The sequence below is a fragment of the Oncorhynchus mykiss genome, chromosome 8, assembly GCF_057628025.1.
Source record: "Oncorhynchus mykiss isolate SJ-2025 chromosome 8, ASM5762802v1, whole genome shotgun sequence".
Classification (NCBI taxonomy): Eukaryota; Metazoa; Chordata; class Actinopteri; order Salmoniformes; family Salmonidae; genus Oncorhynchus; species Oncorhynchus mykiss.
In genome coordinates this window covers 43,750,122-43,822,210 of record NC_143029.1, presented here as the reverse complement: position 1 = coordinate 43,822,210, position 72,089 = coordinate 43,750,122, and the positions used below count along the sequence as shown (strand labels likewise).

General features: G+C 41.2%; 1 protein-coding gene across 2 annotated transcripts; it reads right to left on the bottom strand.

Annotated features, from left to right (window-relative positions):
- Positions 1 to 19,049: 19,049 nt before the first annotated feature.
- cyriba (CYFIP related Rac1 interactor Ba) lies at positions 19,050 to 69,579 on the bottom strand. Of its 2 annotated transcripts, XM_021612588.3 has the most exons (11): positions 69,380 to 69,579; positions 53,683 to 53,772; positions 51,694 to 51,815; positions 50,876 to 50,981; positions 46,835 to 46,971; positions 24,240 to 24,317; positions 21,694 to 21,810; positions 21,219 to 21,298; positions 20,808 to 20,934; positions 20,309 to 20,379; positions 19,050 to 19,549 (listed from the first exon to the last, which is right to left on the bottom strand). In XM_021612588.3, exons 2-11 carry the CDS (start codon positions 53,753 to 53,755, stop codon positions 19,480 to 19,482), a joined length of 981 nt encoding a protein of 326 aa, XP_021468263.1. In that variant the 5' UTR covers positions 53,756 to 53,772; positions 69,380 to 69,579; the 3' UTR covers positions 19,050 to 19,479. The 2 variants fall into 2 exon arrangements, with proteins under 2 accessions (XP_021468263.1, XP_090099589.1); XM_090243463.1 differs by lacking the exon at positions 24,240 to 24,317 and having other exon boundaries at positions 69,380 to 69,554.
- Between the last annotated feature and the right edge of the window lie 2,510 nt (positions 69,580 to 72,089).

Here is a 72,089-nt window from a genome sequence, read left to right as displayed (position 1 = left end):
TCACATTGGTTTGCAGTACTTCATCACTGCTTGGTACTATCCAGAGTGGTCTGATGTACTGCGTCACTGCTTGGTACTATCCAGAGTTGTCTGCAGTACTGAATCACTGCTTGGTACTATCCAGATTGGTCTGCAGTACTGCATCACTGCTTTGTACTATCCAGATTGGCCTGCAGTACTTTATCACTGCTTGGTACTATCCAAAGTGGTCTGCAGTACAGCATCACTGCTTGGTACTATCCAGAGAGGTCTTAAGTACTGCATCACTGCTTGGTATTATTCACATTGGTTTGCAGTACTTAATCACTGCTTGGTACTATCCAGAGTTGTCTGCAGTACTGAATCACTGCTTGGTACTATCCCGATTGGTCTGCAGTACTGCATCACTGCTTTGTACTATCCAGATTGGCCTGCAGTACTTTATCACTGCTTGGTACTATCCAAAGTGGTCTGCAGTACAGCATCACTGCTTGGTACTATCCAGAGAGGTCTTAAGTACTGCATCACTGCTTGGTATTATTCACATTGGTTTGCAGTACTTAATCACTGCTTGGTACTATCCAGAGTGGTCTGATGTACTGTGTCACTGCTTGGCACTATCCAGAGTGGTCTGCATTACAGCATCACTGCTTGGTACTATCCAGAGTGGTCTTTAGTACTGCATCACTGCTTGGTATTATTCACATTGGTTTGCAGTACTTCATCACTGCTTGGTACTATCCAGAGTGATCTGATGTACGCCGTCACTGCTTGGTACTATCCAGAGTGGTCTGCAGTACTGAATCACTGCTTGGTACTATCCAGATTGGTCTGCAGTACTGCATCACTGCTTTGTACTATCCAGATTGGCCTGCAGTACTGCATCACTGCTTGGTACTATCCAGATTGGCCTGCAGTACTGCATCACTGCTTGGTACTATCCAGATTGGTCTACAGTACAGCATCACTGCTTGGTACTATCCAGAGTGGTCTGCAGTACTTCATCACTGCTTGGTACTATCCAGAGTGGTCTGCAGTACAGCATCACTGCTTGGTACTATCCAGAGTGGTCTGCATTTCTGCATGCTCGGCACATGCATACTCAGGCTGACTGGCTCTTGATAGGAGCTGTTCTCTTATTGTAACTCCAAGAAGTTCGGGAGAAAATAATAGAGAATAAACCCTCCTCCTCAAAACTGCCCATGTCCCTAAAAGTTGATGATGTTTTTGTTACTTACAAGAATCACAATCACACCACTTAACAGAATGTTCGAAAAAGTAGTGGGTCGACTTAAGAGGAGTCAGGATTCTTTTTGGACTCAGCCATGCCTCCTTGCCCATCAACATTTCCTCATCTCCCACCCCTTCTAATGCAACTATCCCCAATGCTTCTCCTTCTTTTTCCCCTGCCCAGCTACAAAGTTTCTCCCTGCAGGCGGTCACTGAGTCTGAGGCTCTAAAGTAGCTCCTTAAACTTGACCCCAAAAAACATCTGGGTCAGATGGTTTCGACTATTTCTTCTTTAATGTTGCTGCCTAGACTCCACTATACTCGCCAAGCATATCTCTGACCTTTTTAACCTCTCTTCTCTCTGGGGAGGTTCCCATTGCTTGGAACTGTTACAGGCCTATTCATTTTTACCCTGTTTATCAAAAGTGTTGGAAAAACTTGTCAATAATCAACTGACTGGTTTTCTTGATGATACGGTATACCATTCCATTATTGTGGGCCAGCTAAGGAGTATTGGTGTCTCTTTGGCCTGGTTTGCTAACTACCTCTCTCAAAGACTGCAGTGCATAATGTCAGAACATCTGCTGTCTGTTACGTTCCCCAGTTTATGTGTTGTAGTTTGTGTATTTGCATGTGTTTTATTTCAGGAAATGGCTTCCTGAAATCCCTCAAGCAGCTGATTGGTCGACTCCAGGGCTAATTGGAGAGCTGACCCCGCCCCCTCGTCAAGAGGCGTGCGTAACACTGTCACCTCAAGGCTCGATCCTTGGCTCCACGCTCTTCTCAATTTACATCAACGTATCTAAGGCAATAGGAAGCCCTCTCAACCATTTATATGCAGATAATACAGTCTTATACTCAACTGGCCCCTCCCCAGATGTTGTGTTGAACGCTCTACATCAAAGCTTTCTTAATGTCCAACAAGCTTTCTCTGCCGTTAACCTTGTTCTGAACACCTCCAAAACAAAGGTAATGTGGTTTGGTAAGAAGAATGTCCCTCTCCTACAGATGTCAAGCAAAGAGGCACTGAGTTTGAAGGTAGGCCTTGAAATACATCCACAGGTACATCTCCAATTGACTCAAATGATGTCAATTAGCCTGTCAGAAGCTTCTAAAGCCATGACATAATTTTCTAGAATTTTCCAAGCTGTTTCAAGGCACATTCAACTTAGTGTATGTAAACTTCTGACCCACCGAAATTGTGATTAAGTGAAATAATCTGTCTGTAAACAATTGTTGGAAAAATTACTTGTGTCATGCACAAAGTAGATGTCCTAACGACTTGCCGAAACTATAGTTTGTTAACAAGACATTTGTGGAGTGGTTGAAAAACGAGTTTTAATGACTCCAACCTAAGTGTATGTAAACTTCTGACTTCAACTGTATCTCCATGTAGAGTATATTCTAGGTTGTCGAAAAAGATGTATTACAGGTAATCTGTATTTAAAGGAATGACTTTAGATGAATATACTGAAAACCATATTAAATGAAAACCCCACGAGAAAAGCTGTTGGCCAGCATGTGGCAAGGTTTTCAGTAGTTTATTTAAATGTATTCAGTGCACGCAAGGTAGAAACACCTGCAAAGCCTGTTATGCACCTGCATACGGGATGTCTGAATACCAACTTAATTCAAAGCACATTAAAAAGGAATAGATATTCTATGCCTGAATTTGGCCCAAATAATTCAAACCTACTTGTTAGCACTGCTAAGGCAGTTAGAGTAAACATTGGGACCTATTCCAAACCAATATTGGCCACTGTATTATAACGAGGTGATCTTATGATAAACCATCAATATGTATCAAGATCACCAGCACCGATCTCAATTGAAACCATTATTGGCCACCTTAATACCACACTTAAAGCCAAAGATTGTCTATTATATTGGCAAGATAGTCGAGTGACCGCTCTGACAATGGAAATAGATGTCCTCAAAGATGGAAGTTAGACGGGAGGAGGTGAGATAGGGCTGGACCATTCTAGCCAATGAGACAGGCCATAGAGATATATTGCAGATTCATATTTGTATCTGTGCCATTATAGCGTGTGCCATTTTAAAATGGTCAACAACCCACTGGGAACAGACATAATTTCAACAGTTTTGATTTACATTTAGATGAGTTGTCTGTCACGGCAGATTTCCTCCTCTTCCTCTGAAGAGGTGAAACAAGGATCAGACCAATACGCAGTGTGGTAGGTGTCCATGGTTTTTAAGAAGAAATACTAAACATGAACATAAATACAAAATAATAAAGTGAACTGGCAATGAAACTAACTAACTAACTAACACTGACACAGGAAACAATCACCCACAAAATACCCAAAGAACATGGCTGCTTAAATATGGTTCCCAATCAGAGACAGGAGAGGAGGAAGGCTCTAGCGGCGCTGGACAGGCGAGGCGCACTGTAGGCCTGGTGCGCGGTGCCGGCGCTGGTGGTACTGGGCAGAGGACACGCACCTCAGGGCAAGTGCGGGGAGGAGGAACAGGGAGTACTGGGCTCTGGACACGCACAGGAAGCCTGGTGCTGGGGGCTGCCACTGGAGGGCTGGTGCGTGTAGGTGGCACTAGATAGACCGGACCGTGCAGGCGCACTGGAGCTCTTGAGCACCGAGCCTGCCCAACCTTACCTGGTTGAATGCTCCCGGTCGCCTTGCCAGTGCGGCGAGGTGGAATAGCCCACACTGGGCTGTGCAGGCGAACCGGGGACACCATGCATAAGGCCGGTGCCATGAACGCCAGCCCAAGGACACGCACTGGAGACCAGATGCGTAGAGCTGGCTTCATGGCACCTGGCTCAATGCCCACTCTAGCCTTGCCGATGCGAGGAGCTGGTATGTACCGCACTGGGCTATGCACCCACACTGGGGACACTGTGCACTCCACAGCATAACACGGTGCCTGCCCGGTCTCTCTCGCTCTCCGGTAAGCACAGGAAGTTGGCACCTGGCTTCGCCATACTTCCTGTGTGCCTCCCCCAAGACATTTTTGGGGCTGACACTCGAGCTTCCAGCCCTGCTTCCGTGCTGCCTCTTCAAACCGTCGCCTCTCCGCTTTGGCTGCCTCCAGCTCTGCCTTGGGGCAGCGATATTCCCCCGGCTGGGTCCATCTCCATCCAGTATCTCCTCCCAAGTACAATAGTCCTGCCATCGCTGCTCCTCCTGCCGCTGCCTGTAACCACGCTGCTTGGTCCTGTAGTGGTGGGTGATTCTGTCACGGCAGATTTCCTCCTCTTCCTCTGAAGAGGTGAAACAAGGATCGGACCAATACGCAGTGTGGTAGGTGTCCATGGTTTTTAATAAGAAAAACTAAACATGAACAAAAATACAAAATAATTAAGTGAACTGGCAACGAAACATTCCCGTGTGGCACAAACACTGACACAGGAAACAATCACCCACAAAATACCCAAAGAACATGGCTGCCTAAATATGGTTCCCAATCAGAGACAACGATAAACACCTGCCTCTGATTGAGAAACAATCCAGGCAACCATAGATTTACATAAACACCTAGAATGAACACATTGAACGCAAGGGAAGCCAGCGAGCATTGATAGAAAACAAAAAATAATAATATCCAATCAGCATTGAGCTAAACTGAGTGAGCTCAACTGTGAATGGTCCTGGCGCACCAAAAAAAGTATTTGGCTTCACACCAATCACAACGCATCAAATATGAAACATAATTTACAGAAAAAAACGAGATAAGGATTTATACTTGCGGTTTTACTTAATTTTCCGTACTGGTCAATGATTATAACGGAGACTCTGATCCAACCATAAATTCATACATTGTACCCCTGGTCTGAGATGATGGAAGTTTAATATGTAGCTAGATGTAGTAGGCTAATGTTAACTAGCTGTGTCGTGAAAGGAAGTTAGCCTAGCGAGCAAGCATTTTAGCCAGGTAGCCTAGTACAACAAAAAACTAAAAGTGTGTACTGTATGACAGTCATAGACCGTTTCGCCAACATGAAACAGTTGGCATTGAGACAGAGTATATTTTGCAAGGGACACCTGCAAAGGCAGCAATAGGCAATACATTACAAAATGTTAAACATACAATACAATCGGTACAGCAACACAATCCAGCCTACAGGAAAGATGTACACTTTTCGTGAACAGTATTCGGTAACGGCCCTGGGTGCTTTTAAGTAGCAACCACTTAGTAGACTGTGTCTGGTATCTGCTAGCGGTGAAGGAGAGCAGGCGGAAGATAAGGCGGTAAATAAGGACTTTGTATATGAACACATACCAATGTAGTTGTTCATCCCACCATTTGATACAATGTCCATCGACTAGTTCATCGACTACAGCTCAGCCTTCAACACCATAGTACCCTCCAAGCTCATCACTAAGCTCAGGGTCGTGGGTCTGAACCCCTCCCCATGCAAGTGGGTCCAGAACTTCCTGACGGTCAAGGCTCATCCTACATATAACTACTGCTATACACACACCTTTTCTATTCAGGTCCATACTGTCTATACACACCATTATATACAGTGCCTTCAGAAACTAATCACACCCTTTGACTTTTTCCACAATTTCTTGTGTTACAGCCCTAATTTAAAATGGATCAAATTTAGATTTTGTGTCACTGGCCTACACATAATAAAATCTGAAATTTATTGAGTCAATAAGTATTCAACCCCTTTGTTATGGCAAGCCTAAATACTTTCAGGAGAAAAAAAAAGTCACAAAATGTTGGTTGGACTCTGCACTCTGTGTGCAATAATAGTGTTTAACATGATTTTTGAATGACTACCTCATCTCTGTACACCACACATACAATTATCTGTATGGTCCCTTAGTCGAGCAGAGAAATTTAAACACAGTTTCATCCACAAAGACCAGGGAGGTTTTCCAATGGCTAACAAAGAAGAGCACCTAAAATAAATAGCAGACATTGGACATCCCTTTGAGCATGGTGAAGTTATTAATTACACTCACTATAAAGATATAGGCGTCCTTCCTAACTCAGTTGCCAGAGAGAAATGAAACCACTCAGTGAGTTGGCTGAGGATGAATCAACTACATTGTGGTTACTCCATAATGCTAGTCTAAATGACAAAGTGAAAAAAAGGAAGCCTGTACAGAATACAAATATTCCAAAACATGCATCCTGTTTGCAATAAGGCACTAAAGTAAAGCTGCAGAAAATGTGTCAAAGAAATGTCCTGAATACAAAGTGTTGTGTTTGGGGCAAATCCAACACATCACTGAATACCACTCTTCATATTTTCAAGCATGGTGGTGGCTACATCATGTTATACACTGGAATTGTTTACCAAGATGACATTGAATGTAACCTGAGTGGCTGAGTTACAGTTTTGACTTAAATTGTCTTGAAAATCTATGGCAAGAAGTGAAAATGGCTGTCTAGTAATGATCATTATGCACTGTCCATATTTGAAATGTGTAACTAAACAAATTGATTGAGTTATATATCTCAACATTTTATCAAATGAAAATAATGTTGAATAAAGTTATTTAAAATGGGACAGATTAAATTATTCTACCATTTAAGATGAACTGTTTGTATGAAGTATAGATCTAATACTCCTATATTCAAATCAAATGTTTATTTGTCACATCGTTCGTAATCAACAAGTGTAGACTAACAGTTGACTGCTTACAGTTTACATTTATCAGGCTAAAGTTTCTGATGCTCCTACTTTGTTGTTATTTCAATGGGGAAACAGAGAACCTAGCGATTTTCCTACCAAATAGCCGAGGTCCTTCTGGTAGATTACGCAATTTAGATAATGGACTGAGAAAAGATCTGCAATGGCAGGGAGGGGATAAACTATAGCTCTAAGGTGGGCAGCTATCCTCATAGATACAGGTAGATAAGACCTTTACTAGCCCTCTCATTGAAATGTCTTTACACATTCTATGAAGCAGACACTTGATGTGAATGGTATTGGGGTCAGAATAGGGAATGAATGGGTAGGTAAAAATAAATGGGCACTGTAGTCTTACAAAAACATAATAGAAACACTTTCTGTGATATGGTTGTTTATAATGCATTATGAGTCATTATGATTGCACTTCTAGTGCCTGTTATCAACCCATAGTGCATCAAAATACTTTCCAGAAGCATAAGAGCTCAAGGTTGCTCAACTGTGACCAAAGTTAGTGTATAAGGAAGAAAGATGTACTCATTATATGAGAGTATGAGGTCTGTTTCCAAGTGAGAAACATTATTTTAAACTTGCAGTAGAAAAGTACAGTCAGTGTGTCAGAAAGGGATTCTGTACATCAAGAGACATCTATAGTGTCTGCTTTGTGGGGGTGTAGGGAGAAGTTGCCTTTGACGCTGACATTGGTTCAGTTTTGCATGTTCCCCATTGATGGTTAGGTTTAGGATTGGAGAAGGGGAAGCAGATTCTAGATCTATACCTGGTGGAAACTTCACCCCCAGAGCCACTGCAGGGCTAAATATGTGACTGTCTCCAGACTAACAAGTGTCCACTGCCACCTGCAGATCCCTGACTCCTGTTCATATTCGTCTGTCATGAATCTCAGTGCTTTCGTGACCGCATACACTCACAGCCCAAGAAAAGCTTTGATATGGTCACAGGAGCATGCGTGCATGCTCTGAAACAGACACACACTAATTGACATGAACACACCTTCTCTCTCTCTCACGCACACTTACATACACGCACACACACCCCTCCAATCTAATCTCTCCACAGTGTATTGCAAGCCTGCACTAGTGCATTAGGATTCATATCAAGTTCACTCATTCGAGACCCTCAGTTTGTGAATCCGCAAAACGTCGGCTCCCATCTTCATTTTCCCTACAGGGAACACACACAGTAGTAGTCAGCAAAAACAGACAAAGGCTGCATACCGAAATATGTTTTGCCATTCTCTTTGCATGCTTGAAAGGTTGCAGATGCCAGGAAAACGCTACCTGGCTGAATGCATAGTACCAACTGTTTGGAGGAGGAATAATGGTCTGGGGCTGTTTTTCATTGTTCGGGTAAAAACCTTAGGGAAATCTTAATGCTACAGCATACGATGACATTCTAGATGATTGTGTGCTTCCAACTTTGTGACAACAGTTTGGGGAAGGCTCCTTCCTGTTTCAGCATGACAATGCCCTCGTGCACAAAGCAAGGTCCATACAGAAACAGTTTGTTGACATCGGTGAGGAAGAATTTGACTGGCTTGCACAGAGCCCTGACCTCAACCCCATTGAACACCTTTGGGATGATCACCCAACATCAGTGCCCGACCTCACTAATGCTCTTGTGGCTGAATGGAAGCAAGTCCCTGCAGCAATGTTCGACCTTCTAGTGGAAAGCCTTCCCAGAAGAGTGGAGGCTATTATAGCAACAATGGGTGGACCAACTCCATATTAATGCCCATGATTTTGGAATGAGATGTTCGACGAGCTATTGTCCACATGCTTTTGGTCATGTAGTGTATTTTTTCTTTAAGAATAAAATCATTTATCTTTCATCTCTTTGTGTTTCATCATTTTCTTTAAATTCGCAAGAGGTTTAATTTGTCTCACCGGAGAAAACAACAGAGCGAGCGAAACAGTGCCCCAGTATGTGTAGCACATTTATCTTATGTTGTCTGGCCCAAAACTGTATGACAATGTTGTCACCCATAGCATTGAATTCAGTAGCAAGGGAAGCCAGCGGTCACTTGGCCTCCTTTGATAATTAAAAAATTATAACAATAGCGAATCAGCATTGAGCTAAACTGACTGAGGTCAACTGTGAATGGTCCTGGCTCACCAAAAAAAAGTGTCAATGGAATCCAGTTTAGATTTGGCTTCAGACTAATCACATCAAATCAAAAGCAAAACGTCAGAAAAAAATGTAATTGTGGCATCTCATTGTGTCGTTGTCCTCCGGTGGATAGCTAGCGAGCTAAAATCTTCCCTTTCCTAAATATCCATGGATGGATTTGGACTTGTGGTTTTACTTAATTCTCCGTACCGGCCAATGACTATAATGGCAATTCTGATCCAACCATAAATGCATACATTTTGCCCCTGGTCTGAGAGGATAGAAGTTCAAAATGTTCATTGGAAAACCTCTCTGGTCGTTATAGGTGAATATGTGTTTGAAATGCATTGCTCGACTGAGGGACAGATAATTGAATGTGTGGGATACAGAGATGACGTAGACATTCAAAAATCATGTTAAAAACTATTATTGAAGATATTTACTTCCTGACTTAATTAAGGGGTTGAATACATATTCTCAAGAAATTTCTGCTTTTCATTTTCAATTATTATTTCTTTTTTTAACAAATAAACTCAGCAAAAAAATAAACGTCCTCTCCAACTGCGTTTATTTTCAGCAAACTTAACATGTGTAAATATTTGTATGAACATAACAAGATAGAACAACTGAGACATAAACGGAACAAGTTCCACAGACATGTGACTAACATAAATGGAATAATGTGTCCCTGAACAAAAGGGGGGAGTCAAAATCAAAAGTAACAGTCAGTATCTGGTGTGGCCACCAGCTGCATTAAGCACGGCAGTGCATCTCTTTCTTGTGGACAGCACCAGATTTAACAGTTCTTCCGGCTAGTGGCCGGAGACTTTAATGTAGGGAAACTTAAATAAGTTCTACCAAATTTCTATCAACATGTTAAATGCACAACCAGAGGGAAAAAAATTCTAGATCACCTGTACTCCACACACAGAGACGCGTACAAAGCTCTCCCTCGCCCTCCATTTGGGAAATCCGACCACAACTCTATCATCCTGATTCCTGCTTACAAGCTAAAATTAAAGCAGGAAGAAGCACTTGTGACTCGGTCTATAAAAAAGTGAAAAGATGAAGCAGATGCTAAACTATAGGACTGTTTTGTTATCACAGACTGGAACATGTTCCGGGATTCTTCCGATGGCATTGAGGAGTACACCACATCTGTCACTGGCTTTATCAATAAGTGCATCGAGGACGTCGTCCCCACAGTGACTGTATGTGCATACCCCAACCAGAAGCCATGGATTACAGGTAACATTCGCACTGAGCTAAAGGGTAGAGCTGCCGCTTTCAAGGTGCGGGACTTACAAGAAATCCTGATATAACCTGCGACGAGCCATCAAACAGGCGAAGCGTCAATACAGGGCTAAGATTGAATCGTACTACACCGGCTCCGACGCTTGTCTTATGTGGCATGACTTGCAAACTATTACAGACTACAAAGGGAAGCACAGCCGTGAGCTGCCCAGTGACACGAGCCTACCAGACGAACTAAATCACTTCTATGCTCTCTTCGGGGCAAGCAACACTGAGGCATGCACGAGAGGATCAGATGTTCAGGACGACCGTGTGATCACACTCTCCGTAGCCGTCGTGAGTAAGACCTTTAAACAGGTCAACATTCACAAGGCTGAGGGGCCAGACGGATTAACAGGACGTGTGCTCCGCTGACCAACTGGAAGGTGTCTTCACTGACATTTTCAACATGTCCCTGATTGTGTCTGTAATACCAAAATGTTTCAAGCAGACCACCATCGTCCCTGTGCCCAAGAACACAAAGGCAACCTGCCTAAATGACTACAGACCCATAGCACTCACGTCCGTAGCAATGAAGTGCTTTGAAAGGTTGGTAATGGCTCAAATCAACACCATTATCCCAGAAACTCTGGGCCCACTCCAATTTGCATACTGCCCAAACAGATCCACAGATGATGCAATCTCTAATGCACTCCACACTGCCCTTTCCCCCATGGACAAAAGGAACACTTATGTGAGAATGCTATTCATTGACTACAGCTCAGCGTTCAACACCATAATACCCTCAAAGCTCATCACTAAGCTAAGGATTCTGGGACTAAACACCTCCCTCTGCAACTGGATCCTGGACTTCCTGACGGGCCGCCCCCAGGTGGTGAGGGTAGATAGCAACACATCTGCCACGCTGATCCTCAACACTGGAGCTCCACAGGGGTGCATGCTCAGTCCCCTCCTGTACTCCCTGTTCACCCACGACTGCATCATTAAGTTTGCAGATGACACAACAGTGGTAGGCCTGATCACCGACAATGACGAGACAGCCTATAAGGAGGAGGTCAGAGACCTGACCGGGTGGTGCCAGAATAACAACCTATCCCTCAAAGTAACCAAGACTAAGGAGATGATTGTGGACTACAGGAAAAGGAGGACCGAGCACGCCCCATCTACGGGGCTGTAGTGGAGCCGGTTGAGAGCTTCAAGTTCCTTGGTGTCCACATCAACAAACTAGAATGGTCCAAACACACCAAGACAGTAGTGAAGAGTGCACAACAATGCCAATTCCCCCTCAGGAAACTAAAAAAGATCCTCAAAAGGTTGTACAGCTGCAACATCGAGAGCATGGTTGCATCACTGCCTGGTACAGAAATTGCTCGGCCTCCGACTGCAAGGCACTACAGAGGGTAGTGCGTACGGCCCAGTACATCACTGGGGCTAAGCTGCCTGTCATCCAGGACCCCTACACCAGGTGGTGTCAGAGGAAGGCACTAAAAATTGTCAAAGACCCCATCCACCCCAATCATAGACTGTTCTCTCTACTACCGCATGGCAAGATGTACCGGAGTGCCAAGACTAGGACAAAAAGGCTTCTCAACAGTTTTTACCCCCAAGCCATAAGACTCCTGAACAGGTAATCAAATGGCTACCCAGACTATTTGCATCGTGTGACCCCCCCCAACCCCTCTTTTTACACTGCTGCTACTCTCTGTTTATCATATATGCATAGTCACTTTAACTATACATTCATGTACATACTACCTCAAGTGGGCCGACCAGCCAGTGCTCCCACACATTTGCTAACCGGGCTATCTGCATTTTGTCCCACCACCCACCAACCCCTCTTTTACGCTACTGCTACTCTCTGTTCATCATATATGCATAGTAGCTTTAACCATATCTACATGTACACACTACCTCAATCAGCCTGACTAGCCGGTGTCTGTTTGTAGCCTCGCTACTTTTATAGCCTCGCTACTGTATATAGCCTTTCTTTTTACTATTGTTTTATTTATTTACTTACCTATTGTTCACCTAACACATTTTTTTGCACTATTGGTTAGAGCCTGTAAGTAAGCATTTCACTGTAAGGTCTACACCTGTTGTATTCAGCGCACGTGACAAATAAACGTTGATTTGATTTGAGATGTTACCCCACTCTTCCACCAAAGCACATTTCTGGGGGTGGGGGATAGCCCTAGCCTTCACCCTGGTGAGGATCTGCCTTACAACAGACCTACAAGCCCTCAGTCCAGCCTCTCCCAGCCCATTGTGGACAGTCTGAGCACCGATAGAGGGATTGTGCAATCCTGGTGTAACTCGGGCAGTTGTTGTTGCCATCCTGTACCTGTCCGGTAGGTGTGATGTTCGGATGTACCGATTCTGTGCAGGTGTTGTTACACGATCAGCTGTCCGTCCTGTCTCCCTGTAGCGCTGTCTTAGTCGTCTCACAGTACGGACATTGCAATTTATTGCCCTGGCCAGATCTGCAGTTCTCATACCTCCTTGCAGCATGCCTAAGGCACATTCATGCAGATGAGCAGGGACCCTGGGCATCTTCCTTTCAGTAGAAAGTCCTCATTAGTGTCCTAAATGTTTAAACCCTTTACAATGAAGATCTGTGAAGTTATTTGGATTTTTACTAATTACTTTGAAAGACAGGGTCCTGAAAAATAGTTTTTTCCTTTCGAGTATTTGTAATAATTCCACTTTAACATTATAGGGTATAGACCAGTGATGGAACAAATCACAACTTAATACATTTTGAATTCAGGCTGTAAAAACCAAATGTGGAAAAAGTCTAGGTGTGTTAATATGTCCATATTATATATGATAATTACCAGATTTAAATTGTAACCCCCCATCGACTCAAGATGAGTGGTTTTGAGCTCTGGAAAGTTTTTCTTCACTCCCGCGCACCACTGTTTTGGTTCAGTGCACTTAGAAAGCCACACTGCTGTGCCACACTGCTGTATAAAATGAAAACGCACCTGCAAAAGAAAAGTGTTTTGTTGTGCTGTTCTTACGTTTGTATCGTTGTTTCATGTCCGATTGTGTTGGTCCAATAGTGTTGTTGCATATCATTTGAGCTGTATGCATCACAAGCAAATTAATTCTGTCATTTCACTTTGACCGTCAGAACCATGATGAGCACCGGCTTGTCTGATTAGGCTTCTCAGTAAAGCAGACTGAATCTGTGTAGCCTTCCATCAGCCTACCAAACGTTCCTGTAGCTCGCCATCTGTCAATGAGTAGCTAGCAAATAGATACTGAGAAATAATCAGTAGGTCCATTATTACATGATTAAAACAGTGAAATATTTTTCCTCCCCAAGCTGTTTACAGGCCTTTAACACCATTCTACATTTTTGCCATCTATTTTCCCAACCTCAACTAGGTTAAATCACATTGTCAAAATGGTTTCATTCAGTTACAAAAGTAACAGTCCCGGCTGAGCCCCATATGCTTCATATTTACAATGTAGCCAAGCGGCGTCAGTAGGCGCCAAATGAAAAAGCACTGGATATTTGTATCTCAATGAAACAGCTCTGCTTGGCTTGGCAAGTAATGTCGACCAAATAAGCAATTTCTACCCTCTTTGTATCCATTATGTACAGTACTGCTGAGACAAGTTCATTTAAAACCTTTAAAACACTTCAAACAACAGAGCCAAAACAAATCATACAATTTTGCCCAGACAATAAAAACATTTAGAGGCTGTATATGAGTAGCTTGTGACTATTTATTTTGTATGACTTTATCCTGTTGGGGCTAGGGTGGCACAAGGAGTTCCCTGAAGGGAACACGCCCTCACATTCAGCTGATAAAAATATTCTTTCGAAATATTTAACTTACACACATTAACAAGTCCAATACAGCAAATGAAAGATAAACATCTTGTTAATCTACCCATCGTGTCCGATTAAAAAAAAAATGTTTTACAGTGAAAACACAACATATATTTATTTAAATATGAAACCAAATTCAAAAACACAGAGGGATATTTCACAGTCACAAAAGCATAAATATAGATAAAATTAATCCCTAACCTTTGATTATCTCCATCAGATGACACTCATAGGACATCATGTTATACATGTATTGTGTGTTTTGTTCGATAATGTGCATATATATATATATATATATATACAGTGCCTTGCGAAAGTATTCGGCCCCCTTGAACTTTGCGACCTTTTGCCACATTTCAGGCTTCAAATATAAATATATAAAACTGTTTTTTTTTGTGAAGAATAAACAACAAGTGGGACACAATCATGAAGTGGAACGACATTTATTGGATATTTCAAACTTTTTTAACAAATCAAAAACTGAAAAATTGGGCGTGCAAAATTATTCAGCCCCCTTAAGTTAATACTTTGTAGCGCCACCTTTTGCTGCGATTACAGCTGTAAGTCGCTTGGGGTATGTCTCTATCAGTTTTGCACATCGAGAGACTGACATTTTTTCCCATTCCTCCTTGCAAAACAGCTCGAGCTCAGTGAGGTTGGATGGAGAGCATTTGTGAACAGCAGTTTTCAGTTCTTTCCACAGATTCTCGATTGGATTCAGGTCTGGACTTTGACTTGGCCATTCTAACACCTGGATATGTTTATTTTTGAACCATTCCATTGTAGATTTTGCTTTATGTTTTGGATCATTGTCTTGTTGGAAGACAAATCTCCGTCCCAGTCTCAGGTCTTTTGCAGACTCCATCAGGTTTTCTTCCAGAATGGTCCTGTATTTGGCTCCATCCATCAATTTTAACCATCTTCCCTGTCCCTGCTGAAGAAAAGCAGGCCCAAACCATGATGCTGCCACCACCATGTTTGACAGTGGGGATGGTGTGTTCATGGTGATGAGCTGTGTTGCTTTTACGCCAAACATAACGTTTTGCATTGTTGCCAAAAAGTTCAATTTTGGTTTCATCTGACCAGAGCACCTTCTTCCACATGTTTGGTGTGTCTCCCAGGTGGCTTGTGGCAAACTTTAAACGACACTTTTAATGGATATCTTTAAGAAATGGCTTTCTTCTTGCCACTCTTCCATAAAGGCCAGATTTGTGCAATATACGACTGATTGTAGTCCTATGGACAGAGTCTCCCACCTCAGCTGTGCAGTTCATCCAGAGTGATCATGGGCCTCTTGGCTGCATCTCTGATCAGTCTTCTCCTTGTATGAGCTGAAAGTTTAGAGGGACGGCCAGGTCTTGGTAGATTTGCAGTGGTCTGATACTCCTTCCATTTCAATATTATCGCTTGCACAGTGCTCCTTGGGATGTTTAAAGCTTGGGAAATCTTTTTGTATCCAAATCCGGCTTTAAACTTCTTCACAACAGTATCTCGGACCTGTCTGGTGTGTTCTTTGTTCTTCATGATGCTCTCTGCGCATTTAACGGACCTCTGAGACTATCACAGTGCAGGTGCATTTATACGGAGACTTGATTACACACAGGTGGATTGTATTTATCATCATTAGTCATTTAGGTCAACATTGGATCATTCAGAGATCCTCACTGAACTTCTGGAGAGTTTGCTGCACTGAAAGTAAAGGGGCTGAATAATATTGCACGGCCAATTTTTCAGTTTTTGATTTGTTAAAAAAGTTTGAAATATCCAATAAATGTCGTTCCACTTCATGATTGTGTCCCACTTGTTGTTGATTCTTCACAAAAAAATACAGTTTTATATCTTTATGTTTGAAGCCTGAAATGTGGCAAAAGGTCGCAAAGTTCAAGGGGGCCGAATACTTTCGCAAGGCACTGTATATATAAAACATCTCAGTTTACATTGGCGCGTTACGTGCAGTAATGTTTTGATTCCAAAACATCCAGTGATTTTGCAGAAATACTCACAATATACATTGATAAAAGATGCAAGTGTTATTCACAGAATTTAAAATAAATGTATCCCCTATGCAACCGCTGTCAGATTTCAATTTTTTTTTTTACAGAAAAGTAATAATCTGAGAAAGGCGCTCAGAACCCAAAGAAATAGCCGCCATTTTGGCGTCAACAGAAGCTACAAAAAACACTATAAATATTCACTTACCTTTGAATATCTTTATCAGAAGGCAGTTCCAGGAATCCCAGTTCGACAATAAATGACTGATTTGTTCCATAAAGTTCCATAAAGCCCATAATTTAGCCACTTGTTTTTAGCTTGTTCAGCCCAGCATTCAATCATCAAAAAGCACAAGCAATTCCTCCAGACAAAAACTCAAAAAGTTCCGTTACCGGTCGTAGAAACAAGTCAAATGATGTATGCAATCCATATTTAGGATGTTTTAAACATTAATCAGCAATAAGGTTACAACCGGAGAATTTCATTGTCTGAAGAAAAGCATAGGAACGCAAGAACACTCTCTTGTGACCGCGCGTAATGAGACTGAGGCTTTCTGCCAGACCACCCACACAAAGAGCTATTATGAGCCCCTCCTTCATAGTAGAATCATACAACCAGAATCTAAAGACGGTGACATCTTGTGGAAGCCCTAGGAAGTGCATTCTCATCCATATCTAAGGTGGACATCCAATGGCACTGTTTTCTAAATTGAGTTCTCACTTCCTGTTTGGATTTCTTCTCAGGTTTTTGTCTGCCATTTGAGTTCTGTTATACTCACAGACATAATTCAAACCAAAAATATTTTCCACCATAATTTGCAAATAAATTCATTCAAAATCTTACAATGTGATTTTCTGGACTTTTTTTCTCATTTTGTCTGTCATAGTTGAAGTGTACCTATGATGAAAATTACAGGCCTTTGTCATCTTTTTAAGTGGGAAAACTTGAACAATTGGTGGCTGACTAAATACTTTTTAGCCCCACCCAGATCCTGGTATATTCCGAGCCGGTCATGGGTGCATTTCAGGTCCTAAACGATATCATAACCGCCATCGATAAAAGACAGCCGTCTTCATCGACCTGGCCAAGGCTTTCGACTCTGTCAATCACCGCATTGTGATTAGCAGACTCAACAGCCTTGGTTTCTCAAATGACTGCCTCGCCTGGTTCACCAACTACTTCTCAGATAGAGTTCAGTGTGTCAAATCGGAGGGCCTGTTGTCCGGACCTCTGACAAACTGACCCGTCTATAGGGGTGCCACAAGGTTTAATTCTCGGGCCGACTCTTTTCACTGTATACATCAATGATGTCGCTCGTGCTGCTGGTGATTCTCTGATCCACCTCTTCGCAGACGACACCATTCTGTATATGTCTGGCTCTTCTTTGGACACTGTGTTAACTAACCTCCAAATCAATGCCATACAACACTCCTTACGTGGCCTCCAAGTGCTCTTAAATGCTAGTAAAACTAATGCATGTTCTTCAACCAATTGCTGCCCGCACCAGCGATGCTGCTTTCATTTACAACTGCGACCTGGCCAAGACAAAGCAAATGTACATATTTACCTCAATTACATTATACCCCTGCACATGGACATGGTAGCGGTGACCCGTGCATATTGCCACGTTATCGTTACTCATTGTGGAATTTTTTTCTTCTACTATATTACATTTTTTTCTCTCTGCATTATCGGGAATGGTTCGTAAGTAAGCATTTCACTGTTAGTCCACGCCTTTTGTTTAATTTGAATTGATTTGAAAAGAACATCTCGCTCTGGCTAAGAAGACTTCAAGACTGCATGCTGTTTTTGATGCGACAATTCTAAATGACAAAGAGGATAATCCAGGGTGTTCTATGAGACTGGGATTCTCTACAGTAGCTACTGAGGGTACTACCTTGGACCACTTTCCTTTATTAACACATCCCACCAACGAACTACTGCGTCTTGCTCTACATCATCGGAGGCACAGTGGAATCGAGTTAGAAGTAGGAGAGGATTTTGTCACATGGAATGCCGCTGGAGAGACGAAGCAGGTACGGGGAGTAAAACATGTAATAAATAACGCACAAGGAACAAGACAGGAACAGCATCAGCAAACAGGTAACGCAAACAAAAAACTATTAATGCAGAAGGCGGGGAACAGAGCTGGGGAACAGACAAATATAGGGGAGGTAATAAACAGGTGATTGAGTGAGTCCAGGTGAGTCCAATATCGCTGATGCGCGTGACGAGGGAAGGCAGGTGTGCGTAATGGATGATAGGAGTGCATGATGCAGGGCAGCCTGGCGCCCTCAAGCGCAAGGGGGGGAGAGCGGAAGCAGACGTGACACATTTGCGGTTCTCGAACTGTTTTACAGCTCTGAGCCCAAAGCAGATCTTGTCTGCTAAATGAACTAGTGTAGCCCACAGCCACTTGGCATAGACAGATCAGAACCTAACAGAAGGACAACTCAAAAGTATGCTATTCTGTTCTTCTGAAATAGACTACATTTTCTTATCATGTTTCTTATAAATAAATAATGGATTTATCGTGAAGGTGTAGGCTATATTACATGGATTGATTAGACTTCGCAAAATGTAGATGTTCTAAAGGTCTGCATTAGTGGCTTGTTAGGCCATGTGTGGAAGCCAGGAGATGCTAAATGTATTTGTTAATTAATGGTCAATTACCGTGAGACTGACAGTTGCTTGACAATCACCGACTGACTAAATGTTGTGAACGCCACAGCCCTAGTTGTGTCAATGCCAGGCTTTAAAATAAAGTGTTACCAAATGATCTAATAATCCTACATCATTTCATAAGAACTACTAAATGGCCTAGGACTGCGTTTCTGAGAAAGAGTTTCCCAAACTGTTCATGTTTCTCATGGGGTTGTAGGGTGTGGTATTCATAAGGGAAATAGTTTGTACTTAAATAGTGAGGTAAGAGTCAGTAATGGTGACACATTATTTGAACCCGTAAATCTATTAAGAAATAAGTGATCAGAGAAAAGCTTTAGAAAAATCACAAAAGCTTTACTTTCCCTCTCACATGAATTGTCATTGAAAAATAACTTGACATTATATTATACAAATACTGTAAAACTCCCCCTGTAAAAATTTTAATACAAGATTTATGCTGCCATCATATAAAATTAAGTCCCTCGAGCAGTATATTCTTCAATAAAGTACCTCATACTGTGAAATTATTACAAATGATTATTGTTTCAGTCAAAATGTTCCAGTGAAATGACTTTCCTTACTGATCCACAAATGTCCAGACATCCAGCTGATGAGACACTAAGTCAGTAGCTGCTACTTGATATGGCCTTGTTACATGAATGATTTCTTTACAACAGTACCAAACATGGTGCCTCTCACTGGAAATAGAAGATCATCCTTATTCCAGAAACTACAGAACGTTGGATGCTATTTAAACATTCTCTCAGTTAACTTGCAACATATTTTTGATTTGCTTGGAGGTAGTCTCGTCATTCAGATGTTTTGTTGTGTACCTGAACGTGAAGAAAGAGAGTACAGTCTGAACATCTATCCAAAACAACTCTAGTGTTACCTAAAAACAATATTAACAGTAGATTGCACCTAAATGGTATAAATCATCTTAACATCCACATAATTGCTCTGAAGAATTGTTGAGTCATTTGATGTACTGATGGAAAGGTCTGGACTCTAGGGTAAGATAACATAGATAAGAAAGCATTTTATTGTCTGCTTCACAGAAATGTGCCTCATAAATAAACTCCTCACATGACATAAAAATAGATAACATACAACATACAAAAGCATGTGGCGGGCAGGGGACTGAACAGAGTGGCTTAGTCGGAATAAAATATCATCACTACTGGAAAAAGTGTTCAAGGACAAATCAACAACATGCTAGTATAGTAGTGGCCTGAGGGCACACACTTAATGTGTTATAGCTGCTGCCTTACCAGGAACTAACGGGGATCCTTAATAAATACAAATACAAACACAAACAATGTAATATAACATGGGTGGACAACTTCAGTCATGGGTGGCTGCAATGCCAAACTCTTACACATCTGATTAATCTAATCATGGTCAACTTTGAAGACCCATAAATTGGTTGATTACATGAGTCAGGTGTGTTAGCGTGGCCCTTTAAACGGAAGTTGTGACCCCTGTCATTGAAAAGTAATTTAACATGTAGTTAGCATGTAAGTACACACACACTATTATACATTCAAGTTGGCAGATAACCATAGCATGTATAGGACAGAGAAGCCACTTACCTGAGAGCATTTAGCAGGCCTTCCACACTGCTTTGAGGCTGATCCTTTAAGACTTTGATGCACCCTTTCATCTATATCAAAACAAAGTCAGTTACACATTTATGGTTCCATATGTCAGTGTCCCTGTATGTATTCCTGCGGGATCCCTAGGAGGTGCACATTTTTGTCTTAGCCCAGCAGTAACACACCTGATTCAACTAATCATGGGCTGGTTGTTAGTGGATTATTTAATTTGTGTTGTTGGACTAGAACAACGTTTCCCCTCCCTGTTGATACAACAGTGATATATTAAGTCGTTTTTCAGGTATGACAACATCTGGGGCTGTATGTATTAAGCATCTCAGTGTAGGAGTGCTGATTAAGTATCAGTTTGGCCTTTTAGATCACAATGAATCAGATTACATAGACAGGGGAGACCTGATCCTAGATCAGCAGTCCTACCCTAAGACGCTTGATACATACGGCCACAATAAATTTCATAAGAACTCTGTTAACGCACCTCGATCTTGGAGGACTTGACGAAGGCTCCAGCAGGGTGAACATAGTCATAAAGAATGATCACTCCCACCATCACACGCAAACAGAAGGACACAGTATCCTCGCTGGCAAAACGGCTACGGTATTCCCTGTGGACGCACACACACACAAACACGCGTATGCAAAGACACGTGTGTAGACACACAAGCGTACACACGCAGTCACATGCATGCCCCCAAACACACAGACAAACCAAAAAACAAACAGCATTTTTAGATAATGTTTAGTGTTCAAAGAAATTCAACCTCAAAGCAGATGCAACAAAGCAGACAGACTTCATGGTAGAAAGTACAGTACAGAGTAATTTGTGATCTGACTTTCTGAATGTCACAGAGGGGGAAATAAATTGGACTAGAAAAGAGGTCTGTCTCACGGAGTTTCCAGCATGACTTTGCATACGCTGGCCATCGTGCACAAGCAGTCCGTTGTGTTTTCAATGGGTAGATCTGTGTTCTGGTCAAATCAACAGAAAACACCATCTTATTGACACAGCTTTTGTAACCTTTCACATTGATGTTTTCCTAAAGCAAAACATCACTAAACGGTGGAATTTTATTTGACTGTGCGATTCTGTTTAAAGAAAAACTGCTGTACGATAAGCCAGAAGATGAGAATAAACTATGTAGCTAACATATTTTGCCATGTTTGTTTTCCATGATCACTGTCAAATAAACTGATACTGTAGCTCCCTCTTTATCAGAGACAGATGCTGCCCTGTTCCATTACATTTGGCAAATTACAATTCAACTAAAGTACCATCAAGTTGTCCAGTGAACTGCCTATCCAGGACTTTCACACTATGAAATAGGAGCTATTATTCTTAAACAATGTAATGCTTTTTCACTTACGTCTGAAACAAACTTTGTTGTAGCGTCGCTTAGCGTTTTCAGCATGGGCGTGGCATTGGCGTAGAACAGAGACATCCGATTGGCCAGCTCATTGTTGACTTCGTTCTCCTCCTCTGCCTGAAAGCAAAAGAGTTGGGCCAGGATTGAATCAGATCAGTGGTAACCCATGTTAGCAGACAAACACATAGCTTTTCATGGATTTTGTTTCAGCGGTGTCTGAGATGTAACTGCGTTAGAGCTGTCAAATCGGTGACCGCATGGCTGATCTTATGGTCATTGTCACAAAACAAAACCGTCCTTATAACCCACAAGAGTTAGAAGCTCTAAACAAGAAAGTCAGGCTATCTAGAAATAATGACACTCAAATGTAAAATCATTAAAGAAACTGATAGGGATTTCTATCAGCCTAATTGAGGTGTAGAGTACATCATGCATTCCTGTGTTCAAACTTGTAATGTGGCTGCATGGGATTTCTAATAATGTGACTTAGTGAATCCATTGGCAATGTCCGCGATAAGTAACGTAAGGAGCCGCTTGTGTATTTGACAGCTCTAATGTAGTTATACATCAGACACACATTTTTTTATTTTTTTACAAATATTTAATTTAGTATATAATTTCAAATTCGTATGCAAAATACAGTTGAAGTTGGAAGATTACATAGACTTAGGTTGGAGTCATTAAACATAATTTTTCAACCACGCCACAAATGTCTTGTTAACAAACTATAGTTTTGGCAAGTCGGATAGGACATCTACTTTGTGCATGACACAAGTAATTTTTCCAACAATTGTTTACAGACAGATTATTTCACTTATAATTCACTGTATCACAATTCCAGTGGGTCAGAAGTTTACGTGCACTAAGTTCACTGTGCCTTTAAAGAGCTTGGAAAATGTAAGAAAATTATGTCATGGCTATAGAAGCTTCTGATAGGCTAATTAATGTATTTGAGTCAATTGGAGGTGTACCTGATGGTACCACGTTCATCCGTACAAACAATAGTACGCAAGTATAAACACCATGGGAACACGCAGCCGTCATACCGCTCAGGAAGGAGACGCATTCTGTCTCCTAGAGATGAACGCACTTTGGTGCGAAAAGTGCAAATCAATCCCAGAACAACAGCAAAGGACCTTGTGAAGATGCTGGAGGAAACAGGTACAAAAATATCTATATCCACAGTAAAATGAGTTCTATATCGACATAACCTGAAAGGCCGCTCAGCAAAGAAGAAGCCACTGCTCAAAAAACGCCATAAAAAGCCAGACTACGGTTTGCAATTGCACATGGGAACAAAGATTGTACTTTTTGGAGAAATGTCCTCTGGTCTGATGAAACAAAAATATAACTGTTTGGCCACAATGACCATTGATTGATATGTTTGGAGGAAAAAGGGGGAGGCTTGCAAGCCGAAGAACACCATCCCAACCGTGAAGCATGGGGGTGGCAGCATCATATTGTGGGGCTGCTTTGCTGCAGGAGGGACTGGTGCACTTCACAAAATAAATAGCTTCATTAGGAAGGAAATGTATGTGGATATATTGAAGCAACATCTCAAGACATCAGTCAGGAAGTTAAAGCTTGGTCGCAAATGGGTCTTCCAACAGGACAATGACCCCAAGCATATTTCCAAAGTTGTGGCAAAATTGCTTAAGGACAGCAAAGTCAAGGTATTGGAGTGGCCATCACAAAGCCCTGACCTCAACCCTATAGAAAATTTGTGGGCAGAACTGAAAAAGCATGTGCGAGCAAGGAGGCCTGCAAACCTGACTCAAACCAGCTCTGTCAGGAGGAATGGGCCAAAATTCACCCAACTTATTGTGGGAAGCTTGTGGAAGGCTACCTGAAACGTTTGACCGAAGTTAAACAATTTAAAGGCAATGCTACCAAATACTAATTGAGTGTACTGTATGTAAACTACCCATTGGGAATGCAATGAAAGAAATAAATCATTCGCTCTACTATTATTCTGAAATGTCACATTCTTAAAATAAAGTGGTGATCCTAACTGAACTAAGACAGGGAATTTTTACTAGGTTTAAATGTCAGGAATTGTGAAAAACAGAGTTTAAATGTATTTGGCTAAGGTGTATGTAAACTTCTGACTTCAAGTGCAACTTGTGAATTTTGGGCAATTCATTCTATCAAAACTGTAATAAGACATTACACAGTCAGCACACTACTTGCTGTGCTGTTCTGCATGCATTCTACATGTCATTTTACATGCGCTCTTCTGCCTCATTACATAGGCCATCAAGTAATTATTCACAAGTCGCATGGGCTCTTAATTGGAGACACAAGGTCAATGATCCCCCTGTCTCGTCACCGCCCATGGGGCTTTCCCTTTGACCAATGGGAGGATGAGGTGACTAATGCACTACTGTTAGAATCCATTTACTGTGGGTATGTTTAACTGTGTGTGTGTGTGTGTGTGTATATACAGTATCAGTCAAAAGTTGATATGAAAAAGTATGCACTCACAAATGTAAGGCGCTCTGGATAAGAGCATCTGCTAAATGACTTATATGTAAATGTACACTCACGGCAACATTGTTGATGCGCATGCGGTTGAGTGTTCTCCTGTAGTAGCTGAAATCATTCTGGATGGCAGGGTTCGTCATCTGTAGTAGAGGGTGCAAATGTTAACACAATCACTCATGATTATCTTCAATGTCCCACAGTGGGGAGTTGAGGAGGGATTGTGCCAATTTGAAATCCAGTTATTAGTACTTAGCCTGTCGTACTATCTCCTGAACTCTGACTGTCTTGATGGCCAGTTGACTATTTAAAACAGGTGTGTTCATGCTGCACTAGAACAAAAGTGTGACAGCAACACTTAGCTTGCTTAAAAATATATAATTCTTGTTCACAATTCATTGTGTCCTCTGTCTCGCAAACAAACATAACAACACCTTAGCCAAGTGCACAGACGAAATATAGCAATTTGATGGCATTTCAAGCTGTAGACCTAACTCACTGCAGCACTATGAGACAGTACATATTCTGTGATAGATTAAAAACACATTTCTAATTGATTATAAAAAATAAGCAACCTACTGCATTGGACAGGGGTCTGTCTTGGACAAAATGATGGATTACCAATCAATCTAGAATGGGTAACTACTAATAGGCTGGTGCTATTTATCTCCAAAACTAAAACATCATCTGGATTTATTATTGAATAATGTGGCTATTGAGCAAGTTGAAGAGACTGCTGGGTTTCACCCTAGATAACCAAATGTCATGGAGAAAACATATAGCCTCTATGGTACTAAAATGGGAAGAGGTCTGTGTATGATAAGGCATTGCTCTGCTTTCTTGACATCTCAATCAACCAGACAGGTCCTACAGGCCCTAGTTTAGTCGTACCTGGACTACTGTCCAGATGTGTGGTCATGTGCTGCAAAGAAGGACATAGGCAAATTGCAGTTGGTCCAGAACAGAGCAGCAATTAGTTGTCCACATATTGCACTTAGATGTCCACGAATGTCAATGACATGCATGTCAATTTCTCCTTGCTCAAAGTTGAAGAGAGATTGACTGCATCACTATTGATCTTTGTGCAAGGTGTTGATGTGTTGAAGGTACTGTATATTATGTATTGCTATGTATATTATATATTGTTATGTATATTATGTAATGTATTATGTTGTGCTATGTATATGATGCATTGTATATTCATGCCGTGTATTATGGATTGTTTTATGTTGTGCTATGTATATGATGTATTGTATTATAGTGTATTGCAATATGTATTGTATTATGTAGTGTTATGTATATGATGTAGTGCATTATGTGTTGTATTATGTATATTGTGCAATGTATTATGTAGTCTATTATGTATTGTATAATATGTTATGTACTGTATAATATGCATTGTATTATGTAGTGCTATGCATATATCACGTATTGTATTATGTAGTGTATAATGCAATGTTATGTATATTATGTATTGTATTATGTACTGTATATTATGTATTGCTATGTATATTATGTATTGTTTTAAATATTGTTATGTATATTATGTAATGTATTATGCAATGTATTATGTTGTGCTATGTGTATGATGTATTGTATTATCATGTAGTGTATAATGTATTCCATTATGTAGTGTTATGTATATGATGTAGTGTATTGTGTTGTATTATGTATTGTGTTATGTATATTATGCATTGTATTATGTAGTCTATTATGTATTGTATAATATGTAGTGTTATGTACTGTATAATATGCATTGTACTATGTAGTGTTAAGCATATTACGTATTGTATCATGCAATGTTATGTATTGTATTATGCATTGTATTAAGTAGTGTTATGCATATTACGTATTGTATTAAGCAATTTTATGTATGTTATGTATTGTATTATGTAGTGTTATGTATTGTATTACGTATTGTATTATGTAGTGTTATATACAGTGCCTTGCGAAAGTATTCGGCCCCCTTGAACTTTGCGACCTTTTGCCACATTCCAGGCTTCAAACATAAAGATATAAAACTGTATTTTTTTGTGAAGAATCAACAACAAGTGGGACACAATCATGAAGTGGAACGACATTTATTGGATATTTCAACCTTTTTTAACAAATCAAAAACTGAAAAATTGGGCGTGCAAAATTATTCAGCCCCTTTACTTTCAGTGCAGCAAACTCTCTCCAGAAGTTCAGTGAGGATCTCTGAATAATCCAATGTTGACCTAAATGACTAATGATGATAAATACAATCCACCTGTGTGTAATCAAGTCTTCGTATAAATGCACCTGCACTGTGATAGTCTCAGAGGTCCGTTAAAAGCGCAGAGAGCATCATGAAGAACAAGGAACACACCAGACAGGTCCGAGATACTGTTGTGAAGAAGTTTAAAGCCGGATTTGGATACAAAAAGATTTCCCAAGCTTTAAACATCCCAAGGAGCACTGTGCAAGCGATAATATTGAAATGGAAGGAGTATCAGACCACTGCAAATCTACCAAGACCTGGCCGTCCCTCTAAACTTTCAGCTCATACAAGGAGAAGACTGATCAGAGATGCAGCCAAGAGTCCCATGATCACTCTGGATGAACTGCAGAGATCTACAGCTGAGGTGGGAGACTCTGTCCATAGGACAACAATCAGTCGTATATTGCACAAATCTGGCCTTTATGGAAGAGTGGCAAGAAGAAAGCCATTTCTTAAAGATATCCATTAAAAGTGTCGTTTAAAGTTTGCCACAAGCCACCTGGGAGACACACCAAACATGTGGAAGAAGGTGCTCTGGTCAGATGAAACCAAAATTGAACTTTTTGGCAACAATGCAAAACGTTATGTTTGGCGTAAAAGCAACACAGCTCATCACCATGAACACACCATCCCCACTGTCAAACATGGTGGTGGCAGCATCATGGTTTGGGCCTGCTTTTCTTCAGCAGGGACAGGGAAGATGGTTAAAATTGATGGGAAGATGGATGGAGCCAAATACAGGACCATCCTGATGGAGTCTGCAAAAGACCTGAGACTGGGACGGAGATTTGTCTTCCAACAAGACAATGATCCAAAACATAAAGCAAAATCTACAATGGAATGGTTCAAAAATAAACACATCCAGGTGTTAGAATGGCCAAGTCAAAGTCCAGACCTGAATCCAATCGAGAATCTGTGGAAAGAACTGAAAACTGCTGTTCACAAATGCTCTCCATCCAACCTCACTGAGCTCGAGCTGTTTTGCAAGGAGGAATGGGAAAACATTTCAGTCTCTCGATGTGCAAAACTGATAGAGACATACCCCAAGCGACTTACAGCTGTAATCGCAGCAAAAGGTGGCGCTACAAAGTATTAACTTAAGGGGGCTGAATAATTTTGCACGCCCAATTTTTCAGTTTTTGATTTGTTAAAAAAGTTGGAAATATCCAATAAATGTCGTTCCACTTCATGATTGTGTCCCACTTGTTGTTGATTCTTCACAAAAAAATACAGTTTTATATCTTTATGTTTGAAGCCTGAAATGTGGCAAAAGGTCGCAAAGTTCAAGGGGGCCGAATACTTTCGCAAGGCACTGTATATATCATGTATTGTATGATGTAGTGTATTCTGTACAGTTATGTACAGTATATTATGTATTGTATTATGTAGTGTAATGTATATTATGTAATGTATTATGCAGTGTTATGTATATTATGTTCTCTGCTGCCTGCGAGTGGAACGAATTGCAAAAATCTCTGAAGTTGGAGACTTTAAACATCACCAACTTTAAACATCTTCTATCTGAGCAGCTAACCGATCGCTGCAGCTGTACATAGTCCATCGGTATATAGCCCACCCAATTTACCTACCTCATCCCCATACTGTTTTTATTTTATTTACTTTTCTGCTCTTTTGCACACCAGTATCTCTACCTGCACATGTTCATCTGATCATTTATCACTCCAGTGTTAATCTGCTAAATTGTAATTATTCACTCCTATGGCCTACCTCCTCATGCCTTTTGCACACACTGTATATAGATTATTTTTGTTCTACTATGTTATTGACTTGTTTATTGTTTACTCCATGTGTAACTCTGTGTTGTTGTCTGTTCACACTGCTATGCTTTATCTTGGCCAGGTCGCATTTGCAAATGAGAACTTGTTCTCAACTAGCCTACCTGGTTAAATAAAGGTGAAATAAAAAAATAATATACGGTACATAACTGTACATTTTTTATTTTATGTATTGTATTATGTAGTGTTATGTATATGATGTATTGTATTATGTAGGGTTACGTATATTATGTATAGTATTATGTATTGTATTATGTAGGGTTATGCATATTATGTATTGTATTATATTATGTAGTGGTATGTCCAGTGCATTCAGAAAGTATTCAGACCCCTTCACCTTTTCCACATTTCGTTACATTACAGCCTTATTCTAAACTGGATTAAAACAAATATTTCCCTCAATCTACATACAATACTCCCCCAAAAAACACGTTTTTTTTATTTGTGCAAATCTATTAAAAATAAACAACTGAAATATCACATTTACATAAGTATTCAGACCCTTACTCAGTACTTTGTTGAAGCACCTTTGGCAGCGATTACAGCCTTGAGTCTTCTTGGGTAGGACGCTATAAATTTGGCACACCTGTATTTGAGGAGTTTCTCCCATTCTTCTCTGTAGATCCTCTCAAGCGCTGTCAGGTTGGATGGGGAGTGTTGCTGCACATCTATTTTCAGATCTCTCCAGAGATCTTTGATAGGTTTCAAGTCTAGGCTCTGGCTGGGCCACTCAAGGATATTCTGAGATTTTGTCACGAAGCAACTCGTGCATTGTCTTGGCTGTGTGGCCTGATTGATGGGAGTTCTGCAGAGATGGTTGTTCTTCTGGAAGGTTCTCCCATCACCACAGAGGAACTCTAGAGCTGTCAGACTGACCATCGGGTTCTTGGTCACCTCCCTGACAATGGTCTTTCTCCACCAATTGCTCAGTTTGGCCGGACGTCCAGCTCCAGGAAGAGCCTTGGTGGTTCCAAACTTCTTCCAAGAAGAATGATGGAGACCACTTTTTTGGTTACTAAACTCAGCAAAAAAAGAAACGTCCTCTCATTGTCAACTGCTTTAATTTTCAGCAAACTAACGTGTAAATATTTGTATGAACATAACAAGATTCGACAACTGAGACATAAACTAACAGAAATTGAATAATGTGTCACTGAACAAAGGTGGGGTCAAAATCAAAAGTAACAGTCAATATCTGGTGTGGCCACCAGCTGCATGGCCACCAGCTGCATATTATCTCCTCCTCATGGACTGCACCAGATTTGCCAGTTCTTGCTGTGAGATGTTACCCCACTCTTCCACCAAGGCACCTGCAAGTTCCTGGACATTTCTACGTAGCCCTCATACGTAGCCCTCATCCTCCGATCCAACAGGTCCCAGACGTGCTCAATAGGATTGAGATCCGAGCTCTTCGCTGGCCATGGCAGAACACTGACATTCCTGTCTTTTAGAAAATCACGCACAGAACGAGTAGTATGGCTGGTGGTATTGTCATGCTGGAGGGTCATGTCAGGATGAGCTTGCAGGAAGGGTACCACATGAGGGAGGAGGATGTCTTCCCTGTAACGCACAGCATTGACATTGCCTGCAATGACAACAAGCTCAGTCCGATGATGCTGTGACACACCACCCCAGACCATGACCCTCCACCTCCAAATCGATCCCGCTCCAGAGTACAGGCCTTGGTGGAACACTCATTCCTTCGACGATAAACGTGAATCCGACCATCACCCCTTGTGAGACAAAACCGTGACTCGTCAGTGAAGATAACTTTTTACCAGTCCTGACTGGTCCAGCAACGGTGGGTTTGTGCCCATAGGCAACATTGTTGCCGGTGATGTCTGGTGAGGACCTGCCTTACAACAGGCCTACAAGCCCTCAGCCCAGCCTCTCTCAGCCTATTGCAGACAGTCTGAGCACTGATGGAAGGATTGTGCATTCCTGGTGTAACTCGGGCAGTTGTTGTTGCCATCCTGTACCTGTCCCGCAGGTGTGATGTTCGGATGTTCCGATCCTGTGCAGCTGTTGTTACACGTGGTCTGCCACTGCGAGGATGATCAGATATCCGTCCTGTCTCCCTGTAGCGCTGTCTTAGGTGTCTCACAGTACGGACATTGCAATTTATTGAGCTGGCCACATCTGCAGTTCTCATGCCTCCTTGCTGCATGCCTAAGGCATGTTCACGCAGATGAGCAGGGACCCTGGGCATCTTTCTTTGGTGTTTTTGGAGTCAGTAGAAAGGCCTCTTTAGTGTCCTAAGTTTTCATAACTATGACCTTAATTGCCTACCTTCTGTAAGCTGTTAGTGTCTTAAAGACCATTCCACAGGTGCACGTTCATTAATTATTTATGGTTCATTGAACAAGCATGGGAAACCCTTTACAATGAAGATCTGTAAAGTTATTTGGATTTTTACAAAATCTTTGAAAGACAGGGTTCTGGAAAAGGAGTTTACATGATTCCATATGTGTTATTTCCTAGTTTGGATGTCGTCACTATTATTCTACAATGTAGAAAATAGTCCAAATAAAGAAAGACCCTTGAATGAGTAGGTGTGTCCAAATTTTTGACTGGTATTGTATGTAAATAAGGTATTTATGTTTTATATTTTTAATACATTTGCAAACATTTATAAAAACCTGTTTTCACTTTGTCATTATGGGGTATTGTGTGTAGATAGCTGAGGATTTAATTGTTTAAAATCCATTTTAGAATAAGGCTGTAACGTAACAAAATGTAGAAAAAGTCAAGAGGTCTGAATACTTTCTGAAGGCACTGTATATTGTATTTGTTGTGTATATTGCATTTGTTGTGTTTTTTTTTCCTGTTTGGACCTCAGGAAGAGTAGTCGCTGCCTTGGAAGCAGCTAATTGGCGGATCGTAATAAAATGCTAAATACTAATACGAACTCCATTACAAAATCATGTATGGTAGTGTCAATTAAAGGTTTGAATGAGGTTTTAGGAAGACAGTGTGGATGGGGGGAGGAGAGGGAATATACCTGTGTTCCAGCACAGCTTGCATTTAAAAAGGTATTCACTAATGACCCAGGCTTCCCCTCCAGGACAAATCCTTTCCATTTTGAAGTGATATTTACCTCCAGGGAACCTATTGTATACAAGCTGCCTTTACTCCAACTTTAATTTTTCCTTAACATTTCTTATTCCCCCTTTCTAGTTTTCTATAGTCCTCTGCTATCTCTAACCCCTTCCTCCTCACTTCGGCCTAAATTCAATCATATCCCAGCTAGCCGACACTCGCATAGCTGTTGTTTTGGCAGTGTCGGAGGTGGAACTGTGTTAGAGCTGTGAAGATCCACAAGTGGCTCCCGGCATTACACCTAAAGCGGACATTGCCATTGGATGCACCGAGTTGCATTAGTAGAAATCTCATGCAGCTGTGTTACAAGTGTGGACACTTGTGAAGTAATCTACACCTCAAATTAGGCTGATAGAGATCTGTATAATTTGGGGGTAATGATTTTCAATTTGAGCATCACTGTTTCTATATAGCCTACACATAATACGCAGGTGGAAAGGGTGTGGCTTCATGATAATGACCACAAGAGAAGGCGCTCACCGTTTTGACAGCTCCAACGCAGTTACTCCTCCGAGACTGCCAAACATCAATATGCGGGTGTTGGCAAGTACAAGTAAATACTTTGTCTGATTGAAACTAGGCTTTGCTCACACATTGTCCTCCCTTTCTGCCTTATTTTATCTGACTCTTGTCTCCTCTTTCTTGTGTTTATATTCAGTCCCTCTCAGATTCAGTTCCCCTGGTTTGTTTTCTGCATTGCACTGAATGATGACATGGATATTCAGATAGCAGGGTACACACACACTGCACCGGCTAGATAGAACAGATAGAACAGCACACTCCGGTAAGACGAGGGGGGGCGGCGGTCTGTGCATATTTGTAAACAACAGCTGGTGCACGAAATCTAAGGAAGCCTCTAGATTTTGCTAGCGTGAAGTATTTTATGATAAACTGCAGACCACACTATTTGCCAAGAGAGTTTTCATCGATACTTTTCGTGGCTGTTTATTTACCACCACAGACGGACGCTGGCACTAAGACCGCACTCAGTCAGCTGTATAAGGAAATAAGCAAACAGGAAACCATTCACCCAGAGGCGCCAAACCTAGTGGCCGGAGACTTTAATGCAGGGAAATTAAAATCAGTTTTATCTAATTTCTATCAACATGTTAAATGCGCAACCAGAGGGAAAAACATTCTAGATCACCTGTACTCCACACACAGAGATGAGTACAAAGCTCTCCCTCGCCCTCCATTTGGAAAATCTGACCACAATTCTATCTTCCAGATTCCTGCTTACAAGCCAAAATTAAAGCAGGAAGCACCAGTGGTCTACAAAAAAAAGTGGTCAGATGAAGCAGATGCTAAACAACAGAACTGTTTTTCTATCACAGACTGGAACAGGTTCCGGGATTCTTCCGATTGCATTGAGGTGTACACCCAATCAGTCACTGGCTTTATCAATAAGTGCATTGACGACGTCGTCCCCACAGTGACTGTATGTACATACCCCAACCAGAAGCCATAGATTACAGGCAACATTCGCACTGAGCTAAAGGGTAGAGCTGCCGCTTTCAAGGTACGGGACTCTAACCCCGAAGCTTATAAGAAATCCTGCTATGCCCTCTGACAAACCATCAAACAGGCTAAGCTACCTGCCATCCAGGACCTCTACACCAGGCGGTGTCAGAGGAAGGTATCAAAGACCCCAGCCACCCCAGTCATAGACTGTTCTCTCTACTACTGCATGGCAAGCAGTACCGGAGTGCCAAGTCTTGGACCAAAAGGCTTCTCAACAGCTTTTACCCGAAAGCCATAAGACTCCTGAACAGGTAATCAAAACCAAACCCCTCTTTTACGCTACTGCTACTCTCTGTTTATCATATATGCATAGTCACTTTAACCATACCTACATGTACATACTACCTCAATTAGCCCGACTAACCAGTGCCTGTATATTTATTTTTTATTTCACCTTTATTTAACCAGGCAGGCTAGTTGAGAACAAGTTCTCATTTGCAACTGCGACCTGGCCAAGATAAAGCAAAGCAGTGTGGCACAGACAACAACACAGAGTTACACATGGAGTAAACAAGACAAAAACACAATAAACAAGTCAATGACACAGTAGAAAAAAGAAAGTCTATATACAGTGTGTGTAAAAGGCATGAGGAGGTAGGCAATAAATAGGCCATAGGAGCGAATAATTACAATTTAGCAGATTAACACTGGAGTGATAAATGAGCAGATGGTGATGTGCAAGTAGAGATACTGCTGTGCAAAAGAGCAGAAAAGTAAATAAAATAGAAACAGTATGGGGGTGAGGTAGGTAAATTGGATGGGCTATTTACAGATGGGCTATGTACAGCTGCAGTGATCGGTTAGCTGCTCAGAAAGTTGATGTTAAAAGTTGGTGAGGGAAATAAAAGTCTCCAACTTCAGTGATTCGTTCCAGTCACTGGCAGCAGAGAACTGGAAGGAAAGGCGGCCAAATGAGGTGTTGGCTTTGGGGATGATCAGTGAGATATACCTGCTGGAACGTGTGCTACGGGTGGGTGTTGTTATTGTGACCAGTGAACTGAGATAAGGCGGAGCTTTAGCTAGCATAGACTTATAGATGACCTGGAGCCAGTGGGTCTGGCGACGAATATGTAGCGAGGACCAGCCGACTAGAACATACAGGTCGCAGTGGTGGGTGGTATAAGGTGATTTGGTAACAAAATGGATGGTACTGTGATAGACTGCATCCAGTTTGCTGAGTAGAGTAAGCTATTTTGTAGTTGACATCGCCAAAGTTGAGGATTGGTAGGATAGTCAGTTTTACTAGGGTAAGTTTGGCGGCGTGAGTGAAGGAGGCTTTGTTGCGAAATAGAAAGACGATTCTAGATTTGATTTTGGATTGGAGATGTTTAATATGAGTCTGGAAGGAGAGTTTACAGTTTAGCCAGACACCTAGGTATTTATAGTTGTCCACATATTCTAGGTCGGAACCGTCCAGGGTGATGATGCTAGTCGGGCGGGCGGGTGCGGGCAGTGAATAGTTGAAAAGCATGCATTTGGTTTTACTAGCGTTTAAGAGCACTTGGAGGCCACGGAAGGAGTGTTGTAGTTAGCACAGTTTCCAAGGAAGGGCCAGAAGTATACAGAATGGTGTCGTCTGCGTAGCGGTGGATCACGGAATCGTCCGCAGCAAGAGCGACATCATTGACATATACAGAGAAAAGAGTCGGCCCGAGAATTTAACCCTGTGGTAGAGACTGCCAGAGGTCCGGACAACAGGCCCTCCGATTTGACACACTGAACTATGTCTGCAAAGTAGTTGGTGAACCAGGCGAGGCAGTCATTAGAAAAACCAAGGCTATTGAGTCTGCCGATAAGAATACGGTGATTGACAGAGTCGAAAGCCTTGGCCAGGTCGATGAAGACGGGTACACAGTACTGCCTTTTATCGATGGCGGTTATGATATCAGTTAGTACCTTGAGCGTGGCTGAGGTGCACCTGTGGAGTTTGGAGTTAGAGCTACAGGATGTGAATTTCTGCTTGAAAAAGCTAGCCTTTGCTTGCTAGCCTTTGCTTTCCTGACTGCATGTAATGGTTCTTGACTTCCCTGAACAGTTGCATATCGTGGGGACTATTCAATGCTATTGCAGTCCGCCACAGGATGTTTTTGTGCTGGTCAAGGGCAGTCAGGTCTGGAGTGAACCAAGGGATATATCTGTTCTTAGTTCTGCATTTTTTGAATGGGGCATGCTTATCTAAGATGGTGAGGAAATTACTTTTAAAGAATGCCCAGGCATCCTCTACTGACGGGATGAGGTCAATATCCTTCCAGAATACCCGGGCCAGGTCGATTAGAAAGGCCTGCTCGCAGAAGGGTTTTAGGGAGTGTTTGACAGTGATGAGGGGTGTTCGTTTGACCGCAGACCCATAGCGGAAACAGGCAATAAGGCAGTGATCGCTGAGATCCTGATTGAAAACAGCGGAGGTGTATTTGGAGGGCAAGTTGGTCAGGATAATGTCTATGAGGGTGCCCATGTTTACGGATTTAGGGTTGTACCTGGTGGGTTCCTTGATGATTTGTGTGAGATTGAGGGCATCTAGCTTAGATTATAGGACTGCCGGGGTGTTAAGCATATCCCAGTTTAGGTCACCTAACAGAACGAACTCTGAAGCTAGATGGGTGGCGATCAATTCACAAATGGTGTCCAGGGCACAGCTGGGAGCGGAGGGGGGTCGATAGCAGGCAACAACAGTGAGAGACTTATTTCTGGAGAGGTTCATTTTTCAAATTAGAAGTTCAAACTGTTTGGGTATAGACCTGGAAAGTATGACTGAACTTTGCAGGCTCTCTCTGCAGTAGATTGCAACTCCTGCCCCTTTGGCAGTTCTATCTTGACGGAACATTTTGTAGCTGAGTATGGAAATCTCAGAATTGTTGGTGGCCTTTCTAAGCCAGGATTCAGACACGGCAAGGACATCCGGGTTGGTGGAGTGTGCTAAAGCAGTGAGTAAAACAAACTTAGGGAGGAGGCTTCTGATGTTGACATGCATGAAACCAAGGTTTTTGCGATCACAGAAGTCAACAAATGAGGGTGCCTGGGGACACGCAGGGCCTGGGTTTACCTCCACATCACCCAAGGAACAGAGGAGGAGTGGGATGAGGGTACGGCTAAAGAATAAAAGGAGCAGATTTCTGGGCATGGTAGAATAGATTCAAGGCATAATGCGCAGACATGGGTATGGTGGGGTGCGGGGGTAAGCCCAGGCACTGAGTGATGATAAGAGAGGTTGTATCTCTGGATAAGCTGGTTATATAGCCTCGCTACTGTTATAGCCTCGCTACTGTTATTATTTCTCGCTACTGTTTTTTATTTCCTTACTTATCTATTGCTCACCTAATACCTATTTTATACTTAAAGATTGCACTATTGGTTAGGGCCTGTAAGTAAGCATTTCACTTTAAGGTCTACTACACCTGTTGTATTTGGCACACGTGACAAATAAACTTTGATTCGATTTATTCTCCCTGTCATCTTCTCTCCCTCTTTCATTCTCTCCGTATCATCTCATATCTCTATCACTTTCTTTGTCGCTGATAATTTACACTTAATACCATTATACAAAAAATTACCACAGTGGAGATCATTGAGAAAATCGATTTAGTGTTTCATCCATACTATTTCCTCATGATCTCTGATTTCTTGTAGTCTTTCATTCAGAATATCGTTCTTTTCTCCCTGCGAAAATAATGCTATGCAGAGGAATGTGCATTTGAAAGGAGTTGAGGATACAGTCGCTGACAACCGCAGACTAAAACATGGAAACTCTTCTATTCTTACCAGTAGGAAAAAATATATATATAACCCATTCCCAAACAATGTTCTGCGCTTACCTCTATCGTTTGGTTAAAAACAAACTTGACAACTATCTCTTCTCTTTCGGCTTCCTACTTATGAAATGTGTCTTCCGCGTTTAATCCAACCCCTCAATCAGAGAGGTGTGGTGGGCTGCCTCCGGCACCTTGGGAACAGTGGGTTAACTGCCATGCTCAGGGCAGAATGACAGATTTTTACCTTGTCAGCTCGGGTATGAGCATTTAAAGAGATTAAATTTAAAAGAGGTGGAGGGTATAAAATCAAGGGAGTACCCTTAAGTAATCCTAAAGATCAAAGACAGAGAGAAAGAGTGCAACTTGAGCTGAAGGGCAGAAAGGTGGTTCTCATATCCATAGCATTGCAGTTGAGTCAGAAGTCTGGTACATGGGAGGTTGGTAGAGATGAGTCAATCTACAGTACCTTCAGAAAGTATTCACATCCCTTGAATTTTGACACATTTTGTTGTTACAAAAAGGGAATAAAATGGATTCAATTGTCTTTTTTTTTTGTCAACGATCTACACAAAATACTCTGTAATGTCAAAGTGGAAGAAATATTAATGAAAAATAAAACACGACTATATCTTGAATAGGTAAGTATTCAACCTCCATCTTAGAATCACCTTTGGCAGCAATTACAGTTGAGTCTTTCATGGTAAGTCTATAAGAGCTTTGCACACATGGATTGTACAATATTTGCACATTATTTAAAAAAAATGTATTCTTAAAGCTCTATCAAATTGGATGTTGATCACTGCTAGACAACCATTTTCACTTCTTGCCATAGATTTTCAAGCAGATTTAAGTCAAAACTGTAACTCAGACTGTTTGGGTATAGACCTGGAAAGTATGACTGAACATTCACTGTCTTCTTGCAATCGCTATTGCAACAAGCGTTTCTGTGAAAATTGAATTTAATCAGAAGCCACTGCCAGATTTCTGGATAGGGCTGCACTCAGAGTTTCTTGCCTTGGCAAATCGCGCTGTTAGGACACTGATGCCCTTTGAAACCACATACCTATGTGAGAGTGGATTCTTGGCCCTCACTAGCATGAAACAAAATACAGGCACAGGCTGTGTGTGGAAAATTATTTAAGACTGAGACTGTCTCCAATACAACCCAACATTGCAGAGTTATGTGCATCCTTTCAAGCACACCCTTCTTATTAACCTGTGTTTTGAGTTAATCACCATTTGTTATGAACAAATACGGTTTTATATGTAAGATGGCTAAATAAAGAGCAAAATTATTGGTTATTATATTATTATTTGTGCCATGGTCCTATAAGAGCTCTTTGTCACTTCCCACAAGCCGGGTTGTGACAAAAACTCACACTCAATCTTATGTTTAATAAATGTATCATAAAGTGTGTGTGTGGAAGGCTTACAAGAATGGCAAAAAACAACATCTGTGAGTGTGCTGACCCTGGTGATAAAGGGGGAACGCAGCTGGAGGTTGAATTTTTGAAGGGGTACGGGACTATAAAACGTTTGGGAACCACTGCCATAGAGAAAGAGGTAGGTGAAGTGAAATTAGCTTGGTTCATTAGAAATGGTAGGTTGTTAATATTGTGTGGTAGCCAGGCTGTGTGGTATATTGGTATATTAGTATATTGTGTGGTAGCCAGGCTGAAAATTGAAAAACTTGATGGGAAGAAGATTAAAAGGCTGGTGCTTATGCTAGATTGAGAGGGGTTTTCACTGGGGTCCCAATATCTACAGTGCCTTGCGAAAGTATTCGGCCCCCTTGAACTTTGCGACCTTTTGCCACATTTCAGGCTTCAAATATAAAGATATAAAACTGTATTTTTTTGTGAAGAATCAACAACAAGTGGGACACAATCATGAAGTGGAACGACATTTATTGGATATTTCAAACTTTTTTAACAAATCAAAAACTGAAATTGGGCGTGCAAAATTATTCAGCCCCCTTAAGTTAATACTTTGTAGCGCCACCTTTTGCTGCGATTACAGCTGTAAGTCGCTTGGGGTATGTCTCTATCAGTTTTGCAGATCGAGAGACTGACATTTTTTCCCATTCCTCCTTGCAAAACAGCTTGAGCTCAGTGAGGTTGGATGGAGAGCATTTGTGAACAGCAGTTTTCAGTTCTTTCCACAGATTCTCGATTGGATTCAGGTCTGGACTTTGACTTGGCCATTCTAACACCTGGATATGTTTATTTTTGAACCATTCCATTGTAGATTTTGCTTTATGTTTTGGATCATTGTCTTGTTGGAAGACAAATCTCCGTCCCAGTTTTAGGTCTTTTGCAGAATCCATCAGGTTTTCTTCCAGAATGGTCCTGTATTTGGCTCCATCCATCTTCCCATCAATTTTAACCATCTTCCCTGTCCCTGCTGAAGAAAAGCAGGCCCAAACCATGATGCTGCCACCACCATGTTTGACAGTGGGGATGGTGTGTTCAGCTGTGTTGCTTTTACGCCAAACATTTTGCATTGTTGCCAAAAAGTTCAATTTTGGTTTCATCTGACCAGAGCACCTTCTTCCACATGTTTGGTGTGTCTCCCAGGTGGCTTGTGGCAAACTTTAAACGACACTTTTTATGATATATTTAAGAAATGGCTTTCTTCTTGCCACTCTTCCATAAAGGCCAGATTTGTGCAATATACGACTGATTGTTGTCCTGTGGACAGAGTCTCCCACCTCAGCTGTAGATCTCTGCAGTTCATCCAGAGTGATCATGGGCTTCTTGGCTGCATCTCTGATCAGTCTTCTCCTTGTATGAGCTGAAAGTTTAGAGGGACGGCCAGGTCTTGGTAGATTTGCAGTGGTCTGATACTCCTTCCATTTCAATATTATCGCTTGCACAGTGCTCCTTGGGATGTTTAAAGCTTGGGAAATCTTTTTGTATCCAAATCCGGCTTTAAACTTCTTCACAACAGTATCTCGGACCTGCCTGGTGTGTTCCTTGTTCTTCATGATGCTCTTTGAGCTTTTAACAGACCTCTGAGACTATCACAGTGTAGGTGCATTTATACGGAGACTTGATTACACACAGGTGGATTGTATTTATAGTCATTTAGTCATTTAGGTCAACATTGGATCATTCAGAGATCCTCACTGAACTTCTGGAGAGAGTTTGCTGCACTGAAAGTAAAGGGGCTGAATAACTTTGCACACCCAATTTTTCAGTTTTTGATTTGTTAAAAAAGTTTGAAATATCCAATAAATGTCGTTCCACTTCATGATTGTGTCCCACTAGTTGTTGATTCTTCACAAAAAAATACAGTTTTATAACTTTATGTTTGAAGCCTGAAATGTGACAAAAGGTCGCAAAGTTCAAGGGGGCCGAATACTTTCGCAAGGCACTGTATGTCCACTAGATATTAAAGAAAATGTGAAGGGAAGCAGAGTGATTGAGGCCAAAAGGTTGATCAGTAGGAAAGAGGGACAAATAACTGAAAGCTTATCAGTGCTGCTGAGGTTTTAGAAGGAATTGACTGGAAAAGTACAGATAGGATTCCTTAGTTTCAATATCAGAGAATTTGTCCCATCCCCATTGCGGTGTTTCAAATGCCAAAGAATGGGCCATGTAGCTGCTCAGTGGAAAGGAAAGAAAAGATGTGTGGATGAAAACATGATTACGGTGACTGTGGAAGCAATGTGAAGGTTAACTGTTGTAATTGTGGGGGGGGAACTTAGTGCAGCATTTGGTGGATGCCAGGTACAGAGAGAGTAAAGAATGGCCCAGAGATATAGAAACAATCATGATGTATCATACGCAGAGGCTGTAAGACAGATTGGTGGAACTACTAGGCAGAGTGATGGAGCTACTATGGCTGCTCCTGTAGTGAGTGGATCTACTGTCAGACTGATGGAGCTACTATGGCTGCTCCTGTAGTGAGTGGATCTACTGTCAGACTGATGGCGCTACTATGGCTGCTCCTGTAGTAAGTGGATCTACTGTCAGACTGATGGAGCTACTATGGCTGCTCCTGTAGTAAGTAGATCTACTGTCAGACTGATGGAGCTACTATGGCTGCTCCTGTAGTAAGTGGATCTACTGTCAGACTGATAGAGCTACAATGGCTGCTCCTGTAGTAAGTGGATCTATTGTCAGACTGATGGAGCTACTATGGCTGCTCATGTAGTAAGTGGATCTACTGTCAGACTGATAGAGCTACTATGGCTGCTCCTGTAGTAAGTGGATCTACTGTCAGACTGATGGAGCTACTATGGCTGCTCCTGTAGTGAGTGGATCTACTGTCAGACTGATGGAGCTACTATGGCTGCTCCCGTAGTAAGGGGATCTACTGTCAGACTGATGGAGCTACTATGGCGGCTCATGTAGTAAGTGGATCTACTGTCAGACTGATGGACTGATGGAGCTACTATGCCTGCTTCTATAGTAAGTAGATCTACTGTCAGACTGATGGAGCTACTATGGCTGCTCCTGTAGTAGGTAGATCTACTGTCAGACTGATGGAGCTACTATGGCTGCTCCCGTAGTAAGGGGATCTACTGTCAGACTGATGGAGCTACTATGGCGGCTCATGTAGTAGGTGGATCTACTGTCAGACCGATGGAGCTACTATGGCTGCTCCTATAGTAAGTGGATCTACTGTCAGACTGATGGAGCTACTATGGCTGCTCCTGTGGTAAGTGGATCTACTGTCAGACTGATGGAGCAAATATGGTTGCTCCTGTAGTAAGTGGATCTACTGTCAGACTGATGGAGCTACTATGGCTGATCCTGTAGTAAGTGGATCTACTGTCAGACTGATGGAGCTACTATGGCTGCTCCTGTAGTGAGTGGATCTACTGTCAGACTGATGGAGCTACTATGGCTGCCCCTGTAGTAAGTGGATCTACTGTCAGACTGATGAAGCTACTATGGCTGCTCCTATAGTAAGTGGATCTACTATCAGACTGATGGAGCTTACCTTGACTGCTCCTGTAGTGAGTGGATCTACTGTCAGACTGATGGAGCTACTATGGCTGCCCCTGTAGTAAGTGGATGTACTGTCAGACTGATGGAGCTACTATGGCTGATCCTGTAGTAAGTGGATCTACTGTCAGACTGATGGAGCTACTATGGCTGCTCCTGTAGTGAGTGGATCTACTGTCAGACTGATGGAGCTACTATGGCTGCTCCTGTAGTAAGTGGATCTACTGTCAGACTGATGGAGCTACTATGGCTGCGCCTCTGGTAAGTGGATCTACTGTCAGACTGATGGACTGATGGAGCTACTATGCCTGCTTCTGTAGTAATTGGATCTACTGTCAGACTGATGGAGCTACTATGGCTGCTCCTGTAGTAAGTGGATCTACTGTCAGACTGATGGAGCTACTATGGCTGCTCCTGTAGTAAGTGGATCTACTGTCAGACTGATGGAGCTACTATGGCTGCGCCTGTGGTAAGTGGATCTACTGTCAGACTGATGGACTGATGGAGCTACTATGCCTGCTTTTTTAGTAATTGGATCTACTGTCAGACTGATGGAGCTACTATGGCTGCTCCTGTAGTAAGTGGATCTATTGTCAGACTGATGGAGCTACTATGGATGCTCCTGTAGTGAGTGGATCTACTGTCAGACGGATGGAGCTACTATGGCTGCTCCTGTAGTAAGTGGATCTATTGTCAAACTGATGGAGCTACTATGGCTGCTCCTATATCAAGTGGATCTACTGTCAGACTGATGGAGCTACTATGGCGGCTCATGTAGTAGGTGGATCTACTGTCAGACTGATGGAGCTACTATGGCTGCTCCTGTAGTAAGTGGATCTACTGTCAAACTGATATAGCTACTATGGCAGCTCATGTAGTAAGTGGATCTACTGTCAGACTGATGGAGCTACTATGGCTGCTCCTGTAGTAAGTGGATCTACTGTCAAACTGATATAGCTACTATGGCAGCTCCTGTAGTAAGTGGATCTACTGTCAGACTGATGGAGCTACTATGGCTGCTCCTGTAGTAAGTGGATCTACTGTCAGACTGATGGAGCTACTATGGCTGCGCCTGTGGTAAGTGGATCTACTGTCAGACTGATGGACTGATGGAGCTACTATGCCTGCTTCTGTAGTAAGTGGATCTACTGTCAGACTGATGGACTGATGGAGCTACTATGCCTGCTTCTGTAGTAAGTGGATCTACTGTGAGACTGATGGAGCTACTATGGATGCTCCTGTGAGTGGATCTACTGTCAGACGGATGGAGCTACTATGGCTGATCCTGTAGTGAGTGGATCTACTGTCAGACTGATGGAGCTACTATGGCTGCCCCTGTAGTAAGTGGATGTACTGTCAGACTGATGGAGCTACTATGGCTGATCCTGCAGTAAGTGGATCTACTGTCAGACTGATGGAGCTACTATGGCTGCTCCTGTAGTGAGTGGATCTACTGTCAGACTGATGGAGCTACTATGGCTGCTCCTGTAGTAAGTGGATCTACTGTCAGACTGATGGAGCTACTATGGCTGCGCCTCTGGTAAGTGGATCTACTGTCAGACTGATGGACTGATGGAGCTACTATGCCTGCTTCTGTAGTAATTTGATCTACTGTCAGACTGATGGAGCTACTATGGCTGCTCCTGTAGTAAGTGGATCTATTGTCAGACTGATGGAGCTACTATGGATGCTCCTGTAGTGAGTGGATCTACTGTCAGACGGATGGAGCTACTATGGCTGCTCCTGTAGTAAGTGGATCTATTGTCAAACTGATGGAGCTACTATGGCTGCTCCTATATCAAGTGGATCTACTGTCAGACTGATGGAGCTACTATGGCTGCTCCTGTAGTAAGTGGATCTACTGTCAGACTGATGGAGCTACTATGGCTGCGCCTGTGGTAAGTGGATCTACTGTCAGACTGATGGACTGATGGAGCTACTATGCCTGCTTCTGTAGTAATTGGATCTACTGTCAGACTGATGGAGCTACTATGGCTGCTCCTGTAGTAAGTGGATCTATTGTCAGACTGATGGAGCTACTATGGATGCTCCTGTAGTGAGTGGATCTACTGTCAGACGGATGGAGCTTCTATGGCTGCTCCTGTAGTAAGTGGATCTATTGTCAGACTGATGGAGCTACTATGGCTGCTCCTATATCAAGTGGATCTACTGTCAGACTGATGGAGCTACTATGGCTGCTCCTGTAGTAAGTGGATCTACTGTCAGACTGATGGAGGTAATATGGGTGCTCCTGTAGTGAGTGGATCTACTGTCAGACTGATGGAGCTACTATGGCTGCTCCTGTAGTGAGTGGATCTACTGTCAGACTGATGGAGCTACTATGCCTGCTCCTGTAGTAAGTGGATCTACTGTCAGACTGAAGGAGCTACTATGGCTGCTCCTGTAGTAAGTGGATCTACTGTCAGACTGATGGAGCTACTATGACTGCTCCTGTAGTGAGTGGATTTACTGTCAGACTGATGGAGCTACTATGGCTGCTCCTGTAGTGAGTGGATCTACTGTCAGACTGATGGAGCTACTATGCCTGCTCCTGTAGTAAGTGGATCTACTGTCAGACTGATGGAGCTACTTTGGCTGCTCATGTAGTGAGTGGATTTACTGTCAGACTGATGGAGCTACTATGGCTGCTCCTGTAGTGAGTGGATCTACTGTAAGACTGATGGAGCTACTATGCCTGCTCCTGTAGTAAGTGGATCTACTGTCAGACTGATGGAGCTACTATGGCTGCTCATGTAGTAAGTGGATCTACTGTCAGACTGATGGAGCTACTATAGCTGCTCCTTTAGTAAGTGGATCTACTGTCAGACTGAAGGGGCTACTATGGCTGCTCCTGTAGTAAGTGGATCTACTGTCAGACTGATGGAGCTCCTATGACTGCTCCTGTAGTGAGTGGATCTACTGTCAGACTGATTGAGCTACTATGGCTGCTCCTGTAGTGAGTGGATCTACTGTCAGACTGATGGAGCTACTATGGCTGCTCCTTTATTAAGTGGATCTACTGTCAGACTGATGGAGCTACTATAGCTGCCCATGTAGTAAGTGGATCTACTGTCAGACTGATGGAGCTACTATAGCTGCTCCTGTAGTAAGTGGATCTACTGTCAGACTGAAGGAGCTACTATGGCTGCTCCTGTAGTAAGTGGATCTACTTTTAGACTGATGGAGCTTCTATGACTGCTCCTGTAGTGAGTGGATCTACTGTCAGACTGATATAGCTTCTATGGCAGCTCCTGTAGTAAGTGGATCTACTGTCAGACTGATGAAGCTACTATGGCTGCGCCTGTGGTAAGTGGATCTACTGTCAGACTGATGGACTGATGGAGCTACTATGCCTGCTTCTGTAGTAAGTGGATCTACTGTCAGACTGATGGAGCTACTATGCCTGCTCTTGTAGAAAGTGGATCTACTGTCAGACTGATGGAGCTACAATGACTGCTCCTGTAGTGAGTGGATCTACTGTCAGACTGATTGAGCTACTATGACTGCTCCTGTAGTGAGTGGATCTCCTGTCAGACTGATAGAGCTACTATGGTTGCTCCTATAGTGAGTGGATCTACTGTCAGACTGATGGAGCTACTATGGCTGCTCCTGTAGTGAGTGGATTTACTGTCAGACTGATGGAGCTACTATAGCTGCTCATGTAGTAAGTGGCTCTACTGTCAGACTGATGGAGCTACTATGGCTGCTCCTGTAGTAAGTGGATATAATGTCAGACTGATGGAGCTACTATGGCTGATCCTGTAGTAAGTGGATCTACTGTCAGACTGATGGAGCTACTATGGCTGCTCCTGTAGTGAGTGGATTTACTGTCAGACTGATGGAGCTACTATGGCTGCTCCTGTAGTGAGTGGATCTACTGTCAGACTGATGGAGCTACTATGGCTGCTCATGTAGTAAGTGGATCTAGTGTCAGACTGATGGAGCTACTATGACTGCTCCTGTAGTGAGTGCATCTACTGTCAGACGGATGGAGCTACTATGGCTGCTCCTGTAGTGAGTGGATTTACTGTCAGACTGATGGAGCTAATATGCCTGCTCCTGTACTAAGTGGATCTACTGTCAGACTGATGGAGCTACTATGGCTGCTCATGTAGTAAGTGGATCTACTGTCAGACTGATGGCGTTACTATGTCTGCTCCTGTATTAAGTGGCTCTACTGTCAGACTGATGGAGCTACTATGGCTGCTCCTGTAGTAAGTGGATCTAATGTCAGACTGATGGAGCTACTATGGCTGATCCTGTAGTAAGTGGATCTACTGTCAGACTGATGGAGCTACTATGGATGCTCCTGTAGTGAGTGGATTTACTGTCAGACTGATGGAGCTACTATGGCTGCTCCTGTAGTGAGTGGATCTACTGTCAGACTGATGGAGCTACTATGCCTGCTCCTGTAGTAAGTGGATCTACTGTCAGACTGATGGAGCTACTATGGCTGCTCCTGTAGTAAGTGGATCTACTGTCAGACTGATGGAGCTACAATGACTGCTCCTGTAGTGAGTGGATCTACTGTCAGACTGATTGAGCTACTATGACCGCTCCTGTAGTGAGTGGATCTACTGTCAGACTGATGGAGCTACTATGGCTGCTCCTGTAGTAAGTGGATCTACTGTCAGACTGATGGAGCTACTATGGCTGCTGCTGTAGTGAGTTGATCTACTGTTAGACTGATAGAGCTACTATGGCTGCCACTGTAGTAAGTGGATCTACTGTCAGACTGATGTCGTTACTATGGCTGCTCCTGTATTAAGTGGATCTACTGTCAGACTGATGGAGCTACAATGGCTGCTCCTGTAGTAAGTGGATCTAATGTCAGACTGATGGAGCTACTATGGCTGATCCTGTAGTAAGTGGATCTACTGTCAGACTGATGGAGCTACTTTGGCTGCTCCTGTGGTAAGTGGATCTACTGTCAGACTGATGGAGCTACTATGGCTGATCCTGTAGTAAGTGGATCTACTGTCAGACTGATGGAGCTACTATGGCTGCTCCTGTGGTAAGTGGATCTACTGTCAGACTGATGGAGCTACTATGGCTGATCCTATAGTGAGTGGATCTACTGTCAGACTGATGGAGCTACTATGGCTGCCCCTGTAGTAAGTGGATGTACTGCCAGACTGATGGAGCTACTATGGCTGATCCTGTAGTAAGTGGATCTACTGTCAGACTGGTGGAGCTACTATGGCTGCTCCTGTAGTGAGTGGATCTACTGTCAGACTGATGGAGCAAAGAAGGAAGAAGCACTCTGTATATATTGCTCATTGGAGGGGATAGAAGTACCTTGAGCTCATCGAAGCGCAGGGTGAAATGCAGGATCTCTGCAAACTGTCGAGCCAATGCCTGCTCCTGCTCCAGATGCTGGGTGGGACTGCAGCGAGCGCTCGTCAGAGCCTTCAGGAGACCATGCAATGACCCCTCTGTATCAAAGAGATGGGGGGATGGAATAGGGGAAGTGAGAGGAAGGGAGAAGGGAATGAATGGAGAAAGAGATAACGGGGGGGGGGTGAATGGTGAAAGGGAGGGAGAGAGAGAGAGAAAGTAAGGGAAGAAAATAGGGGATATAATGGATAGATATACAGGGGGAGAGAGGAAAATAGAGGGTAGAGAGGGAGGGAGACCAGGTGAAAGAGAGGGGAAAGTGGGAGATAGAGAAAAGACATGGAGGGATTAGAATGAGCATATGCAGGCCAGATGGGATGAATGCGATCAGGATAGATGGACAGAGGAGGTGGAGGAAAAGATGGAGGGACATAGCCAAGGAGGGGTAAAAAGAGGTGAAGATGCAAGTTAAATGAGAACTTGGAGAGGTGGATTAGAGATGGAGGGAGAGTGAGATGCAGAAATGGATAGAGGGATAGGCGAAAGTAAAACTAGGATATGGAGTAGTGTAACAGGAAATGATAAATATGAGAAGGACAGATGGAGCTACAGTAAAGGAGAATGGAAGGATGGAGGAGAAATGAAATAGAGCGGTAAAGCTAGAGAGGGCAGGATAGTGCAAATTATACTGTCAGTGAAAGTTGTCAAACATTGTAGGCAATAAGTAGGCAGTTCAACTTCATGGGAATTAACTGCAATTCAACATAATTACCATTGACCACCAATGACCATTATTCTCAGAATTACAATGGAATTGCTGCAGAAGATTCTGACAATATTTCCTTGTCCCTATAAAATAATAATGGGAAATAGAAAAGACTTGATCCTAGCTGCTAGCTAGACTATAATATTGGTCTTTGAGGAATGACGTAAATGTGCTCCCTACAATGGGCGGTACTGCCTTTACCAAGCTGTCAATCATTTGCTTATTTGACTCAATGACCTTATCAAGCTCATTTTGATGTAGGAAGCAAATGGCTTCTTTTGAATAAGAGTAACAACCGTATTGTGACGGCCCTGAATTTTTCTGAACCGTCTCAGTGCTTCTCCTTCCAATAGGGTGCTTCCCCTTCAAATCCCAATTAAATAGTGCTTCTCCTTCCAATAGGGCGCTTCCCCTTCAAATCCAAATTAAATAGTGCTTCTCCTTCCAATAGGGCACTTCCCCTTCAAATCCCAATTAAATAGTGCTTCTCCTTCCAATAGGGCGCTTCCCCTTCAATTCCCAATTAAATAGTGCTTCTCCTTCCAATATGGCACTTTCCCTTTAATTCCCAATTAAATAGCCAGCATCAGCTGCGCAAAAGGGGGGTTGTGATGGAGACGTGATGAGGATGTGTTCATCCCTCAGTTCCGAAGCTTCTCTATTCCGTTTGTTTTGTAGCCTAATAGAGTTTACCCAGGACCGGATCCACTCTTTGCGTCCGTGGACTACACCTCTCTGTTCTTCGTGGCCTTTCTCCGCTGGAGATCTGTTAGCGGATTGATTATTTAATTGACTATTTAATTGGGAATTGAAGGGGAAGCCCCTATTGGAAGGAGAAGCACTGAGACGGTTCAGAAAAATTCAGGGCCGTCACAATATGATTGTTACTCTTATTCAAAAGAAGCCATTTGTCGTCACAGTATGCAACAATGGACAGTACAAGGTAAACCCATTGACTCAGTGGCCTCATCTGATCTGAACTGACCATCAGATGGATGGTGAGAAACAGCCCTCCCTCTAGACTGACCATCAGCTGGATGGTGAGAAACAGCCCTCCCTCTAGACTGACCATCAGATGGATGGTGAGAAACAGCCCTCCCTCTAGACTGACCATCAGATGGATGGTGAGAAACAGCCCTCCCTCTAGACTGACCATCAGATGGATGGTGAGAAACAGCCCTCCCTCTAGACTGACCATCAGATGGATGGTGAGACACAGTGTTATTTCATAGTTTTGATGTCTTCACTATTATTCTACAATGTAGAAAATAGTACAAATAAATTAAAACACTGGAATGAGTAGGTGTCCCCAAACTTTTGACTGGTACTGTATACATATTATTTATATAATGAAAATGTATCTTTTGTATTACATTATATATACATAATAAATCATATTATTATTATAACAAATGTCATCTTTCAGTCACGCATAAAGACTCAACTTTAAACACTTTTTTTCTCACCCATCTACACACAATACCCCATAAACATGTTTTTGTACAGTTTTGCTAATTTATTGAAAATGAAATCCCCAAAATATCTCATTAACATAATTATTCACACCCCTGAGTCAATACTTTGTAGAAGTATGTTTGGCAGCGATTACAGCTGTGAATCTTTCTGGGTAAGTCTCTAGCAGCTTTCCACATGTGGATTGTGCAACATTTGCACATTTTATTTTCAAAATTCTTCAAGCTCTGTGGTTGTTGATCATTGCTAGAAAAAAACATGGATTTTCCCCAAACATAACACTTTGTATTCAGGGCAAAAAGTCAAGGGGTGTGAATACTTTCTGAAGGCACTGTACATGGGCTCCGATACAATACAGAAATTATACGTTTTAGTTTGAAATTATTCGGTGCGATTCGGGTTTATTAGAGGAACGAATCGATGCGGTTCAATATGATATGATGCACTAACATTTGTTGCATAAGCACATTCATTTTTCATTCTAAATTTAAATCTGCTGCTGATGGAGCTCTTGAGCTAGGCCCCTCTGTGCAGTGCTGTGCTGTGTGTGTGTGTGTGTGTGTGTGTGTGTGTGTGTGTGTGTGTGTGTGTCTGTAGCTGTTTTAAAATCAATAATGGCCTCATGGTAACAACCCTAAGCAGTTTCATTCCTGTCCTGCAGCTCAGTTCAGAAGGATGACTGTGTCTTTGATGTGTCTGGGTGGTTTAATACATCATCCACATAATAATTATTAACATGACCATAGTTAAAGAGATATTCAATGTCTGATTGTTTATTGTTACACATCTACCAATCACTGCCCTTCTTTGATGCTTTTGAAAAGCTCTCTGGTCTTTGATGTTGACTCTGTGCTTTAAATTCAATACTTGACAGATGTTGTATGTATGGGGGACAGATAAATGGTTAGTCATTCAAAAATCATGTCAACCCCTATTATTTCACACTGAGTGAGTTCATATAAATTATTATGTGATTTGATATGCCACATTTTTGTCCTGAAATAATTTAGGCTTGCCTAAACAAAGGGGATGAATACTTATGCAAAGACTATATTTTAGTTATCATTTATATTAATCTTGAAAATATATATATAATTCTACTTCTACTTTGAATATTACAGAGTATTTTGTGTGCATGGTTGACCAAAAAATTACAATTAAACCCATTTGAATCCCACTTTGTATGAATACTTTTGCAAGGCACTGTAACTAGAGTGCTGATGTGCACCTTGTGTATTCTATATACTATCCTAACTCACAACAGTAAGTTGAGACCCCAACTGAGTCCCCCACCAAAAATAATAATATAATATATTTGGAAGTTGATCCAAGGGTGTTAAAAGGGGGGACAGAGTTACCCATCCCTGCTCTAGATGCTGTCAATTGCCCAACTTATAGGCATGCCCAATTAAGGCATATATTTTAACAACGTGATGTTGTGCTCCAAAGGAATAACTTGAAATAACATGTAGGTTGATCAAATAATCAAAATAAAAAGATGATTATGTATTAGCCTAGTGGTCATCATGTAAATTAAGTCGCAATGGATAGCCTACTGTTGCATGTGACTGGTTAGAACAGCTCATGAAGTGTCCTAAATATCTGTCGACTAGGTGTGGCTATTATGACTAAAGAGGCTTCATGCGAAGCTTTTATTTTTACCCATAAAAGTAGGAGTAAAATGTCTCTATTCTCAGCACTTATGACCGCTTTGTGGATATGGCCCCTGATCACAGCATTCAGGGTTGTCAAGGCATACTTACCCAACCTCAGAGAGAACTCATAGAACTTCTTTAGTTTCCCGACCAGTGGGACCACAGCAGCCCAGGCTCGCTCCTGTACCTGGTCCTCACTTGGATTCTGTATCGCCTGGATGAGAGTGAATGAGTGAGTGAGAGGATTAAAATGTCAGATGAAACTCCTCAATGGACCCCCTTTACACACAATGAGACGGTTTGAACAACAACAACAAACAAAAAAAAATTTGTAAGAAGAATTCAGAACATTTGCACAGAAAAAAAGTGATCAGTAGCTGAAGACAAACTGGCTCCCCTGTTTCCATGGCAACCATGAACAGTAGCCTGTATCAAGCCATAATTGGCTACTGGTAATGAAAGCCATAGAGTTTGGCATAACATTTCTAAATGTCCTTTGTATTTAATTCAGTGGTATTAAAATGTTGTGCAAAGCGGCGACACAGGGACCCCCATCATATGTTAGCAAAATGTCCATGTCAAGAAAGCTAACCAGCTGCCAGCGGCACTTGCCGCTACAGGTACTCGTGGGAGCTTTTTCAAAGCCTGGCAGATAATCCAATGAGTGTAATTTGCTCAATATTAGAAATTGAGAAATAAAGTTCACATCTTAAAAAATATGAATACTGAAGGTACATAAAATGAAGGTACATTCATAAAAAATGTTTTAAAAGAATATTGCCTACTAACTGCTGTACCTCGGGGCCGCAGACCTCAGGTTGAATACCTCTGCACTAGAATGCTAAAATATTCCAGTATTTTTTCCAGAACATTTGCTAAGATTGAGGAAATTTAACCAAACTCTGGTGTTTATTAACTTAACCCACCTGTCGTATCTCTTCTCCTGCTCCGTTGTAGGACTGCAGGTCATCTAGGATAGCCAGAGCCTCCATCAGTACCTCGTTCACCTGCTCCCATACTGCCCTCTCTGCCTCTGTAGGCTGGGCATCTGAGTAGGTCAGGAAGCAATTCAGAGCAAACATTGAAACTTTTATAGTATGTTGAAGCAAAGTGGCGCAGAGTACCAGTATTCATCTGTGCATCAGTGAGAGCATTGGGCATTTTTTGGTGTGATTCCTTTTTAGTTGTTAATTATCTCTACATGCAAAACAGACAAAAATAGTGCAGGGTAGCACTTAATAATAACATCATGTAATAAAGCATTTATAATGGATTAGTAGATAGTTTATTCATCATTTAGTAATAATTACTCCCAAATTTGTAAAGTTAGTAACCTAGGTATTCACACATTTATAAACAACTTTTTTATAGTGTTTAATGATGATTCCATTTATAAGATGTTTAATATAGGTTCTTATAAACCATTCACTAATCATTAGTTTAGTATTTTTACGTGACCTCATCTAAATTGTGGGCTATTTATGAATACCTTATAAATGTATTGAGTGCCCAGTGTAATTTCTTACAAAACGATGGACATGCCATTTGTAGACATTCCAGCAGTACCTGATGATCCTTAAGGATTTATTTTGAGACCTTAAGGAGCATCAGGTAGTCTCGGAATGTCTACCAATGGCAAGCCCATCTTTTTGTGAGAAATTACACTGGTCATTCAAAACATTTATAAAGTATTTCTAAAGTATAAATAGCCCACACTAGATGAGGTAATGCAAAGACTTAACTAATGATTAGTAAATGGTTTATAAGGATATTAACATCTTAAAAATTGAGTAATGATTACTAAATAATGAATAAACTATGTACTAATCCATTATACAGTACATTAAGTGGAGATATTATGTCTGTACATTAGAAATAGTGTGTATGATTTCCCACCCAAGCTCGTCCCATCACCCCAACGGGCATGGCTACTCCCTCACCCTACTCCCCGATATCTAAAGAAAGAAAAACAGAGAGCTTTTTCCAAAAATATCAAATAATGGATTTTTTATTAGGGAAAATTTTTATTTTTTCTCAAGCCCATTTTTGCCAGATTCCTTCAATTCAGGTAGCTCTTTCCTTCTCTGTATCCTACCTACGTGGGCCTTCTAAAGATTATTTGATCCATTCTACCATATTTTTTAATCCCGACTCGCTTCTCTGCATTTCTCCCTCTCTCGCCCTGCTAAACCCCATAAACTAACCCTCAGCTAATTCCAAATTCTGACCTAAGCTACAAATTCCAAGATGAGGGGGGAATAGAGAGAGCTGGGAGAGGTTTTTGAAGGCACAATCTGATCCTCCAATCAGATTTCATGCCATGTAGCATTTCCAGACCCTGCTGTGCCTGTGAAGCCCTTAAAAATATTTGATCTAAATTTGATAGGTAAGCCTGATGCTCCTATGCTTTTCGCATCCCAATCCAATAGATTCACCAGATACTCTGTGAGGAAAAAAACTCCAGTTGTTATGGAAATGTGGATAAATAGAACAGACTGGTATTTTAGCCTTACCATGAACTGTTGCCTTAAGAGAACTATGCAAATCAAGGATCTGAATTTAACCGGATGGAAGTCACAAGTAGTCTCCAACATGTTGGACCAGAATTAAGAGGAAAAAGAGGGCCATGGATTTGATACTTTGCTAATAACATGGTTGAGTTTGTACAGGGACGAGCTGAATGCATGGAACGCAATCTTTTAGACAACTTCTAGATAACATCAGGGCTGAGGATATTTTAGGCTTGGGGACAATTTGTAGTTTAGAGTAGTCAATTCAGGAAATAAAATGAAAGTAACAAGTTTGTTTTAATTATCATTTCACCCCAATACACCACCCTACCAGTACTTTTTTCTTTGGAGGAATCAGTGGCGCTATAGATGTGGTGTGTGCATGAATGCGTGTAAATCACTTACTCTCAAAGTCCAGGAAGAAATTCCCTGCATTGTTGTCTATGTCCCTGGTCAACACCTTGATCAGGTTCCCCATTCTGGCAAATCAAGAACCTAAACACAGGGGGGCGGGTAACATTAGACATGCATGACAGGCTCATCCTTATTTAGTACCCTCACCATTCCTGTGGGCATTGCGGGGCATGTACGTCTGTGTGATTGTGTGTCTTTGTGAGACCATATGTCCAGAAAAACGTGCATATTGCATGACGACTTCAAGATTAACATACAACAGAGTCTGCTTGTTTGAGTGTGTAAAATGCGTGTGTGTACGTGCCTGCCTAACCCTCTCTCAGCCACCTGCTCAGTCACGATGGACACATCTGGACGCCACAGAGAGCGTGACAGAAAACAGCTGCAACTTGGGGACAGGAACAGGGGGAGAGGAGTGTGTGCATATGTGTGTGTGTGTGTGTGTGTGTGTGTGTGTGTGTGTGTGTGTGTGTGTCAAGCGTTCGTGCGACACCACATTAACTCTTCCCTCACTGCCAACTGCCACCTACAACAGGGCTTAACCTGACTAATTCATCGTAAGCACAGGGCTATACTACAAATAAGGATTGATGAGTTAGCCAGCTAACTTGCCTAAATATTCTGAAAAACCGTATTATTTTGAAGATGGATAAGCTTGAAATGGGCATGGTTTAATTGATGTAACAAATGAAAAGACATACAGTTGAAGTTTACATACACCTTAGCCAAATACATTTAAACTCAGTTTTCAATTCCTGACATCTAATCCATAAACAATTCCCTGTCTTAGGTCAGTTAGGATCACCACTTTATCTTAAGTATGTGAAATGTCAGAATAATTGTAGAGAGAATGATTTATTTAAGCATTATTTATTTCATCACATTCCAAGTGGGTCAGACATTTACATACACTCAATAACTATTTGGTAGCATTGCCTTTAAAATCTTTAACTTGGGTCAAATGTTTCGAGGTAGCCTTCCACAAGCTTCCCACAATAAGTTGAGTGAATTTTGGCCCATTCCTCCTGACAGCTTGTGTAACTGAGTCAGGTTTGTTGGCCTCCTTGCTCGCACACACTTTTTCAGTTCTACCCACACATTTTCTATAGGATAGAGGTCAGGGTTTTTTGATGGCCACTCACCCCCCGTGCTTCACGGTTGAGATGGTGTTCTTCAGCTTGCAAGCCTCCCCCTTTTTCCTCCAAACATGACCATGGTCATTATGGCCAAACAGTTCTATTTTTGATTCATCAGACCAGAGGACATTTCTACAAAAAGTATGATCTTTGTCCCCATGTACAGATGCAAATCGTAGTCTGGCTTTTTTTATGGCGGTTTTGGAGCAGTGGCTTCTTCCTTGCTGAGCGGCCTTTCAGGTTATGTCGATATAGGACGTGTTTTACTGTGGATATAGATACTTTTGTACCCGTTTCTTCCAGCATCTTCACAAGGTCCTTTGCTGTTGTTCTGGGATTGATTTGCACTTTTCGCACCAAAGTACGTTCATCTCGAGGAGACAGAACGCGTCTCCTTCCTGAGCGGTTTGCGTACTATTGTTTGTCCAGATGAATGTGGTTGTCATGCGTAGATGTAATAGGTGGCAGGGAAGTCAGGCGCAGGAGAGTCAAATGGAGTGTAAAATGGAGTCTTTTAATAAAGTCCACAGAGTATGCTCCATAACACTAAATGTACATAAACATGGGTACAAGGACCCGACGCACACCTATATAACAATCACACTACACTGACAATAAAACAATCTCTGACAAAGACATGAGGGGAAACAGAGGGTTAAATACACAACAGGTAATGAATGGGATTGAAAACAGGTGTATGGGAAGACAAGACAAAACCAATGGAAAATGAAAAAAGGATCAATGATGGCTAGAAGACCGGTGACGTCGAACGCCGAGCACCGCCCGAACAAGGAGAGGCAACGACTTCGGCAGCAGTCGTGACAGTGGTACCTTCAGGCTTCTGTAAATTGTTCCCAAGGATGAACCAGACTTGTGGAAGTCTACAATTGTTTTTCTGAGGTCTTGGCTTATTTCTTTCGATTTCCCCATGATGTCAAGAAAGAGGCACTGAGTTTGAGGGTAGACCTTGAAATACATCCACAGGTACACCTCCAATTGACTCAAATGATGTCAATTAGAAGCTTCTAAAGCCATGACATACTTTTCTGGAATTGTCCAAGCTGTTTAAAAGGCACAGTCAATTTAGTGTATGTAAACTTCTGACCCACTGGAATTGGGTTTTACACATGCAATGCAGCCCAGACAATGCCCTAAAAAAAACTGTGATATTCTAAATAGACAGGATGCAGCTCGTGATTACGGCATGTAATGCTTCTTCGTGCTGTTGACCTCATATCCACATCCATATTGTCATCTACTCATGGAAATTGTTAAAAGGAAAGTTGAGAATATTAAGGTTTTTTAAATGCTGCCCAGACAATAATTCAAACACACAGTATTTTAGATATGTTACAGTAAATCCAAAATGATTGATTTTATACATGTATAGTACCAATCAAAAGTTTGGACACATCTACTCCCATTCAAAGGGTTTTCTTTATTTTTAAAATGTTCTACGTTGTAGAATAATAGTGAAGACATCAAAACTATGACATAACACATATGGAATCATGTAGTAACCAAAAAAGTGTTAAACAAATCAATATATATTTTATATTTCAGATTCTCCAAAGTAGCCACCTTTTGCTTGATGACAGCTTTGCACACTCTTGGCATTCTCTCCACCAGCTTCATGAGGTAGTCACCTGGAATACATTTCAATTAACAGGTGTGCCTTGTTAATAGTTAATTTGTGGAATTTCTTTCCTTCTTAATGCATTTGAGCCAATCAGTTCTGTTGTGAAAAGGTAGGGGGAGTATACAGAAGACAGCCCTATTTGGTAAAAGACCAAGTCCATATTATGACAAGAACTGCTCAAATAAGCAAAGAGAAATGACAGTCCATCATTACTTTAAGACATGAAGGTCAGTCAATCCGGAGAATTTAAAGAACTTTGAAAGTGCAGTCGCAAAAACCATCAAGCACTCTGATGAAACTGGCCATCATGAGGACCGCCACAGGAAAGGAAGACCCGGAGTTACCTCTGCTGCAGAGGATAGGTTCATTAGAGTTACCAGCGTCAGAAATTGCAGCCCTATTAAATGCTTCAGAGTTCAAGCAACAGACACATCTCAACATCAACTGTTCAGTGGAGTCTGCGTGAATCAGGCCTTCATGGTTGAATTGCTGCAAAGAAACCACTACTAAAGGACACCAATAATGAGAAGAGACTTGCTTGGGCCAAGAAACACGAGCAATGAACATTAGACTGGTGGAAATTTTTATAGTCCACATTTGAGAATGTGAGGGTGCTGTGCTGGTGACACTGTCAGTGATTTATTTAGAATTCAAGTCACACTTAACCAGCATGGCTACAGGAAAATGGACAATGACCCAACACACCTCCAGAAGGAGAGTGATGGAGTGCTGCATCAGATGAACTGGCCTCCAAAATCACCCGACCTCAACCCAATTGAGATGGTTTGGGATGAGTTGGACCGCAGAGTGAAGGAAAAGCAGCCAACAAGTGCTCAGCATATGTGGGAACTCCTTCAAGACTGTTGGAAAAGCATTCCAGTTGAAGCTGGTTGAGAGAATGCCAAGAGTGTGTGAAGCTGTCATCAAGTCAAAGAGTGGCTATTTGAAGAACATAAAATATATTTTGATTTGTTTAACACTTTGTTGGTTACTATATGATTCCATATGTGTTATTTCATCGTTTTAATGTCTTCAATGTAGAAATGAGTTTAAAAAAATAGAAAAATCGTTCAATGAGTTGGTTTGTCCAAACTTTTGACTGGTACTGTATATAATCTGGTCTGTCTGTTGGTCTTACAGTATAGCTTGATTTATACTGAACGTGCGTATACTCTATCATATATAGACCTACTAGGCCAGAATGTGTGCAGCTAATCATGGTCTTCAGATCACCACCCTGAACCACTCATTTCTAATAGGACTCCCTGTTTAAATAAAGGTTAGAACCACAATTTGACGAATCAGATGTTACTGCTGGGTTGGAACAAAAACACACAAAACAAAACAGAAGACAGGTGTTGGAGACTCCTGAGGGGTATACTACAAAGCAGAATCAATGAGTTAACTTTGATAAGCAACCAAAATGAACTACAGATGTTCTGGTTCGTTAAGAAAGCTTAACTTTGAAAAGCAACCAAGTTCTGGTTCATTAAGAAAGCTTAACTTTGATAAGCAACCAAAATGAACTACAGATGTTCCGGTTCATTAAGGAAGCTTAACTTTGATAAGCAACCAAAATTAACTACAGGTGTTCTGGTTCGTTAAGAAAGCTTAACTTTGATAAGCAACCAAAATGAACTACAGATGTTCCGGTTCATTAAGAAAGCTTAACTTTGATAAGCAACCAAAATGAACTACAGATGTTCCGGTTCATTAAGGAAGCTTAACTTTGATAAGCAACCAAAATGAACTACAGATGCTCTGGTTCGTTAAGAAAGCTTAACTTTGATAAGCAACCAAAATGAACTACAGATGCTCTGGTTTGTTAAGAAAGCTTAACTTCAATGTGTGTTTGGTTGTTGTATCAATTAGATCATGCCCACTTAAAGCTTACCTTTCAAAAATGTAATTAATAATATTTAGGAACATTTGCTGGCTAACTCCTTGATCCTGCTTTGTAGTTTACCCCTCTAGTCTACTGCATACCCATGTATCTGTGTATCTTTGTAGTTTACCCCTCTAGTCTACTGCATACCCATGTATCTGTGTATCTTTGTAGTTTACCCCTCTAGTCTACTGCATACCCATGTATCTGTGTATCTTTGTAGTTTACCCCTCTAGCCTACTGCATACCCATGTATCTGTGTATCTTTGTAGTTTACCCCTCTAGCCTACTGCATTCCCATGTATCTGTGTATCTTTGTGGTTTACCCCTCTAGTCTACTGCATACCCATGTATCTGTGTATCTTTGTAGTTTACCCCTCTAGTCTACTGCATACCCATGTATCTGTGTATCTTTGTAGTTTACCCCTCTAGTCTACTGCATACCCATGTATCTGTGCCATGGAATAAAAGGGGAACGAGAGAGCACAGAAAAATGCAAAGGGCAGGAGAGGTGTGATCCGCAACTTGGGGGAAACCTGTGTGAACTTGCCACCCATCGCGTGACTGTGCATACATGTCTGAATGAACATACTTTGCACATCTAGTTGAATGCTTTAGTGGGATCCACAATGAAGCATTGTGACATACTAGACAGAATGAACATTTTGTAGAGGTGTACTATTTACGCATTGCAGGTGTAGGCCTATGGACTTGTGTGCTTGAAGTACAACTCAATGCATCATTTCACCAGTTATTCAATTAGGGAGAGGTCTACATACAGTATTGTTTATTCCACCAAGGCATGCTACCACCAACTACTGAATCTGAGCGTTAGCCTCCTTTTTGCAGAGGCAGGCCTGCTATGCAGCCTCTGTGTCTTGAGCTCATGTACACACACACACACACACACGTGTACACACACGTACACACACATGTACATGCACACACGTACACACTAGAGGTCGACCGATTATGATTTTTCAACGCCGATACCGATATCCATTATTGGAGTTCCAAAAAAAGCAGATACCAATTAATCGGTCGATTTTTATATATTTGTAATAATGACAATTACAACAATACTGAATGAACAATGAGCACTTTTATTTTAACTTAATATTATACATAAATAAAATACATTTAGTCTCAAATATATAATGAAACATGTTCACTTTGGTTTAAATAATGCAAAAACAGCGTTGGAAAAGACAGTAAAAGTGCAATATGTGCCATGTAAGAAAGCTAACGTTTCAGTTCCTTGCTCAGAACATGAGAACATATGAAAGCTGGTGGTTCCTTTTAACATGAGTCTTCAATATTCCCAGTTAAGAAGTTTTAGGTTGTTGTTATTATTATAGGATTTTTCTCTCTACACCATTTGTATTTCATATACCTTTGACTATTGGATGTTATTATAGGCACTATAGTATTACCAGCCTAATCTCGGGAGTTGATAGGCTTGAAGTCATAAACAGCGCTGTGCTTCAAGCATTGCTAAGAGCTGCTGGCAAAAGCAGGAAAGTGCTGTTTGAATGAATGCTTACGAGCCTGCTGCTACTTACCACCACTCAGTCAGACTGCTCTATCAAATAATAGACTTAATTATAATATAATAAACACACAGAAATATGAGCCTTAGGTCATATGGTCAAATCTGGAAACTATCATTTCAAAAACTAAATGTTTATTCTTTCAGTGAAATAAGGAACCGTTCCGTACTTTATCGAACGGGTGTCAACCCTAAGTCTAAATATTGTTGTTACATTGCACAACCTTCAATGTTATGTCATAATTATGTAAAACTCTGGCAAATTAATTACGGTCTTAGTTAGTAAGAAATTATCTTCACACAGTTCACACAGTTCGCAACAAGCCAGGCGGCCCAAACTGCTGCACATACCCGGACTTTGCTTGCAAAGAACGCAAGAGAAGAGACACAATTTTCCTAGTTAATATTTCCTGATAAATGAATTTGTTTTAACTAAATATGCAGGTTTAAAAATATATACGTGTGTATTGATTTTAAGAAAGGCATTGATGTTCATGGTTATGTACATTGGTGCAACGATTCTGCTTTTTTCGCGAATGCGCTTTGGCGAAGTTGAAGTAGGCTGTGATTCGATGACAAATTAACAGGCACTGCATTGATAATATGCAATGCAAGACAAGCTAGTTAAACTAGTAATATCATCAACCATGTGTAGTTAACTAGTGATTATGTGAAGATTGATTGTTTTCTATAAGATATGTTTAATGCTAGTTAGCAACTTACCTTGGCTCCTTGCAGCCACAAGGTCCTTTTGATGCTTCACTCGCGTAACAGGTGGTCAGCCTGCCAAAAGGTCTCCTCGTGGATTGCAATGTAATCGGCCATAATCGGCATCCAAAAATGCCGTACTGATTGTTATGAAAACTTGAAATCGGCCCTAATTAATCAGTCGACTTCTAGTACACATGCACAAACAAAACATTTTTTTTTTTACCATGGACACTTCTACAAAGGTTTTGTAAAGGATTTATAAAATAGTAAAACGCAACTACAAAGGAGCTACTTTACCTTCATAACCAATTTGAATGCTTGCCAAATATTGAACCTCAGCAACATAAAGCATTCACAAAAGATTATGGAGCAAACATGAAGCAAAGCAAGCATGTAACTAAATTCTTTAGGAAGTGTGTACATTATGTACAGATAATGTCTAATTAATATCTATAAACAACAGAAATCTCTTTAGAAAACTACATCTTATTGACCAAGCACAGTGTTTAGAATTTTAAATCTAGGAGCTCTGAGAAGGTGTAATATTAGGCATTGTTATTGCCTAGGGGTTTAAACTCAGTGATGCACAACAGCAATAGTTGCTTTGACATTCTGACTGCCGATACCACATTTTACAATAAGTATTATGGTAAACACATTAAAGGGCACCCTCCCACTGTTTTAGTACAACGCTGAGGGATGGGGCCTGGGAAATGTAACCACTCTCAAATTCATAGAGAGCTATTGATGCAAGGACTGACCATCCATGGGATACAAATTATAGTGTTATCCTTGTTTTGAGGCTAGACAGTGTTTGTTCACAAACAATGGAGTACAAAATGCTTATATGTTGGATTCTGATGGGTTAGACATTCAAACTATTCTAACTATTTTAAGTTATATTCCATTCTTAATAAAATATAATTATTTAAAAGTCCAAAAATAGATGTACCAATCACCGATTGGCACTGTAAATAGATACATTTCAGAAGAATGAACTTTACTAGAGTCAAGCTGGGATTCAATCCGATCATACGTAGACCATGTGTATTTTAAAGAAAATGTTACGGTTTCTGCAGAGATCGCATTCAAGGAAAATGCTGCAGATATTGGCTCAATTGAAAATGACCTTTAAAGCCACAATGTGTAGAAATGTCTCCGCCATTTCCTGGTTGCTAAAATTCTATCATGTTCGACTAATTTCAGTTTGTGACAAAATCATTGTACAATCTAAATCACTGAGAAATAGCGCACACAGAAGGGATCTACCGCTTGCTGTCAATGAGAATGACAGATCGATAAACACACATTTATTTTTGCATTTGGTCAGGTCGCCCACAAGGCTACATACTGGAACTTTAAAATGTCAAGCATGCTACAGCGTAATTTTGGATTGAACCCTGCCTAAGTGTTACCCTCAATTCAATTTATCATGCTAATTTCTAAAGGAGGGTAAGATGACGGAAAAGACAACTCAAAATATGTTGAAGGCTTCTGGGGACTAGTTCACATTGCTTTAGTCCTGCAGCGTGTTGCAGAGTGTTTAAAGACGGATGTGTCAATTTTATAGTGTGACAAATGTGCTACATCAGACACAAGCCATCCAGGAAGTTACAAAGTATTAGACTGGCATTTCCTCTGTATTTGTGTTTGGCTGTCTCTCTTGTCTTCTCCACTCAATTCTCTTTTTGGCAATGTGTCAGTGTCTATCTTCAGTCTGTCAAACAGACATGCCAAGCTTAACAACACATTGAACAAATTGTAGCCAACTAACAAAGGTAAACGCTACATCTGTTGGTGACATACACCAGAGACAAACTCCAATTTCTCTTTCAGACCAGCAATAGACCATTAGTATAGCAGCAATGTGGTCTAGGAAAATCCAGAAGCTTATTTAACAGATGCGAAATGCAGTGTATGATTGTGATAACATGTTGTTGTATTCATGATGTAATCATCATGCTACATTCATGTTCTCTGCAACTTTATGTAAACAATTATATCACAGGTAAACCTAAAACATACAAGGAAGGAATAAAAACTTCATAACACCATTACCAAAACACTAACATCCATGAAAGACTGCTGGCATACAGGAGAGAGACAAGAGGCCAAACACAAATCAACAATAACAGAGCTAGCTAGTCAGACAAGTATCTTTGCCTTAAGGCTATGTCAAGCAGCACTTAAGTTATGCTGCAGCACATAGGAATGCCACCTTCTGGTCCTGCCCTATGCAGACTAAACCTACACTTATGCTCTCTTATCATTTTGATTTCCATAACACTTCTTAGGCTCAACATTATAGTATTCACACACCAGAGATACAGTTCCCTCTACATACAGTACCTTGAACACGTATACATTCTTCTGCTGCAAGGTAAATGTTAAGGCAGAATCTACAGTTGAAGTAAGAAGTTTACATACACCTTAGCCAAATACATTTAAACTCAGTTTTTCATAATTCCTGACATTTAATCCTAGTAAAAATGCCCTGTTTTAGGTCAGTTAGGATCACCACCTTATTTTAAGAATGTGAAAGTAATAGTAAAGAGAATTATTTATTTCAGCTTTTATTTCTTTCATCACATTCCCAGTGGGTCAGAAGTTTACATACACTCAATTAGTATTTGGTAGCATTGCATTTACATTGTTAACTTGTGTCAAATGTTTTGGGTAGCCTTCCACAAGCTTCCCACAATAAGTTGGGTGAATTTTGACCCATTCCTCCTGACAGAGCTGGTGTAACTGAGTCAGGTTTGTAGGCCTCCTTGCTCGCACACGCTTTTTCAGTTCTGCCCACAAATGTTCTATAGGATTGAGGTCAGGACTTTGTGATGGCCACTCCAATACCTTGACTTTGTTGTCATTAAGCCATTTTGCTAAAACTTTGGAAGTATGCTTGGGGTCATTGTCCATTTGGAAGACCCATTTGCGACCAAGCTTTAACTTCCTGACTGATGTCTTGAGATGTTGCTTCAATATATCCACATAATTTCCCTACCTCATGATGCCATCTATTTGTGAAGTGCACCAGTCCCTCCTGCAGCAGAGCACCCCCACAACATGATGCTGCCACCCCAGTGCTTCACAGTTAGGATGGTGTTCTTCAGCTTGCAAGCGACCCCCTTTTTCCTCCAAACATAACAATGGTCATTATGCCAAACAGTTCTATTTTTGTTTCATCAGACCAGAGGACATTTCTACAAAAAGTACAATCTTTGTCCCCATGTGCAGTTGCAAATCTGCACATTATCTGGCTTTTTTATGCCGGTTTTGGAGCAGCGGCTTCTTCCTTGCTGAGCGGCCTTTCAGATTATGTCAATAAAGGACTCATTTTACTGTGGATATAGATACTTTTGTACCTGTTTCCTCCAGCATCTTCAAAAGGTCCTTTGCTGTTGTTCTGGGATTGATTTGCACTTTTCGCACCAAAGTACGTTCATCTCTAGGAAACAGAAGGTGTCTCCTTCAGCGGTATGATGGCTGCGTGGTCCCATGGTGTTTATACTTGCGTACTATTGTTTGTACAGATGAACGTGGTGCCTTCAGGCATTTGGAAATTGCTCCCAAGGATGAACCAGACTTGTGGAGGTCTACAATTGTTTTTCTGAGGTCTTGGCTGATTTCTTTCGATTTTCCTATGATGTCAAGCAAAGAGGCACTGAGTTTGAAGGTAGGCCTTGAAATACATCCACAGGTACAACTCCAATTGACTCAAATGATGTCAATTAGCCTCTCAGAAGTTTCTAAAGCCATGACATCCTTTTCTGCAATTTTCTAAGCTGTTTGAAAGCACAGTCAACTTAGTGAATGTAAACTTCATGCACAAAGTAGATATCCTAATCGACTTGCCAAAACTATAGTTTGTTAACAAGAAATTTGTGGAGTGGTTGAAAAATTAGTTTTAATGACTACAACCTAAGTGTATGTAAACTTCCGACTTCAACTGTATTTCCTGCTATTCAATGGCCATTTAATTTAATGATACCGAATATTTTGAGTAGAATATAACTTATAAACGCCTCAGAATAACCCAATAATGTAATTTTTAACCCCAAAAAATATTGGTCGACCGAGAGCTGTCTATTCTTTCCACCAATCGATTGGTTGACATTTCTTAATTAGATTGTGCTCAGACATGCTGTGCTGTGTTGAAAAAATGACAGCGAGTGATTGTGTGACTAGCACCCGTTGTCTCTCTGTCCTCCCTGCTGCTGCGACAACTACAGAACTTCATCAGTGTTTATCGTGCTGTCCATGTTGCTGAAGCTACAACATAATTACAGCAATTTCTGACTGAGAAGTCCTGATACCGAAACTGATTCCCTATTCCTCAACTCTTGCTGTCTTTACATGACACATGTATGCATCGCATGTAGGTGACCAATAGGGCCTGAACTATAGCATATCATAGTCACATCAATATATTGGTTATAACAAACTCCAAACACATGTGACAGCAAAATGGATGCAGAGGACGTGGCAAATAAACTCTAAACAGGGGTATGTTTACTGGTTGCTCGCGAGGTAAAGGGGAAGTCAGATGTGTGGAATAAATTTGACTAGTTGTGGAAAATACTGGAGATCAAGAAAAAGAAGGTAAGGAGAAAGTACTGCGTGCATAATATGTGGGTCGAACATGTGCTGTTAGATTACAATATAATTTTTCTGACCATTTGGAACAATGTAAACAACACTAAATACATGACAAGCGTACCAGAGAGTCTGTCGTAATGTTTTTTTTGTAAAGCCGTTATTACAGCGAAGACTAAAAACAGTCACATTCATTTGTGAATGCAATTTCCAAAATGGAACGGTGTATTTTTTGTTTATGCTAATTCGCCAAGGGTCGCTTTATTTTAAAACTAAAACTAAAATGCTTGATTGCATTTCAAATCATGAATGACTCGTCTGCTGTGTGATGACATGAACAAATTAATGACTGACTGATACAGTAACCTATATAATTTTGAAATATAGGCCTAAGTGAGTCACGGTTTTAAGACTAAACAGGATGCACTCTTTGGCCTGCAGCTCGGTGGTGGTTACACAAAGCTGCTATACTAAGCCTACTAATAATAACGATACGGAGATCAAGAAAAAGGAGGGTTATTTTTATTATAAATATTACTTTTCTGACAATTTGGAAGAGTGTAAACAACACTAAATAAATGATACCAGAGAGGCTGTTCTAACGAACAAAAAGTGTAAAGCCTTTATTACAGCTTAGCAAACATTAAAAACAGACACATTTGTGAAATTGTTTAACCGACATGTGGTTGTGTGAAGCTTGGTGTGAAGCTTGGTGTGAAGCTTGGTGCTCACTGAAACAGTAGGCTACTAAAAAAACACAAGCAGAAACAGGATCTGTCTTATTTCTGTAGATATATATGGATGATTTATGAAGCCAGCGACATTTAACAGTTAGGTTATTGATTACAGACCTAATTAAGTTGGAGTTTCCTCTCTCACTTTTCTTAGACAATAAGGCAGGGGCTGTTTTCTCGTCTCCTAACTCCGCTTCTCCCTCTACCGCATTGTTCTCAACACCAATATGCTGGTTAACTTTGCTATTATGGTCTAGGAAAAGGCACAATTCAACAGCGCACTGATGTTTCAGAACCTCAGACAATGACCGCTATCCAATGCAGGAGAAAGTGCATTCGTTATAAAATAATAAAATGTTTATTAGTATTGCACCATTGTTCTTACATAATAAAACAATATACCATTTCAGTAGCACATGTCTTAGTGATGGACCGTGCCATCCTCCACAATGGATTAGTCCACACAGACAGGAACCTATCAGACTGGTGTCTTGTACACCATTCAATTATTTAATTGTTTTGCTACTGCTCGACTAAAGAAATCTGTCAACATACTATCGACCAAACAATCAACCAGTCAACTAAATGGAGACGGCCCTATTTAAAATGTCAGTCTTTACATCTATGAATTTGAAAGTGGTTAGATTTCTCTAGCCCTGTGACAGGGCTGCCGTTGGGCTGATACATCTAGAATACCATGATGTGTAAACATTCTGCCAGAGCAGATGTAGAAGCATGAACAAGCTCCATCACTATGTTACAACTCATAATCATTCCAATATTAGGAACTTCATCACTATGTTACTACTCATAATCATTCCAATATTAGGAACTTCATCACTATGTTACAACTCATAATCATTCCAATATTAGGAACTTCATTACTATGTTACTACTCATAATCATTCCAATATTAGGAACTTCATCACTATGTTACTACTCATAATCATTCCAATATTAGGAACTTCATCACTATGTTACTACTCATAATCATTCCAATATTAGGAACTTCATCACTATGTTACTACTCATAATCATTCCTATATTAGGAACTTCATCACTATGTTACTACTCATAATCATTAAAATATTAGGAACTTCATTACTATGTTACTACTCATAATCATTCCAAGTTGAACTGGACTGACCACTTGCTCAGATTCTCTGCACCTTGGCACACATGCACCCACTCATGCACACAACCACACAGATGTACACACACACATCACAACTGCTGCTCTTAATAAACTGCTGAATTTAAACATTTGTCCCCCATCCCCACCCTTCCCCAATATACGTGTAAATATTGGACTATAAATTGGGCCTTCCTGTATTATACTGATGCTAAAATGTTTATTCTATTCCACTGAGCCATTTACTTTATGTTCGTATTCTTATATTTTATTATTTATTATTGTTGTTGCATTGTCTAGAAGGAACCTGCAAGTAAGCATTTCGTTGGACAATGTATACCATGTGTATCCTGTACATACGACTAATAAAACTTGAACTTAATTTAGCAAAAGGTTTACTCTAAAACATGACTTCTTACTTAGAGAAATCAATATCAATAACAGTTAAATCTCCCAAGAAGACTTCCACTATTGGCTGGCTGTTCCAAATGTGGACAGACCTGAAAGGATGGCTCAAACTGAGAAGAGCCAATAGCGGCAGTCTTGGTTGATTTGAAGGAAGTCACCTTGCTGTGGATCTCATGTAGCTAAGTAATAACTCTAACCACAAAGTGGTCCCACTTTGAAATGGAATTACAGTCTAGTATACTACATACACCAATATAGTACTTATAACTGCAATACCTGTTTGCAGCATGCACAATTTCAAGGGTTTGCAAATAAACAGACAATAGCTGAACATGAGGTGTTTACTCTACCCACTAGTAACTGACACCACAGCAAAGAGATTGAGAGGTTCATCTCATTACAAAGGATTTATACCAAAAGATAGCATTGCATTAGAGTCAGACATCAACTCCCACACTGAAGCTTTCAGTAAGTTCTCTGGACAGGTTTTTAACTCAAATATAGTATGATCTGTGAAGTACAAGGCAATACACAACTCCAGCAAGCAGAAGTAACAGACAAAGATCATTCTTAGTATGATAAGCCTTTAAAGCTGCAATATGTAACTTTTTGGGCTGTCCGACCATATTCACATAGAAATATAAGTGTTAGATCTGTCATTCCCATCGAAAGCAAGTCTAAGAAGCGGTAGATTTGTTCTATGTGCGTTATTTCTATACTTCCCGTTCTTAAGTTTCGTTTTTGCGTCTTGTACTTTCAGTTTTGTACACCAGTTTCAAACAGCTGAAAAAAAACTATATTTTTGGTTCTGGAAAATATATTTCGCCGCTGTTTAGATAGTACAATGACTCTCTACACTATACTTTCTTGTCTTGTCACATAAACCGAATTTAGGCTAATTATTCGAATTTTAAGAACCAGGAAATGGAGGAGCGATATCTGCATAGCGCATCTCAAGTCCTTTAATTTCCATGCAGAATCATCAACCTTGTTCTTACAAGATGAAATGCATGTCAAAGCACAGGTGACAGTGTCCTTTCTGTGTCATCACTATTGCTTCCTAAAATCTTCTAAACGTCCTTCTGCATATATTGTAGTATCATACAAGTGAATGCCTATAAGACCTATTCTCTCTGCATATATTGTAGTATCATTCAAGTGAATGCCGATAAGACCGCTTCTCTCCTGCTGACTACCTTCTTTCTCTCCTGGGAAATGTTATCAAGGCTGAATAACTGTAGTCTACTTGTAACCTTCAATAAAAAAATCTATTGTAATGTATCGTTACACAAAATTACATTGTTGCACAAAATAACACATCTCAAACTATAAGTAACAATGCATAAGATCGACAAAGCAAATGAGAGAATTTGGCGAATTAAATGCGTGTTTTGAATAAACAAAATGAGGAAGTGGTATAATTACTTTGAAAAGCTGCCTTCACATTGAGGAAGTATGAGAATAGTTTTGCTTTTTTCCTTTCAATTTGTAGACTGGCTCTATTCTCACAACAGCAACTATAACCATTTTGCTAATTATTTGACATAAGCATGATCATTCTTTGAGATGAGAATTTAAATCAACCAATTGCTTTCTCTTAGGCTATGCAATTTTCAGCCGTCGAGTTCATATCTGAGTTTGCTTTATCAGTTTATAACAATTTGAAGGATATAGGCCTAGGCTATCACTCAGGCGCCCAACTTAATTTGTTTACAGGCAAAAGTGTTTCAACATGCTACAACCAAAACATTAACACATTTTTTTAGTCATGATACCTGTTGCTAATGCCTGAAATTATGCTGCGCGTTTGTAGTAACCCTACATAGATTAATTGAAGACACTTTAGTACCTTCAAAGTGAAAGCACAACAGTAGATTACAGTCCAGATAAACACATACCTTCAAGATCGAGAAAATATAGGTCTACACCTGGAATCGATAAGGAAATCTTCGTATTAACACGTAGAACTCAAAACAACCAGGTACGCAGTCCCGTGTGCCTCCTTTTGCATGACAGGCCAACTCGGAAAAATGATGGTTGTCAATTGCACAGGTTCCTTCTAGTACTGCGGACTATTTGTATGACGTCACCAGCCATCACCGAGAGGGCTGAACCGAGGTAAAGTAGGTTTTATATCAGACATTCAACAGACATTTGACGTTAAATCTCTTGCTCACAATCACTTTTGCATTGTCATAGAAACATCAAAACAAGTGCTAATTATTTAAAAAATGGCTGGCCTACTTTTACAACCTTTGATTTGCATAAAAAGTTGTGTTGATTTGATAGAAATAATCAAATCATATAAAAATTCAGGTTGCCAGGTGCCTTATCATACCGTGGGGTCAGCCAATCAAAGGCAGTCATCTTGGGTTGCAGATCCCCAATTCCTGTCGCCCCCTCTCAGCCTTCGTCAAGCAGTTGCCGAGAGAGCATCAAGCTCCTACACCTCTTCCCTGCCCAACACAACTAGACTCATATCTTGACATTGAGGGATGGTGTGTAAAGTAAGTAGAGGGAGGGACATTGTAGTTGTGTATATTACTGCTGTTTGGTCAGTAGTAGTAGAGGGAGGGACATTGTGGTTTTGTATATTACTACTGGTTATTCAGTACAATATTAGCTTTTAGTTCTGTACAGTTCTTTGCCATTTGTTTCTCCTCTATTCGGTAAGGTTCTATTTCTGTGCATTCTTGCGTGTTAATTTGGTATGTGAATATTTATTGTCTCTATTTTTTCCTGTTAAAGGACCACTACCATTCTACTTTCCATTTCTGCTTGTGTATGTCAATAAAGTATCCCTGTGTGTAACTCTGAGGTTGAATCATTCCCCATATCCTCTGACCGGGGACAGTGCTAGCGGGTAACAGACCAGCAAAATACAGAGAATGGTGTATATTACTGAGCACAGCGGTGTGCAATTATTGATGTACATCATTACATAATGTGTAGGTCCCCTTGTATGTCCAGTGCCCTGACCACTGTTTTGTTTCGATGTACTTATGGAGACAACACTGTTCCTTCCAAAACAACACCACAACCCTGATGACCTCCACCTGTCTGCCACAGAACAAGCTGAAGAAGTCAAGATTCATTTGGATAAGTAGTAAATGCTGTATCCCACATGCCACAAGTTGCACTGTGCCAGGGTGTCTATAGACCAGGGTATCTATGATGGGATATGGTTTGTTAGGTTGATGTGAGGACTGTTAATGATGTTTGTTGTACTAATGATTCTGATGTGCTGCTTGAAACATGACATCTGTTAATATCAAGCAAAGGAAACCCATGCCTGAATTATGGTCCAAATGCAAACCCTCAGTCCAGCTACAGTACATACAGTGCCTTGCGAAAGTATTCGGCCCCCTTGAACTTTGCGACCTTTTGCCACATTTCAGGCTTCAAACATAAAGATATAAAACTGTATTTTTTTGTGAAGAATCAACAACAAGTGGGACACAATCATGAAGTGGAACGACATTTATTGCATATTTCAAACTTTTTTAACAAATCAAAAACTGAAAAATTGGGCGTGCAAAATTATTCAGCCCCCTTAAGTTAATACTTTGTAGCGCCACCTTTTGCTGCGATTACAGCTGTACGTCGCTTGGGGTATGTCTCTATCAGTTTTGCACATCGAGAGACGGACATTTTTTCCCATTCCTCCTTGCAAAACAGCTCGAGCTCAGTGAGGTTGGATGGAGAGCATTTGTGAACAGCAGTTTTCAGTTCTTTCCACAGATTATCGATTGGATTCAGGTCTGGATTTTGACTTGGCCATTCTAACACCTGGATATGTTTATTTTTTAACCATTCCATTGTAGATTTTGCTTTATGTTTTGGATCATTGTCTTGTTGGAAGACAAATCTCCGTCCCAGTCTCAGGTCTTTTGCAGACTCCATCAGGTTTTCTTCCAGAATGGTCCTGTATTTGGCTCCATCCATCTTCCCATCAATTTTAACCATCTTCGCTGTCCCTGCTGAAGAAAAGCAGGCCCAAACCATGATGCTGCCACCACCATGTTTGACAGTGGGGATGGTGTGTTCAGCTGTGTTGCTTTTACGCCAAACATAACGTTTTGCATTGTTGCCAAAAAGTTCAATTTTGGTTTCATCTGACCAGAGCACCTTCTTCCACATGTTTGGTGTGTCAGAGATCCTCACTGAACTTCTGGAGAGAGTTTGCTGCACTGAAAGTAAAGGGGCCGAATAATTTTGCACGCCCAATTTTTCAGTTTTTGATTTGTTAAAAAAGTTTGAAATATCCAATAAATGTCGTTCCACTTCATGATTGTGTCCCACTTGTTGTTGATTCTTCACAAAAAAATACAGTTTTATATCTTTATGTTTGAAGCCTGAAATGTGGCAAAAGGTCGCAAAGTTCAAGGGGGCCGAATACCTTCGCAAGGAACTGTATATATACGGTAAGTACTGGGTATGTCATGGTTGCATCCACACTGGTAGGAGGAAAAGTGTCCCCTGTCCCCGCTCCGTCTGTCATGGCCCGGTATGTTTCTACTCGCCTGTCAGCAGGGGCCCATTTCATAATGGAGTATTTGTGGGACTTTAAAGTTTATGAATTGATGTTCTCATATGAATGGCATGTCA

What these genes read in the sequence shown, in the direction of transcription:
- cyriba (XM_021612588.3), bottom strand. Translation starts at nt 53,755, where the DNA reads ATGGGGAACCTGATCAAGGTGTTGACCAGGGACATAGACAACAATGCA. An exon ending in CAGGAGAAGAGATACGACAG is followed by an intron (nt 50,982 to 51,693) that starts GTGGGTTAAGTT and finishes ACTCTCATCCAG; the next exon opens with GCGATACAGAATCCAAGTGA. An exon ending in TGCGCTTCGATGAGCTCAAG is followed by an intron (nt 24,318 to 46,834) that starts GTACTTCTATCC and finishes CCTCTACTACAG; the next exon opens with ATGACGAACCCTGCCATCCA.